Source organism: Sitophilus oryzae, unplaced genomic scaffold (genome assembly GCF_002938485.1).
Source record: "Sitophilus oryzae breed Bouriz unplaced genomic scaffold, Soryzae_2.0 scaffold_577_pilon_pilon, whole genome shotgun sequence".
Lineage (NCBI taxonomy): Eukaryota > Metazoa > Arthropoda > Insecta > Coleoptera > Curculionidae > Sitophilus > Sitophilus oryzae.
In genome coordinates, this window is record NW_022147170.1 from 673,781 (window position 1) to 726,502 (window position 52,722).

A 52,722-nucleotide genomic window follows, 5' to 3' on the forward strand; every position below is an offset into this window, starting at 1 on the left:
GTATACCAATTGCTGCACGTATCCAAAAGATATTCTTTCGCAGATCAATAAAGCTGATACCGATAATTACAAAATACTCAAAAATGTAACTCTTAAAACCGTCTGCAAATATTTGACGGGCGATTTCGTCCAAAATCAACAAAAGCGCTGGACAAAGACCAAAACGCTTTACTTTTTGATTAGTCCGGCTGCTCTTATCTCTATCTCAATGGCTCAATTTAAACTTTAAGGGGGACTATATAAACAAGCGTCTCACCAATTATCACTAGTTGTTGCGGAACAGACCTCTGACCAGTATGGAGGACAGTGGCCAGCGGAGACACCCTTTGGGTCTAGTGTTCCTTGTGGTTTTAGTGTTCGGACATGTTACAGCCAGCGAAGGTAGGTACTGATTAGTATAGGTCGTTGTATGGACGTTACATTAGGATCAAGTGCTCGGTTGTTATAATGTATACGGTATTTCTTCAATTTTTTTCTGGAATATGTTATACAGGGTGAGTCTTAAATAAGTGCAAATATTGTCAGTGGAGGTAGATCTTAATAAAAAAATATATTCGCTCTTTACCGTTTTTCAAATGAGTTCAAAATAACCGAGTTATTTCTTAATTCTGATTTTATTAAATTCTTTGAAGATTCTGCGATTTTTTGCTTAAATTTTGAGAACCACTGGATTTTTTCTGAGTGTTTCTTTCTTGTAAATTTAATCTATGTTCCCATAATATCAAAATATTTTTTTAACTAACAAAATTTAAAAAACTCCAATTTGTTTTTCGAAAAATACCAAACTAAAATTAAATCGCGAAAAAGAAATTATAGACGTGTTTCTGTGGTCTATATACCGGGTGCGTGTCAGAAGTAGCTCACCCCTATAACTTTTATATTTTTTTCAGATAAAAAAAATTAAACTTGGTATGTCAGAATATGACATAAATTAGGATAGATTGACGTATTCAATTCTTTTCGGCCACTTCCTGTTTCACCGGAAATGACTATAACTTTTGATTTTTAAATGGCACCCTCGATATTTTTTTAGCTTATTCGATAGAAAAAATAGTAATAGTATAGATTGACATATCATATGTCAACTTTTGACATTTTCGCTTAAAACAAAATTGTATTTTAAATTTCAATCTAGACTGTCATGGCTGTATTAAAAACACTAATTTTTAATCAAGGAGCCTTGGAAAAATAGATTTGATCGTTTAATGTTTTTAGTGTCTTGGCCGGTTAAAAGATGCCCAAATCGTATTTTTAATCATATCTACATTTTTTTTCAAATGAAACGAGGGTGGCTTATTAGCATATTTGGAAAATGCATTCTTTTACGAATAATTTGGTATTTCGAGTCAAATTGTCGTTATGAATCCCATTTTGCAATTTCAAATAAACCATATTCGAAAATGTCAAAAACATATGATATGTCATTCTATCCAGAGTCTCATTTCTATCTAATAAAGTAACAAAATACCGAGGATGCCATTTGAAAATCAAAAGTTGTAGTCATTTCCGGTGAAACAGGAAGTGACCGAAAACAACTGAATACGACCATCAATCCTAATTTATGTCATATACTAACATACTAAATATCGATTTTTATCTGTAAAAAATTAAAAAGTTATAGGGGTGAGCCACTTTTGAGACGCATCCTGTATACCACCGCTAAAAATATTTGAATTTATTTAAAACTCGCCCTGTATAAGTATACGGTCTTTCTAAACATATTTTCCTGTATTACGTTATACTGTATGTCCACGGATCATCTTTATAAGAAGAAAGACTATTTTATTATTAATATTTTGAGAAAAAATATTAATAATAAAAGCTAGAGGGGGGGGGGGGTATTCTTTATAAAAAAATACTTGTTCTAAAATAGTTAATCCCGTTTATACGTTTCTATAATATTTACTGAATAATATAGGTATGTTGTTACATCATTAAAATAAAGTGCCAGACTATTATAATATGTATACGGCCTTTTAAACATTTATTTTTCTCTAGAATACGTTATACAGTATGTCCCAGAATTTCGCAGATGGAGACCTGGCCTCTATGGACCAGTTTCAGATACTGGCTTTTATCAAAGCCTTGAGGCTCTATGATTAGTTATAACTCCTTATAACTCAAGAAAGAGGAACACACAATAGATCTGTAAAGGTCGCGGTGATTAATCCTCCTCCTAAACAATCTACATTCTACATGACTCAGAATCATCCTTACAAGGAGACAACTTTTTTATTTATTAACTTTTTGAGGATAATGCATCTTTCATAAAAGTATTTGCTTGTTCCAAAATGATTAATACCCTTTATACTTTTCTAAATGTCCATATTGTTTTCAAGAATAATTAAAAATTAATATGAAAATATAACATTTCTGTGGTAACATTTCATTTTCATTGTTTGATAGATGCTTTAGTATTATTAATTTTAATTAACGTCATATTTTTTGCTGTTAACATAACATCAAAAATTTGATGTTACTCAAAATTAATAATAACCATCTATCCAAGAATGAAAATAAAGTGAGATTACCATAGAAACGCGATTTGAATTTTAGGACAATATTTTCTTTGTTTTTTAAGATTTCTCCTAAGCGGTATGCAGATTTGGAAAGGTATAAAGGAGATTAACCATTTTAAAACAAGCAATGGGTTTTTTATTACAAATGCACTTTTCTCAAAATATTATGATGAAAAAAGTGTTTCCTTTTTGTAAAGAATATTCAGGAACATAGTGTATATTTAGGATATTACAATTTGGACTCTTGTTGTTTGAATTTGTATGCGTAATACCTAATGTTGTATTCAAATATTTACTAAATAATTAATTTTCCTTGGTATAATAATTAACAAATAATTAAACAAAAATAAAAATATAAATGTTTATCCACCAGTAGGTATTGAAATTTTAATCTTTCTAAGCTCTCTAACAGAGCGTAGAATAAAAATTATATATAAAGCTAAGTAAAATAAAAATAATGTAAAACACACTATGAATAACTTGATTTTTTAGAGTATCAAAAAGTATTTTTTAATTTAAAAACTGATGAAAAAAAAGTGTACTATATAATAATTGTGGGTGGTACATATTTCTAATGGTCTTCTAAGTTAGATCTATTTCTCATTTCTTAATATAATGTGGCCCTATACCGCCAACCTGCCAAACCAAAACTGCGCCCTGTAAGGCCTATTGTGTTTGTCCTGTTTCTATATCTGCACCCAGTCTTCTATTCCTGTGACCTGCAATAGCTTCTTCAGGTCCTTGATAAGATGGAAGCATAGTTCCTTCTAGACCTGCTTTCCCAAATAGAAAGTATCGCTTGCGAGTTTTTTGTTATGTGAAAAATATGGAAAAATATTTTAATGATACATTAATTAAATGAAATAAACTTGAATAGGATTTAAACTTAATAAATAACTATATTTATATATGGATATATTTTAATCATCCACTCGATGATAAACCTTCAAGGATATGTTTTTTTTTCATTAACACAGACAAACATGGGGTCTTAACCTTTTTTCTCACAAAGTAAAGAAAAATCATAAAAGCAGAATGCAAGTAGTAGTTTATATTATTCATTGGATAATGACCACAAAGATAACATATTCGCAATAAATAATAATTAAGAAGAATTACATTATTGTATATTTATAACTTGATTTGGTGAACTTATTGAACCGTCGAGGAGTAAACTAGATAATGGTTCAGGATTTTATAATATTTTTTTTATATATTTTTTGATTGCAACAAATAATACTCTTTTATTTTGACAATTCTTTAAGGAGTAATTATTTAATAATAATTTATGGTCTCTAAATTTTTTAATCTAATCAATTACGTATTAACATTTATAGTGGCCGTATCTATATTAAGGACCTTTATTTCTATAATAATTATAATGACTTGGTAATTACACGGCAACATACACTAGTTTATTCCTAAAAAATGTCTATACCTATGTGGCGGATTCATCTCTCCAAAAAAATCCTATATGGATATTTCACCACTGCAAGAAAGTCTACAAAATAAAATAGTTATTTTTTGTAAACACTTCTGGGCGTTAATCCAAACGGAAACTACTTGTCAGAAGTTAGGTTTACAGATATAAAAATTTGCCTAACGAACAAAAAAAGGTTAACGTTTAATTTTTTTTTGAGATTTTTACAAATCTTAGATTTGTCAGCCTTCATGGGACACAGGGCACAGAATAAATTTTAATAACGCCAAAATTATAATGAAAGAAGCGATAGCCTTTAAAAGAAATATAAAAGAGGCTTTTTTAATACAATCTAATAAGAATAAAATGTATTGCTCATGCATCTGTAGATGTTAGTACTGTATGGCAATCGCTTCTTTGATTTTAAAGAACATAACATAAATAAACATAACATACGTAAAAATTAAAAATAATCATACAGAAAGTTTGGGGTTTTTTGGTTTTACCATATTAAGTAATTGCTGTAAGGTAGTAATTGTCAATTTTGAAGTTTAACTTGATATAATGTCATTTTAACAGAACGTCAACGGTTTTTGTAGACATATATGTTTTAAAAAACTAAAGTGTTCTCGAATAGTTGAATTTAAATATTTTAAATAGTTTTTTTTCTTTATTCTTTGTATTTTTTTGCTTCCGACGCCGTAAAGATATAAACTTTCCGAAACGTTAAGCATTTTTTGTTCGTTAGGCAAATTTTTATATCTGTAAACCTAACTCTGACAAGTAGTTTCCGTTTAGATTAACGCCCAGAAGTGTTTACAAAAAATAACTATTTTATTTTGTAGATTTTCTTGTAGTGGCGAAATACCCAAATAGGATATTTTTACTTTATTCCTAAGTGCACTGTTTAAACTTATTTAGCAATCAAAATAGTAGATTATTCTTCTCTAATTATGGTACAGTGCGTTTGCCAATATTGATACGATCACTAGATATAAATGTTAATAATTCAAGTTGTTAAATATTATGTACTTCCTTAGACACCAACTAATCTCGTCAACTGACTTGGTTTTACATAGGAGGTTTGGTTAGGTTGGGGTTAGGGATTTGGGATCCTGTTTGATCCCTCATTCGGAGGTCTTGGGCCCATTGCGATGCCTCTGTATTATTATACTAAACCTTCCTCTCATTCTTTCTTTGCGTTAAAGCTCTACCAGCTCTTTGCAAAGTTCCCGATGACGCTGATGTTGGCTTCTGCTGCTTCCTCTAGTCCCTCCAAAAAACCTTGCTCTAAAGTCTTAAAGCATCGTTTTTCCAGTGCCGGACAGTGGCACATCAGACGCTCTATGGTTTCTTCTTCCTCTCCGCATTCTCTGCAATAGTCGTTGTTCGAAATCTTCCATTCAACGAGGTTTACCCCCGTGGAGCAGTTTCCAGTGATGACACACACCAATATGCGTACTAGATTCTTTTTGTGCTCTAGTAGTTGCTTTGTCTTTTTGCTATCTACCATTTTCGAGCTGTAGTGCATTCTTCGATAAACATAGTACAGGTCAATAATAAATTATTCAATATTATTAAGCATGCATTGGATTTAGTAATTGGATTTAAAGTCAAAAGAGATGGAAGTGAGTATAAATTTCAATATCATTGAATTAAAAGAAGGAATTACAGCACTAAACAAACTAGGCAAAGTCTACATTTTTATTTTCCTTATTAAATCAAATCACTCTAAACGTTTCACAAGCTGATAACACGAGTATATTAATATCCTGTGTCATCAAAATATTCCTAGTCTTGAACTTGTCCTCTAATCAGGGGGTCAAAAAACTGCTCGCGACAATAAAGGAGGCTCTATTTAATACAATCCTCCTTCACATTCTTGTCATGGACACAATCAGTCCTCGTCAATTTTTCTTCTTATTTTGTATCATGAGAAAGGTCACTGATAAGGATTGGCCAGTAGTGTTATTTTAGTCGCACGTACTCGAACCGCGGCAAATATATTTATTGCAATAGTTCAAAATTCTGAAAAATTGTTAGATAAACAACACAATTTATTGATAATTAGAGTGGATAAAACTTGGAGAGGTTAAATGTTATTAGACACATAGACACGTTTGATTTGAAACTATATGTATAAAAATCTGCTTTTGCTATAATAATTACTTTTAATACAAACACGATAAAATAACCAATAAATAATAATTTTACATCAGTTAAAAACAAAGTAAAAACAACAATAACTGATTGATGTATGTATGTCAATAATAAATTATTTCTCTTGCTTCAGTATACAGGTTGTACCAAGCTGTGCTTGTATTAAAAGTTTCTAGAGAAGTAAAATCTCTACATCACAATTTTTTGATATATTATTGCTTCACATTGAGATTTTTTAGTAAAAATAGTTTCAGTATGGCGGCACTTCCGAAAGAACCTCTGTAACACTTCATAAATTTTGATATGAAAGACTATATCTAAAGCTAACTTTATGATGTATACATATACGTATGTTTTTCAGGACGACAAAACATGAGTTTTTGAGGAATAAACGCCGTATTTAACATTTTCAGAAAAAATGCATTATTTATAGAAGCTTTTGCTTGTTCTAAAATAGTTAATCCCGTTATACTTTGCCAAATTTCAATACCTTTTTAGAGAAAATTAAAAAAAGTCCTAAAAATCACAAGGCGTTTCTATCGTAATATAATTTCGATTTCATTCTTTGATAGATGGTTATTATTAATTTTGATTAACGTCATATTTTTCTGGTCAAAGTATCACATTTTCCGGTAATTATCATCACCCTTTCCGTAACATTGAACGAAATAAATTTTATGCTTCTTTAACATTTTAAAACAGCAATAAATATGACATTAATTAAAATCCTATCAATAAGAATCTATCAAAGAATTAAAACCAAATTATATTACCATAGAAACGCATGGTATAACGGTATGGAAATTTGGAAAAGTATAAACGGAATTAACTATTTTAGAACAAGGAAAAATTTCTATGAAAAAATGCATTTTTCTTAAAATCTCAATAATAAGAAAGTTTTTCCTCTTTTAAAGACAATCCGGGGGCATACTCTATATGGGGAAAAATAATTAGTTAATTAAAAACAAGCAGGTGAGCGTACAGATATATAGGTATTTGATAATCATAACAAAAATGTATGTGTAAGACTGTTGACAATCACGTCCAATATACCTTTTAGGAGTATTCGCACCAATCCGTTTACTTTGTTAAGATCAGTTGGGAAATGCTCATTACGTACAATTATTTTAAGTGGATAATGGACTTCGACTTTATACATACGCTTATTGTGGCAGCGCAATTCACAGACGACTAACAATGATACCCTCCTAGCTGTCACTCGTACCCGTACGATTTTTATTGGTACTGCCTCTATAAACTGTTCGAAGAAAATGAAATAAACGTATTTCCGATGAATTAAAAACGTCCATTTTTAGCTTGTTTAGAGATTTTTCTACGTTTGATATACCTACACTCCCCGACAAAAATTTCGGCCACCCTAAAGACTTTGTAAAATCTTATGGTTTATAACTTTATTATTTTTTATCCGTTTTTCGTTATTTTTTTACCATTTAATACATCAATTTATTGTAATAGTATTCTACTAGTATAGTAATTAACATTTTTAGTTTAGATTGTATTCATCATGATCATCATTTCCAATTATGGTATAGCCTCCCTCGCATATTTAGATACTCTCTTTGTAATTGGGCCCATTGTTGTCTATAGTTAGCTATGCGGGTTCAAGTTATCTCTGCTTATTTTCTAATATTATCCTGCTAATTATTATCCCTCTCAGGTTTGGTCTCTTAATTCTTCCTGGGTACCATGTTGTAATTTTTGTGGTACATTTCTTGTTTGTCTTTCTTGCCAGATGTCACTTGAGGGATTTGATTGTGTTGATGACATCTATTACCTGGATCTTTTGTAGTATCAACTCTAATCTTTTACGGTCATTCAAATTGCCAGCATATTTCATTCCATTGAGCGTTATGCGATCTACAGTTTACTTACAAAGTCCGTTTTATGTGTTGGAATTAGATGGTGTCATATTTCGCATGAATTGGTAGTTTTTTTTTGTCCTGAGGGATTTGATTCTGTTGATGATATCTATTACCTGGGTCTTTTGTCGCATCCACTCTATTCTTTTACGGTCTTTCTTGGTTATTCCCAGTATATTTCGTTCCAATAAGCGTTGTGCGACCTGCAGTTTCCTTATAATGTCCGTTTTAAACTGGTCAGGTTTCGCATACATAGGTCATGACTGGTAGTACACATTTGTCAAATGTTTTATTCTTTAGATAAAGTGGCATTCTAGATTTTACTATGCTTGAGTTTCTTCCATATTTACTCCATGCTTAACGATGCTTAATTCTTCTGTTGATTTCTGGTAGTAGAGATCCAGAGCTGTATATTAGTTGTCCCAAAATATATATATTCTTCCACTATTTTCAGTGTTTTGTTATTTATTAGAATATTTTTTGTCACTAGTTCGTTGTACATTACTTTAATTTTTGCTAAAATTCATTTGTTAGTAATTTTATATGTAAAATTATATGGTGAATGTCATCGATGTTCATTTCCAAGCCAACTCAATCCCGTTTTTTTCGATCATACGGTATTTAATATTAACCATTACTACAGTGCTGGCAACTGTTACTTTTGGGTCGGAACTTACACGTGTGGAGGTAAATCGCATAAGGATCTTATTAAGTCGGAGTGAGAGAAATACGACGGTATGCTGTTGCGGCGTTGCCGATACGCCTTTCCCTATCAGGTAAAGTAAAATCACGATCGCAAACCGCTTATTTTTAAACGACTTTTTTTTCGAAAATATAACTAGATAAAATCATTAGATATGTTTCTGAGCATCTGAAATAGAATTACAAGGATATTGGTAAGGTAATCAGTTATTTTTAATAGATTTTGAGATATCGATTTATTTTGAATTCATTTGAGTTCTAATAGCGCGACCACTGTCGAATACCAACTCAATTCCACTTATTTTTTACCAAAAATGCAAGTGTTTCTAACTTGTAATTAAAAATTTTCAAGCTCTGGGGAAAATTAGAACGACTCGTTATTAAATAAACAAATAAAGTATCGCGAGACGTAATTAAATCGTGAAGCTGCAGCTGAACGCATGATGTTCACCTTTCCCTAGAACTTTAGGTACTGATTACTGAATGGGTCGACCGGTGGACTGCGACAAATCTGCTATATCCCCTTCCACGTCTCTTAGCAATTTGCGCAGTTTCTCGATTTGTTTCATGCATTTGGCAACGTATTTACTGTTCTCTCTTTGCTCAGTACATTATAGACGCATTGTACTCTTCTTACATACGGAAATCTCGACGCAAGACTAACCTTTGCCAGCCCTTAGTATACATCTGGTTGCTATAAGCAAAATAATATATTTTTTTTTATTTTCAGATGTTTGTCGGACGGAATGCAAAGGTGGTAAGTATAAAAAAATCAAAATTAAAAATAAGAATATTACATAGAAGTTTTTTCTCTATTTTTAAGCTGGAAAAACGTTTAAGTACGCCGCTGGTACGACGTACAAGTACAACTACGATGGAAAAATAGAAATTTCGCTGTCTTCTGCGGAAGGACAATCGACGGGCACGGAAGTCAAGGCCGAAGTACTGCTAACACAACAGGATGAGTGCAATCAAATTCTGAGGCTGCACAACGTCCAGATCTTGGGATCCGATGGCAAGGTAACTCGATTTAAAGAGATATTACACCGAGTATTACACTGATGCATTTGAAATGCTTGAAACTTAGATTAATAAAGAATAAATAATCAATTACAAGGGCGTACCAAGGAAGGCTTTGAGAAATCATATAACTAATTTTTAATTCTTTTAAGAGTTTTTTTTAGTTCTTTCTAAGACACCATAAACCGACACAATATTTTCGTATATTTTAAATTTCAATATACCTCCCATATGATAAAAAAAGCGCCAAAGACGGCTGCGGAATGACAATCGATGATAATTTGGCGAGGTCAATCTCTAGATGTTATTAACTAAAAATTGATTTTCTGGAATTTTAAACTAAACCATTTAAAATATCATTTTTCCCAATATAAAAATAAATTACAACCTTCTTAAGGCCAACTGGCAGTAAGCGCCATTAAAGAACAAAGAAGAGTAAATAACGTCTAGGGCTTGACCTCGTCAAAATTAACATCTATTCTCATTTGCCAGCAGTCTTTAATGACTTTTTTTTTCAATCGTATGGTACCTATTTGTCTGTCACTATAATTTCTAATACTACTATACTCTTATTTGACAGAAAGTCGGTTCAATCGCCGACATAGAAAAGCCAATCAGACTCAATTTCAACGACGGCGAACTGTCAGACAGCATCTGCGTAGTGGACGGTGACAACCAGAACTCTATCAACATCAAGAGAGCCATAGCTTCCATTTTCCAAGCCTCCCTAAAATCCGGCTACGAAACTGACGTCTTTGGCAGATGTCCAACTGAACTGTCATCGCACAAAGAGGGAAACTTGTTGGTTATCCAAAAAGCTAGAAGCCTGAACAAGTGTGCATACAGGTAAAGCCATTTTCGTCTCTTTATAATAAAAAGGATACTATCTGTATCCTTTTTAGCTACTCTTATAAAAAAGGGTTATCAAATAGTCATTCTAAGGCTGCAAATTAAAGAATCTGATTTAATTAAAACAAAAAATTCCTTCTATAGACCATACCAAATAAACTTTTAGTCACGTGTCAAGTCAAACTCCAAGTCACAGCGTTTTTTACATATTTTCCTTTAATCAAAATGTTTCTTTTTCTTGTGGTGTCGAGCCTGTCTTCAGGCATTGGCGATCTCCATGACTGTTTCGTTGAAGAGTTCTTTATTGCCGCATGAAACAGCGTCTCCACCTCCAGACTGGTCCAGTTCCTTATGTTTCTCAGCCATGACAGTTTTTCTCGACCTATCCATCTTCTACCTTCGACTTTTCCTTGAGTGATCAAACGAGGAGCATAATATTTGATGCCGCGCAGTATGTGTGTATTATGAAGTAGGTAATCTTTCTGGCCTTGATGGCGGTTAAGAGTTTCCGATCTTTATTTAGCTGTTCCAGAACTTCTTCGTTTGCTTGTATGTTCGGTACGAGAACACCACATTTCAAAGGCTTCTATTTTATTTATATTTTCGACATTTCGCGTCCATGTCTTGCAGCTGTAAAGAAGAGTGGACTATATGTATATAATAATAAAAACGTAGTGTCCGCAATCGGGTTTGCACTGAAAGGTTTCTATTAGTGAGCGTGGTATTCCATTTGTTAAATGTTCTACGTGCCATTTCAATTCTTGCCTTTACCTCTTCGTCACAGGTATTTTCACTATTCAGTCAGCTTCCTAAATATCTAAAATGTGGTACTTAATTCTTCGTTCAATATTGTGGTCGCTGATTTTGATCGGGATTGGATTTATTTGTATTGTACACATCTATTTCATCTTCTTGAAATTTATATTAATACACCAATTGCAACTAGCTTCATGTACTCTGTCAAGCAGCATTTACAAGTCTGCCATTCTTTTTGCGACAATGGCGGTGTCGTCTGTGTACCTTACGTTATTTGTGATCTCGCCTCCAATTTTAATGCCTTCTGTCCTGCTGGATAAAGCCTCATGAAAAATGTTCTCTCAATACGAGTTGAATAATAACGGTGACAGAACACACCTCTGTCTTATTCCTCGTTTTATTGGAATGGCATTTCTAGTTTCTTCATCTAGTGTAACAGCAGCAGTTTCATTGTAGTATAGTTTACCAAAAGGCGCATGTCATAGCTGTCCACGTTATACAATTACAGATGCCAAAAAAGCTCTGTATGTTTGACTCGATTGTCACATTTTCAATGTCTATGAAGCACACATAGATGTTCTTGCAAAATTTGCAGTACTTCTGTAACAATAGTCTCATGCAAAACAGGGCTTCTCTTGTGCCTAGTCCGCTACGAAACCCAAACTGCTTTTATCCGATGTTTTGTTCACATTTAGCATATTCTGTTGATTTAAAAGTATTTTTAACATATGGCTCATCAGACTAATAAGCCTGAAGTCATCACAAAATATTTTAGGAAACAAAAATTAATTACGTAAACATGTATTATTTACATCAACGAAACTCACCTCACTAACTGAACTCAAGGTACCTACATAAAGAGCCATTATTATCGTGTTCTCGTTCGAAATATTCTAATCAGGATGCAAAAAAGTTTTTTGCAACGGCTAATAAGCTGTTGCAGCATCTTGTACACTTCGCTGGAAAGAAGAAAAAATAAGCTGTTCTAAAAAGGCGACTACAAGAAAATTTTCGACTACAAGGTCTGCTAGTAAAAAATCTTAAATTGTCAAAACTAAATTCTGATCAAAAAAAATCTAAATATCAGTAGATAAATATGGCAACTTGACATTTTTTGCAGTAGAGCTACTACCTGAATTGCCAGTGGACAATTTAAATTCCAGTTAGTCAGCCCGTCGCCGAATATGCCCATGGTTGGCAACAATGAATTTAATAACCGCGCTCTCGATGACGTAATTAAAAGTTTATTTGATATCGATAGTACTATAATTTAGTGTTCTTTACTTTTTGCAATAATGATTTTTGAATTAATTCAACCTTTTTCTGTAGAGAAAACATCCAACAAGCATTTTTGGCCACCGCTTTCAACTTGGACAGCGAAATCAAATCTAGTCCTCTGTTAAACGGAGATTATCGTGCTGTGATCAAATTGAAAAATGGTGTATTGGACCAGGCCACTGTAACCGAAAATTACATTTTCATTCCTTTCTCTGTTGGTCAGAATGGAGCTAAAGCCCAAGTAACCAGTAAACTGCAGTACACTGGCACTGGAAAAGATGCTGTAGAGGCTCCAGTCAGCAAACCAAAGTAAGATATCTAGAACGTATTTCTAAAAGAGAACGTATTACATTAGCTATACATATCACAATGTTTGTAAATTGTTTTTCTAGATCAATCATCTTTGAAAACCCCCATCCCATTGTTGCCTCATCCAGTAGCGTACAAACCATCGTCAACGCAGTTAAAGAAGTAGCCAAGACCATCGAACTGGTTGTTAGCGAGTCAACGGCAAAGGAATTCGTCAACTTACTTAAAATTGTCAGAGTTAGCAAGAAAGCCGATTTGTTAGCCGCCTATAATCAAATCAAAAGTGGAGTTGGTAAGTACTTAGCGTTCCTTCTATGTTGTATTCAAAGGAGAGCAGTCTAAACCGTACCGCTTTATACAAAAGTTAAAAAAAGTACCAAATTTTTTGGATTGGGCGGTTGTAAGTCGTCTATATTAACGATGCTCTTTTAATGTTAATAAAATGTTTTTCTTATTTCCTGTACGTTTTTTTTGTATGTTATTTCTTAAAAAAGCGTTATATTGTTTTAGGTGTAGGTGATAAGGATGCTGCCAAGAGAGTATACATCGATTCGTTGTTAAGATCAGGCAATGGAGAAAGTGTCGAAGCTCTTCTTGAGCTCATAATCAAGAACGAACTCAGCGAGTCCGACTCAAAACTAGCCTTACTCGGTCTCAATGTCGTACGCCATGCAACTGAAGGAGCATTATCATCTGCAGCTGTAAGTACTTGCATTTATTTAGAAGTACCATATTATGATCAAAAAGTTTTATAATCAAGCAGAGTCTTCATTTTTACTATACATAAAGGTCTTCCACTAGAACTGTTTCTAAGAAGCAAGGAATATTTGTTACACGTTGGATATTATCTTTCATTAATTTTGTCCTACTTTTACGTTGAGCATAGTGCGCTCTCCAGCGGGTTCGGTTGTTTGCAATTAATTTGACATCTTGCCTTGATCGGTTTACTGCTTCGATATCCTTAATAATTGTTCTTTGCCATGTGTTTTTTGGACGACCAGTTCTTCTACTATCTTGTGGGTTCCACTCAATAGCTCTGTCAGCGATGTTGTTTCCGCTTCGCCTTAATATGTGATCAATTTACCTCCATTTCCTTAGTTTGATATATTTGACAGCAAGAATAATTTAAATTGCAATTATTCTATATTAATATAAAGTCAAAGGAACAGCGATTTTTTGTCGAAGGTCTGATGATGGCTGTCAGGTAGTTTATCTTATCTGAACCGGTCAAAAATAAATATTTTTGATGGTGGTTTAGCATTGATATTTGTTTATCACATTAAGTTTTATAATGAGCCACCACTTTGTGGAAATGAACAGACTCTATAACATAGAATAATTAAATTCTATTCGAAGATACCTTTGGGCTGAATAAACTCTTCGGGTTGTTTTCCCTCGCGCATTGTGACTTGATAACTCCGACTTATGAGGTGCTTATTGTAGGGCGCTATTCCACTAGTCTATTCCACTGCGACCACCACAGTCCTTTTCTTGTCAAAAAACCAAATCATTGGGAAACTGAACCTCCGCAGACTTATGCCAGTAACTTATCATTGTCTCGTACATAAAGACATATTTTCCATAATCGCACTGACTGACAATTTTGCCGTTTCTTCGTCTTATTGACATAATCCTCACACGGCTTTCTCTGTCAATTTTTGTTATCTTTAGATGTCTATTTAGTTTTTAATTTCCTGTTAGTAGGCTCACTACAGTTGTAGAATGTAGAATGAGTTAAAGGGGGGGGGGGGGTTAATCACTGCCACGTTAAAGACCTATTGTGCCTCCCTTCCTTGAGTCATCACACAGTCTATAACCCATCATACCTCTGTTGTAGAGGGGACAGGGTATTTCCCATGACATCATCCTCCTCTGACAACAGATGTTCTTTTTCCGAGGGTACACACCCTTCCATGGTTGGAGTTGGGCCCTCCGTGCCCTTCACAGTTGAAGAGCTTACCTCCGGCTCCGTAGGTACCTGCTGTAGGCTGGAGGATCTGTCTCCATTTTCTCCACCTCTTTAACTTGGTCTCTCCTTAGACCTGATACCGGGTGTTGTCCCGTATCTATAATAGAGGATATGTCCCTCTTTCTCTATTGCCTCCTTGGATTTGAGGTCAATTCCTATTGTGAGGACCTGACCATGACCCTCCTCCCTCGAGTTGATGACTCGCCAACTCGATGTCCTTACATTGAAGTTCTGACCCTGGATAAGGCTCAGCAGGTAGGTCGTGTCTTTCCCCTTGCTCCTCGGCAAAAAGACCGTGATGGTCAATACAGTTTCTTTTTGTTTTAGCTTATCAGGTCTGCCATAAATGTAGGCGAATGTTCTCCTAAGAGTTGTTTCACTTGTTGAATATTTCCAACAAACTAGAGCTTTGTTGTCCACCCACACTTTAGTGGCCATTTTTATAATTAGTTTTGCAGCACCGCAGAAAGTTTCTGGACTTACAAATATCATTGATGAGCCTTGTTTGATCATTTAATCTGTCTTTCCATTGCCTTTTTGTCCCTCATACATAAGCTAACATATTTCAGTGTATTACTAGGGACTTAAAAAAATATTTTGTGGCAGAGGAATATTGTTCATATAGTCCTAATGTTTAAGGCGTTAGAAGTTTCATATAAAGTAAAAAATAACAATATTGAAATGAAAAGCAAGAAAAAATATTTTGACTTGTAATGTTTATTGAAGTGGCACTAGCTATTTCCTAAAAAATAACTTACTGATTCTATATTATATGTAAACATTTTAGCATTTACTGGACAACGCCAACCTTCCCCGCGAAGCTTACCTTGGAGTAGGCAACCTCGCTGGTCATTTCTGCCGTCAACATTCCTGCGAAAACAACGCAGCTGTTAAAGCTCTACTGAGCAAACTGTTAACCAAAATTTCAAACAAAGCCACCAACAGAGAACAAGAAAACGACATTATCTATGCTCTGAAAGCTCTTGGAAACGTTGGATTTTTGAACGACAACACCCTTCAAAAACTCACAGGAATTGCCCAAAATAAAAACTTACCAAACAGGTACATAAGCGTTATTTTAAATGAGCGAGATTATTTTTTAATAAACTTTTTTTTAGGGTGAGAGTAGTTGCTCTAGAAGCTTATTTAGCTGATCCATGCAAGAATAAACTTCGTGATAGCGCTCTACAAATATTGCAAGATATTCAACAAGATACCGAAATTAGGATTAAGGCTTACTTGGTGGTAGCTCAGTGCCCTAATGCCAAAGCAGGTAAATATTTTTAATATTTTATAAGTGGTCCGAGTTGTATCCCGGAAACTTCGCCGGCATATTCTGCAGATAAATAAAAAGTTTGTATAAATGTATGTCCTAAAATGCTTAGTTTCGGAGATACGGGGTGTAGAATTTCCAAATAATTTATGGAGTAACGTCAAATATTTGGGTGAAAATTAGGATGTATTCCGTTGCTTACCTTGGTTATGGTTTTATGTTCCGTTTCTATCAGTTGCCTGAAAGTTTTCTTATTATGGAACATGGTTCCTGAAAAATTCGGTTATTCTGCTGTCACCCAACTGTCACCAAACTAACCAGCGCGACAAGGCTGGTTTTTCTGGTATTGTTTGTCAATCAGTCATTTATATGACAGAAATCAAGCAAATATTGGAAGTTCGAGTGAAATTCTCATTTAATTTCTAAAATTTGTAATAATATTTTGTATTTACATCCAAAAGTAATGGAAGTAGACAGTAAAGGTAAATAAATTTCATTAACTAAACAGAATTACTTTTTAGGACCATTTAAACTTATCATGCAGCCATTGTTTTATGAAAAACAAGACAACAAGTAATCATCAATGTTTTGTAAGCTATAAAAATATAAATATTGATTAGATTTGTTTATTTATTATTGATCTGTTTTAATATTGGATCTGCAAATCTTCACTTGAGCTGCCTAACGAGTGTAACAGTTTATTAATACTTTTCAATTAAGTACTTTTCAATATTAAACTCCACTGAAAAGAAGAAGCAAACGTAAAAAAGGCAATAGGTACATTAAAAATGCATAAAAGATAAATTTTATAATAGAGGTATTGAAATTTAGAAAACGTCAACATTTGACGTTTCCAGTATTTTACCAAACCATTCCGTATCAAAACCCATGTTTTTCAGAAGTGTCTAGCCCTAGCAGTCAACTATTAAGCTTGACCAATCAGGTTGGTTAGCGTGGTTATTTGAGGGTGTTAATTCATTTGTGTTTGTCAATAACTCTAACGTGATTGGTCGGGCTTAATAGTTGCCTGCTAGGGCTAGACACAAGTTGTTTTTCAGGAACCGCTCTTTACCGTAGTTTACCGGTCTGGTTCGCCTGGTTTTGCAGCGGAATACTAGTAGGTCTGTTCGTTTTCCTGTTATTATCGATTTTGAATCGTCCTAGAATTCTCCAGCGCATGCGCAAATGAAATATTGTCTTCATATTTCCTTTTGCGCATACGCATCACAATTCTAGGACGGTTCAGAATCGGTAACAGGAAAACAAAAAAAGCTAGTGTTGAGTTTTTTGACATGAGGAATTTGATATTGATGTCAGTATGATCCTACTTGTAGACCTACATATTTTTTAACTGGTTTGAAGTGTTATAACTTTTCGTCCGTACCTGTATAAAACTACTGAGTAAAAAATATACATTTACGAAGTTTTTTAAGTAACAAAGGTCTCGTGGTAAAAGTCGCTACGAGTAATGGTTCTCGAGATATTTGGAATCAAAATTATCAATACCTGTCTTCATTGACACATTTTTCGAAAAAAAAAACTTATGATTAATTTAAAAAAATAAAAAGTTCCTAAGCATTTTAGAACATACATTTATACAAACTTTTTTACTTTTTTCATCTGCAGAATATACTGACGAAGTTCCCGGAATACAGTTCGTACCACCCTGTATATTAATAATTACTCCTTTTCTAATGACAAACCTAACTTTAAGCATGCGCTTGTGACATTTTCAATGTCGATATTGTCGACAATTACTTCATAGTCTCGGTTGTCAATATATCAATCTCATATTGTCAATGTGTCGAGATTGACTGTGGTGCCAAATGTGCTAATGTCGATATATTAGGTTATTTAGTTTTTATTTTATTTTTTTTTAAATTTAGGAAACGCTATTAAGGCTCTGATCGAAAAAGAACCAAGCATCCAAGTTGGCGGTTTCATAACATCTCATTTACGTACCATCCGCACCTCCACCAATTCAGACAAGGCCCTAGCCAAGCAGTTCCTCAACTTCGTCCCCAAGAAGCAATTCACCTTCGACCCGCGCAGGTACTCCTTCAACAGCGAATTCTCCTACGCCATCGACACCCTCGGCGTTGCCACATCCACCGAAGCCAACCTCATCTACTCCCAGAACTCCTGGTTGCCCAGGTCCACCAGCCTCAACTTGACCGCTGAAGTTTTCGGGCATAACTTCAACTTCCTCGAGCTCGAAACCAGACAGGAAAACTTGGATCGCTTGGTAGAACACTACTTGGGACCTAATGGTCTGGTTAGGAGTACTCCTGGAAAGGAATTCGTAACTAAAGCTGTAACAGGATACGGAAAATTAACTGAATACGTTCAGAACAAGTTGAAGTCTGAACTGCACAGGGCTAAGCGTGATGTAACCAAAGCAGAAATCGATGCTATCGCTAAACAGGTTCAGGTTAAGACTAACGAGCTTAACAAGGACTTGGATTTGGATTTAACTATTAGGGCTTTCGGATCTGAACTGTTCTTTGTGAATGTTAACCAGGAAACTGCATCTTTAACTCCCGAAGCGATCGTTGATAGGATAGTGTCCCAGTTGAGTCAAGGATTGGATAAATTAGTCAACTTCCATGTAAGTTAAAATTTAAAATACAATTACCAAAATCTGATTACATATTTTCTATAAAAATAATTTCACACTTAATTAAGATCAATTGAGGTTATTTTGATAGATTCAAATTAATATTCATTAATAAGCTAAGTTTTACGATTTAGCATCAGTAGATCTTTATCTAATATGCAATATGTCCCCGGGATTCTCTTTACAATAAGACGAAAAACTTTTTTATTATTGACATTTTGAGAAAAATGCATCCTTCATAAAAATTTTGGCTTGTTCTAAAATGGTTAATCCAGTTTATACTTTTCCAAATTTTAATACCCTTTCAGAGAAAATTACGTTTCTATGGTAATATAACTTTGTTTTTATTCTTTGATAGATTGTTATTGATATAATTTTAATTAACGTCATATTTTTTGTAGTTTTAGAATCTTAAAGAAGGCACAAAATTTATTTAGTTTACTGCTACGGAAAGGGTGATGACAGTTATCGGAAAATGTGATACTTTAACAACAGCAAAGAATATTATGACGTTAATCAAAATTAATAATAACCATCTATCAAAGAATAAAATCGAATTGACATTACCATAGAAACGCCTTTGGATTTTTAGAACTTATGGAGATTTCGAAAAGTATATAAACGAGATTAACCATATTAGAATAAGCAAAAATTTTTATGAAGAATGTATTTTTCTCAAAATGTCAATAATAAAAAAAGTTTTTCCTCTTGTAAAGACAATCCGGGAACATACTGTATAACATTTTCGTATCACTGTTTTTGTTACCATACTCCTCCGAAACGGCCGGTTTTGATGAAATTTTAGATGTACCGTATGATCGAAAAAAAGCGATGGCTATGAAATGAAAATCGCTGTCATTTTATATGTAAATTTATATTGGAAATGTCATCGATCGTCATTTCCCAGCCAACTGGACGCCGTTTTTTCGATCATACGGTATATTCAGTAGTTCTGAGAATAGGTTGTTATCTATTTTTTATACTGCTAAGTAATAAGGATGGTTCACCTCAGTTTTTTTACCAAGTTTTTTTTTTACTTTTTGGACAAAAATTTTTATTTTTATTTTTTGTGATGCGGCATTAAAAATACATACAACACTAAATTTTTACCCCTATATTCTGATCAATTATCACTATCACAGTGCTCTATGTTTCTTCCATTCATATACAAGGTGTCCCAGGCTGAGCGTGCATTAGAAGATTCTAGAGAACTACAATATCTACATAGATCGGAAATTATTTGCAGTGTTTCACAACGAGATGATCTATCGATTAAAAATATTTTCAATATGGCGGCACTTCCGGAAATACCGGAAGTTGACAGCAACTTTCTTATTTTAAAGGGGTATCCCCATTTTATAATATATACTTAAATTCTCTCTCTAAAATTATATGAATTTTGATATCAAACACTATATCTAAAATCAAACAAAATATCTAATATTTAAAATTTTTGGAGGAAAAAATCTGTATAGCCTAAACGAGAAATTTAGTGATTACCACAGCCATTCTAGCATAACGAGAAGACATGTGGCTATCTATTTCAAAAATTAAATTGTACGAATGTCATATAATATTGGCTGTAACCGTCATGGAATTGGGCGATTAAAAAAATATCATAAATATGTTTTTTCAAATTGAAACCCACTTTTTTATTTCACTAGTGAAAATGTTTTTTAATTCGTTACTTTTTGATTATACATGTTCCTACACCTAAAATTAATCGTTTTTAAGTTATTTAAGTTTTAGTTTTAAAGGGTATATTTTTTTGTTTTTCAACCAGTAGCTTATGACTTTAAATGTCACGCGATGTGAAACTATATCTGGCCATGTCATATTGCTATTAGCTATCACTAAAATACGAGATTAGATACAGTATTTATAATATACGAAATTCAAATAATTAGTTTTTTGACAGAAGGAAATAAATTGTGTGATGGTTTGACACTTAATGTCAAAGAAAGCTAGATAAAATCAAGAAAAAAAATACGCTTTAAAACTAAATGATAAACTCAAACGATTTATTTGAAGTATAGGAACATCAAAATTTAATGAATTGAAAAACCTTTTCATTAGCGAAATAAAAAAGTGGATTTCCATATGAAAAAAAATGATTTATGATAATGTTTTGTAATCACGCAATTCCGTGATAGCTACGGCCAATATTATATGACATTCCAATAATTTAATTTTTGAAATAGATAGCCACATGTCTTCTCTTTATGCCACAGTGGCTGTGGTAATCGCTAAATTTGACATTTAGGCTATACAATTTTTTTTGACAGGCAGTCTTTTTCCTCCAAATTTTTAAATATTTTTTTTCTCAAAAATGGTTAATGCTAGGTATAGAGTGCTTGATATCAAAATTCATAAAATTTTATAGAAAATTTAAATACACAATGAAAAATGGGGGTACATATTTAAAATAAGAAAGTTGTTGTAAAATAAGAAACTTCCGGTATCTCTGGAAGTGCTGCCATATTGAAAATATTTTTAATCGATAGATCTCATTTTGAAACAATGATGTGCAAAAAATCGCCGATATACATAGATATTGTAATTCTTTAGAAACCTCCAATGCATGCTCAGTCTGGGACACCCTGTATACCACATCCTCACACACTGGACGATAAGTCATTTTTGAAGTGAACAAAATTCAAGGCCGCGACACACGATCTAGCGTCATGTAATGATCGAAAAAGGGGAATGGATCGTCATTTCAATACAAACTATAGATCACCCTGTGTGTGAATTACAGTACCTGAGGGCAATTATATCATCACATCGATGAACTAAATATAATGCAGCTATTTTCTAGAAAGACACATTCTAATATCACAATTTTATTTCAGGAAACTCTTCGTCGCAATTTACTCTTCCTAGACGCCCAAATCGACTATCCAACTTCACTCGGTTTCCCGCTACGTCTAGCCGTTGAAGGTTCAGCCTCACTCCAAGCCCAAGTCCAAGGAGCAATCGACGTGCGCAAAATCCTTAATAACCCAGACAACGGACAACTATCCCTAAAACTCATCCCCAGCGCCAACATCGAGATTTCTGGACGCTTAACCCTTGACGCCTTGGTGGTAGAAAACGGTCTCAAAGTTGTTTCAAACTTATACACAGCCACTGGAGGTGATGCCAGCTTATCCTGGGACAAAAGCTCCGGATTTGAATTTAAATTTGGCCTACCGGTACAAGAACAGAAGATTGTATCTGCTAATCACGAAATTGTGTTCCATACAAGAGAACAAGCTGGCAAAGAAAAGAATCTCCCTCTTAAATTCACCCAAGTGAAAGATTTCTCGGTTTGTCTGGACCAATTTAGTCCATTCATCGGCCTAACTTTCTGTGCTGAAGTTAATGGGCCTAATGTAGGTGGAAAACAAGTTCCTATTCTACCCTACCCACTTGCTGGAGACGCTAAACTCGCACTAACTATCGAAAACGACGATGTTTCTGAATTCCTCATCAAGCACTCGGTTCAAGGCAATCCTCCAACTCACGCTGAGTTAGTACTACAGACAATCGGCAAGAACAAAGCAGTTAAGGCCACTTTGGACCTTCAAGGAGAATACTCTCCCGAAAAATTCATCAAACTTAGTTTGTCATCAGCTGGAAAGAACGCAGGTGCTGAGCTAAGATACATTCACACCAACGTAGAAAGATCTCTCTTAGCCAAAGTAAACAACGATCAAGACGTATACTCGGCTAAATTGGGGATAGCTATCTCAGGCTCGCCTCAGCGTACAGTTTATAAGCCACTAATCGAATTGAAGACACCAGGAGGTCAGCAAGTGTTGCCTGTGCAAGTACAGGGTCAGATTATTGTAGAATCTAATGGAAACAATGTAAAATATGTGTTTGACAACGTGAAGTTCCTCTATGAAAACAAGCAGTTCAGTATCACTGGTCATGTTGGAAATGAGGGTGGTGTTATTGACAGCGATATTAAACTGTCAGATGGAAAGGAATCTGTTAATCTAGTTGGTAAGTTACTAAATAATGTTATGTTTAAGAACTTTACTATTTACCAATTATTGAAGGCTTAAAAAAGGATAGAACGTTTCTAAACACACAAATCTATTTCCAAAAAATTATATTTTCTCAAATTTTAAACTACACCGTTTAAAAATAATGCTTGTCCAATATAAAAATAAATTATAACCTTCTTAAGGTCAACTGGTAGTAATAGCCATTCAAAATAAAGAAGAGTACGGGTCAAGCCTAGGGCACGACCTCGCCAAAATTATCACCGATTATCATATCCCAGCTGTCTTTGACGCCATTTTTTTCGGTCGTATGGTATATAATTACTCTCTAAGTACTGACAATATGTTAAACCTTTTGATTTAATATAGTACCTTAAATGATCGTAATACAAAAAATTAATTTATATCTAATTTTTTAGGTCGATTCCAAGCCACCTCAGAATTGATCAACTTCAACGCGAAAGTCCTCAACACCATCAACAGCAAAGCCAACTTCAACCTCAAAGGAGAATTCAAAAAACAACCCAAACTCTACGAGAGCTCTCTCAGTTTAGTACACGGTCCCGATCTAAACTCAAAAACCTCAGTTCTAACTCTCAAAAACAGCTTCGTCAACCACTACGTAAACGCCCAAGACTACAAACTGGTATTCAAGAACAGCGTCAACTACCCGCTTTTGGGAGTTGGTGCTAAATTGGAGTTGGAAAAAACACCAAAAACTCTGGAATACGAAGTTAGCGCCGAATATGGAGAAGTGAAATTCGGTTCAGAACTCGAATTAAAGACCAACCAGAAATCAGAAGGAGATTACGATTTAGAATTCGATCTGTGGGGACTGGAGAACAAGGTTGAATTAAAATCAAGCAGGCAGGTCTTGCCGAACGACGAGAGTAAAATCAAAAACACCATAGAAGTGAACGGTAAAAAACTGGAAATTGACGGTAAAGTACGTCATTCTATCCGTCCACATAGCATCGATGTTGGTGCTGATCTCTCAGTAAACCTCCCAACACAAGCAGCTCCTTTCAAAGTCAGCAGCGGATTAAAGATCAACAAAGAGGAATTCGACGGTTTCCAAAAAATCAGCTCAGGAAACGAAGTAATTGTTGATGCTTTCCTCAAAGCCAACCCAGGTTTAGACGCTAACGGAAGCCTCAAAGTTAACATCAAAAATATAATAAACATCGACGGTAAAATCCACTCAAATAAAGGTTCAGGTAATGGGGAAGTTTTAGTCGATATCCCAGGTGGTCAAAGACAGATCAAAGGAGAAACCTCTTTCCATATAGTACCTTTAAAAGTTCTTGACTTCACTTTCACACTCTATCCCTCTTTCAATAAGGACAAAAACCTTAAAGTGTTCCTCAGCACTAACAACAAATACTCCGACACTAGTCTAGAATCTAGTAATAAAGTAGATATCTTAGGAAATCCTGTAGAACTTAACCTCAAAGTATCCAAAACTGGAGACAGTAAAAATGGCAAGCTCGACAGTGACGTCGAAATAACTCTACTCAACGACCAATACATCGCCATTAAAGCAGCCTGTGATCACAAACACATCAACAACTTAGAAAGTGGACAGAGCCAGGGTAGCATCGAGTACAGGAAAAATAAAAACGCAGCTGGCAAGAAACTGACATTCAAGGGAGTATGGAAGGACACGAGTTTCGAGGATAAAATCTTTGACATCGACTACACGTTCTCTGCTGACGATAGTAACGGTCAAAATATCAACTACGATATCGCATTGAAACGATCAGTTCAAGGAAACAACAACCAGATTTCTGGAAGGGCTAAGCTTTATGGCAGTGCCTTGAAAAACCCTCACGAAGCCTCAATAACTCTTCAAGGTAACGCTGAAATTGGGCAGTACGAATTAGTTAGCACTCATGGTCCAGGTGACAGTGTCAACATTAAAGGAAACTACGACATCAAAAATGAAGATAAGGCATCTGGAGCATTTAATTTACAAGCTTCATCGACTTACAAAGCACTAAAAACCCTAAACCTCGATCTTAAAGGATCAGTTGTTCGTCCTAGAGGTATCGACCAACCTATCCAACTCGAAGGTTCTGTCAATATCTTCGCTGACGATGACGGAACTCAGCCTGAACCTATCATCGATTTCAAATCTCAGGGAAGTCTCAGAGCAGGAATTAAAGATGGAGAAGTAAAAGGAAATGTGGTTTTACATAATGTCGACCCTATTAACTTCGATGCCAGTTATAATATCGAAAAAAGCAAAGAAAGCGGACATTTACTTGTTAACTACGCTAATGGAAAGAGTATAAAATTGGACGGATCATTTGAAAGAGTTTCTGAGCTTCATATTAAGTTGGCTGCAGATTTACATACACCAGTTGAAGGATACAAAAGCGTTAATCTGTTGATTGACTCAAAACGTACCAAAGATAACAGGGAATTCCAAGGTCTGACTAAAGTTACTGTTGAAGGAAAGGTTTACAAGTTGGAGTCCGATCTGGCTCTGAGCGATCTGTCACCTGTCATTGATATTAAGTACACCAATCCGGAAGGAAAAATCAGCCAAGCTTATCTGAAAGGAAACAAAGTTAATGACAGACAATATGGAGGTATGTATTCAAATTAATATAAAACTTCTTAATATTGATTATCATGATTGTCATATACAGAGCGATTAACAGTGATTGAACTAGTTGGCTATTCTGATTTTGCTAGTTTGGTTGGTAATAAATTTACTGTGGACTGGAATGTTTATCTACTGTTTTTGTTTATCGACCAAGAGCGTCAAAACTAACCAAAAATTAAATAAAACGATTAATTTTTTGACGATTTTTAAATTTGCTTTACAAAATAATGTGAGACCAATCAAAACTAGATGAGAAAAAATGGATCTGAGGTTTTCTAATTTAATTATTGAATAAGGGTATTAAAAATATTGGTTAGGTTACGTTCTCGTAATAAATTTCGATAATAAAATGCATATTAATAGATATACAATAAAAACATTTGAACTTAGTAGTATGAAGTTCTACATATTTAAATTTAAAAGGCAAAATGTACCTTTTTATGGGTTATCATATTGTTTCATCTTCGTTTGTTACTTCCTGGTTAACATTATTTTGAAATCGTCCAACTATACGTTTCTGATATTTAATAAATACTATAATTAAATAATGCTCCAAATTGAGATTCTGTTTTTATTAAAAGTAGTTACTTCATTGATTACGTTCAATTTCTAACGTTGTTTCGAACGCAGGGATTAAAATAAGCCATGATATTGTAAGTATTCCTTTTTCAAGTCGAATACTATAGTTCAATTGAAAAATAGTATTTTTTTACATTAAAAAATACGTAGATTACACAAATAACAAAGTGGAAATTTTCCAGAATATAAAGAAAACTCCAAAAAATTGAAGTCAGTGAATTGATATTTGTTAAAATTTTTTGATCGATAAAAGTTTTAGAATCAGTTCTTCTTCTTCTTTCGGTCCCATATACAATCTTAGAATGACAATAAAGGTTTATTTAAGCCAATCTTCCGGTAATTTACTAGCATCAGTACCAATCACAAATTCTCTAACGTAGTATTGCCAACTATTTTAACTATAGTTGGTCGCTCTTAAAAAGTGACATTTTAATCCTGTTTGTATCATCCGCAGATGATAAAAACAACTGAGTTGAAACTTGGTTTAGTTACTCAAAACATCCATAATTGTATTTTATTTTGTTACAGGTGAAGTGAAAATTATAAGTGAACCAAGACAATTCCACCTGGACGGTTCCTTGAACGTCAATATCGAAACAATAGACAATTTCGTTATCAAAGGAAAAATAAACTCCCCCAGTCTAAAATGGAACAAAATCGTTTTTGAAGCACAGAACAAACCTGGAAACAACGACCGCAAAATCCAAATCCTGGTAAAATCAGACGGAAAGAACATCATTTCCGGCTCAACAAGCTACTCGTCCAAAGAAGAAAACGGTAAAGTAATCGTAGAAGGCTCTGGGTCGTTCAAGGTCCACGAAGAAACCAAATCTGGCAACTTCAAATACATTTCCCAGAAACTGGAAACCGCAAAGAACGGAGAACAAGGAACACAGGAGTCGTTGGATGCAGTTTTGGGCAGCAAGGCTATTGATGCTGAATTCAAATTGACCGATAAACATTTCAGGTTCCAAACTTCTGTGTGCGAACAGAAGAAAGAGTGTACTTATGTGGAGATCGACAACAAAATCACTTCTAACGGTAAATTACAATAACTATTAATTTGAAATTAAAGACATTTTGGACTTCTACTGTCTTCATCTAGTGTGAACTAATAAAAATTCTAAAACTACCGAGCCTATACAAGGTGTTTCTATACAAGGTTTTTACCACGCCACTTTCAAAGAAATTATAAATTTGACTATAATAATAATTTCCTAATTTGAATTTTTTAGATATTAACAACTTCAACCAAGTCCTTGAAGTAAACCTGGATCTGCGCAAGTTAGGTCTCTCTCACGAATTTGGATTAAAGGCTGTAACTTCGAAGAAACAATGGCTGATAGATCACACCGTCGATGCCCATTTCCAGAACCAAGAAAACAGCAAATACCAGTACAGTTTCTATATTCATCCCCAGGAAGCTGGATTATCATTGACCACACCCAAAAGAATAATTGCTCTCGAAGGTAAATCTCATCTGGACCAGAAGAGCGGAGAATATGCCAAAGGAAACGGAGATATCGGGTTCTATCTGGATAAAAAGAATCACGCTAACAAGAGGACTGCTTTGACATGGAGCTTCGATGCTAACGCCAGAGGAATCGTTACTGGGGATGTTAAATTCACTCACCCAGGTTTACGTAAGGTAAGTCATATGTCAAACATAAATCATAATCATTATTATTAGCTTATTCGATCATTTCCAATTATGGTGTAGCCGTAGATACTCTCTTTGTAATTGTTGTCTATTGTTGGCTATGCGGGCCCAAATTATTCCTGCTAATTCCCCCAGTCCCATCTCAGGTATGGTCTCTCTTCCTGTGATCTCTCTTCATCTAGGTCTCTTAATTCCTCGTGGGTACCATGCTGTATTGGTCATACCATGCTTTTCCATGTGATCCATTTGTTGTCCATCCTTCTTGCCAAGTATCCTGGGGGATTTAATTCTGTTGATGACATCTATTACATTGGTCTTTTGTCGCATCCACTCTATTCTTTTACGATCTTTCTTGGTTATTTCTAGCATATTTCCTTCCATTGAGCGTTGTGCGACCTGCAGTTTCCTTATAATGTCCGTTTTAGGGTGGCTGCAACGACGCGCGACGTCCCGTAGAATTTTTAGAATTTTAGAATGAGTGGGAGGGGGGTTAATCACTTCGACCTTACAGATCCATTGTGTCCCCCTTTCTTGAATCATAACTCATCATACAGTCCCAGGGCTTTGACAAAAGCCAGTATCTGGGACGGTTTTATAGAGGGTAGTTCTCCATCTCCAATATCAGTCGTACCAAAATTACATTGGTCGAATATTTTCTTCTTTAGATAAATTGGCATTCTACATTTGAATATGATTGAGATTCTTCCATAAGTACTCCATGCTAACTTAATTTTTCTATTGATTTCTGGTAGTAGAGATCCCAAGCTGTGTATTAGTTGTCCCAATACATATTCTTCTACTATTTCCAATGTTGTGTTATTTATTAGAATGTCTTTTCTGTTTACTAGTTCGTTGTACATTATACTTTACTTTTGGGACCCACTTTATTGCTGGTTGTATTTAGTTCGTTAATTTGTGCTTTTAGTTCTTCAAGACTATTGGCAATTAGGACTATGTCATCAACAAATCTTAGGTGGTTAAGATATTTCCCATCTATTTTTACTCCTTTGTTGGCCCAGTCCAGTTGACGAAAAATTTCTTCTAGTGTTGCTGTAAGCAACTTTGGGAATATCGCGTCTCCCTGTCGTAATCCTTTGACAGCTGGGAACTCTGGGTTTCTTTTATAAATCATTACTCTTGCTTTGGCTTCTTTGTATACAATTATATAAATAGGTACGATATAGGAAGCCTAGTCTGGTACGACAAAAAATATTTTGGCAGACGACATTGTCTGTCGAAATGTTCTCTGACTCGTCCAATTAACCTTTAATTGAAATTTTGTCTTGCTATACCTGTGCTACTGTTATAAATAATATCCTTCATTTCTTCTAGCCACTGTCAGCATCTGTTAAGACAACCAGAAGCGGCACTCCCTACAAAGGAAAATTAGACTTCATTACAGAATTGGACGTGTTCGCTCAAGACAACCAAAAGATTGTTACCACATACACTCAGGAAGTCAACATTGATGAATCATACGTGAAGGGTTTGAGCAAACGATCAATCACCATTCAAAGCAAAGGTTTAGGCATCGACTTCGCCACCAGCGAAGATATATCTGCAGACAGAAATGCTCGCGTAAGTCTATTTTTTCTATGTCTTATTTATAGAGAATAACCTGCCTTTAAGAGTCCATTTCACTAGTACGAAAAAGTAGCAAAATAAGCGTTCGGCATTTAACGTTTTATGTAAAACTGTCTAGATATTTTTACACAAATGAAGAAGGAAGTTAAAGATAAAGGATTATACTATATCCGTATTGTAGCACATTTTTAGACAACTTCTTTATTTTTAAGATTTTGATGGTCAAACATCAACAAAATATTCCATATCTTTAGACTAAATTTTCTCGAAAATGAAGACATAATTTAAAATTTCGTTACAATACGGAAATAGATTGAAGAAGTTTTGTGATTACAGTGATATATAATTTATATGGTTTTGTAACAAATTACTCGCTATTTTATGGCAAATGCTGAAGCTCTGTAAACCTTAATCAAGCCTTAATCAAAGCACGTGTGTTTGGAATTCTGGTGTGGTTTAACATGACAGGATCGGGCTAAGCCTTAAGCCGGAGTCTCGTGCATCCGAAATCCGATGAGACGATGATCCGACGGTGCTCCTATTGGTCGAAATATTTTGTCACCAATTTTTATCCGATATTTTTAACTAATCGTCCGACGTCGTATAAAGCTAAATGTTAAAAAATCAAGCTTTAGGCATATTTCTGAAATATGATATATATTTCCTTCGGCCACACACCCGCTTTAAGCTTGATTTTCATGCATCCGTTGTCCGACGATACGTTGATACGATATTAATTTTATTGCTATTAGAATTTAAAGACTTTGATTGGTTAGAAAATAACGCAGTTTTTAAATTTATTGCATTTTCATGCGTTCGTTTATCGGATATACGTTGGTGTTATTTTATATTTTCGGTTCCATAACGATTTTGCTATTTTACTTATATTTTTATTAAGGTTAAATTAAATTTGTCAAAAAAGTGTCAAAACGTCCGTTATCGTATGAACGGGTCCGTTGACGGGCTGAAGTAAAATATTTACGGATGAAAAGTGGCGCGAAAACGCTATGACCAATCAGAGCACCGTCGAACCATCGCACTGTGGTTCAGATGCCGTCTGTAGCGCGAATAAAGTCTTTAAACAATCAATTGGCTTACGTCATTACTTATAGGACTTGCTTTAGATAAGTATATTGAAGATTCGTCAATATTTGTCAAATTGAAAGGGCGGGAGTGGAAATAACCCTTAAAAATTCAACAAAACTTTAAGAATAAAAATTTACGAGAAATATTACTGATTTTAATTATTAATAATGCCAATTGAAAGGACTTTCTTTTAAAGTTTTGTTATACTACTGATATCGCGTATAAGATCCGTATTAAGTATAAAAATAATATTGCTCGCAATGAAACACACAATTGAGTAATGTCCTACCAAAATCTTATTTGTCAGTAGTTGAAAATCTATAATTTGGTTTTTATTAAAAAAATCTCAATCAAGATAATAGTAATATGTAACTATTCGTATTTAATGAACCCATAGTAAAGTTTTAGCAATCAACATTATAAATATTATAACAGAACCGTATTTTTTAAAATTAACAAATAATGGATTTTTATTCTATCAAAATTAACCAAATAGATAACTTTTAATAATTTTCTACTTAAAAACGATAAACAGAAAAATAATAACAAGAAATTAAATAATATCATTCTAAACTAATCTAAACCTAAGGGACATAACATAAAAATAATACTGTTTTATACAGTATAAGTACCTCACGAAGAATGGTCATGACATAAAAAATAAATATAAAGTATTTAGAGCCGAGTTTTATAACCTATAATTATTGGAAAATGACTTTTCTATCAATAATTGTTAAGACCAATAATTACTCGTGAAATGAAGTTTACAGTCTAATTAATTTCAATACAAATAAAAAAATAATTTAAATTCATAGATTAACTAGAATAAATTATTGAAAATGGGTAAAAAACAAATTTTATAAATATCAATAATTTACCTATAAAAAAACGCAATTCTATTTCAAAAAGGAAAGTAAATAATACAAAACACATTAAATTTTTGCAATCGTACTTCAGGTTTCCAAAAAAATGATGATGTTTTAACATAATGCTTTTGGTGCACTGGCTAGCCTTCCACCGCTTTTCCAAGTTTTTCAAAATTTTTATTACCTTTTCATAAGTTTTTCGGTTGCTATTTATTTTAAGACGTTTTTCAATATTATTGCAGCATGATTTTCTTCCAAGATGCTTGAATTTCAACCAGTGCTCGTAGATTTCCATATTAGATATGGACTTATGATCTAAAACAACAAAAAAAACTATTGCGGATACGCAAGGATATAATGAAACATATTTTATTTTAAAGCTAACATACTGGGGTATCTAACGAAAAAGGTAACATGAGGTGCCAAAGCGTGCCTTTTTTTCCGGCCCTTATATATAAAAATATTATAGAAAAATTGGGGCTCCATAAAAACTAATTACCACCTGAGGATTGAACTCACCTCCATCATCAGCCATAATCACAAATATTTTACTTATAAATGATTTATCACAATATAACTTATTGCCCCGCTATCGAACGTTGAAACGGGTTTGAACAAATACAAAACTTTTGACCGATAAAAATCTCAAAATGCAAAGGACGAGTAGGTTCCATTTCGTGGGTGCAAAAACTAGTCTTATCAGTGTTTTCTTTTTTGTTTTCGATGAGGGTATATCCGATAAGTATTTATCTTTCTAATAATAAATTTTGGACAAAAAAAAACAAATTTCAACATAACGACTTAATTCGCACTACGAGGCTAATTTGAACCACAGTGCATCGTATCAACGTATAACGGATGCATGAAAATCAAGCTTTATCCAACTCCTGAGAGCGATCCGAACAGTACAGCGTAATAGATTCTTAATATCAGGTGTCTTTAGATTATTTAGCATTATTCTTATTAATCATAATTACCTTTTTATTACAGTTGTTCACGTACGACTGCAAGGCCAGATATCACGGCAAAAAAGCAAACTACGAAAATGTCTACTCTGTCAAACTTTCGCCAAATGAACAGAGCGGTTTACTGAAGCTGTTTAATAAAAATATCTTTAAATATCTGAACAAGTTCATTGAAAAAACCGACAAGGAACTTATTGTAGAATCAGAAGTATCTTCTTTCGACAACGACTCTATACTTGCGCGATTGGAATTGAAGAACTACAACAGCCTAGCTTACAGTGTTGGATTCAAAAGTAAGTATAGCAACTAAAAATTAATTTAGGATTTTATTAATACATAGAATTGCTACGTATTTTTGCAATCAAAATAAGTTAATTGGATAAAGACATATTTACATATAGTTCATATCAAATAAACTTTTAGTCACGTGATTAAGCTTGACCGGCACAGCGTTGCCCACTTTTAAATGTTTTCTTTTAATCAAAATATTTTATGAAACAAAAATAAATTTAATAAAAATATATAGTTATTGCTTACATCAGCAAAGCTCACCTTCTTAACAGCACCTAAGGGACATAAAAGGCCATTACTACCGTTTTCCCGTTCAAAAATATTCTAATAAACTTGCGATGAGTTTTTTACGGATATTAAGCTCTTGTACACTTTGCACTAAAAGAGGTTCTGAAAAGAACAATATGTTCGACTGCAAAGTCTGTTAGTAAACATTTTTAAGCTTAAAGTATCCCAACAAAATTCATTTAAATAAAAAACTCGTAATATGTACAGGATAGGATAGGAAATAAATAAATAAATGTGGCAACTTGGCATTTTTTACATCTGAATTACCGCCTGAATCCCCAGCGGGAAATTTAAATTCCAGTTAGTCAGCCCGGCGCCGAATATGTTCATGGTTGGCAACAATAAATTTAAAAATCGTACCCTCGATTACGTAACTAAAAGTTTAATTGGTATCAAATATATATCTGGTTATTTTTGCATATTCTTCCTAATTCACAAGTTGTTAATTTACTTATTGACTTATTAAAATCAGAGTAATAATTCAGGTGTTCAGAAGTGATCTGAATCAAGTCCTAAAATGTAATTATGGAGAAAATGAGAGTTAAAGTTTTTTAATGTTACCAAAGAACTTAATTAAAATAAAACAAGTTGGATAAACAGAACAGGCTATAGCAGCTTAATGCGAGAAGTATGACTTGATTCATTTCTCTACTGGAAAAAACAATATTCTATAAACGGATAAAGACGATTATCTTAAAATAGTAGGAAATTGGACTTGACCATTTTAATTTTAACCACTCCAATAACCTTTCCAGAAACGCCAAACAACAAACTGACATTCAACGCCGCCCTGATCCCCGGCCAGATCGCCGACGTCCGAGCCGATGACGTCATCGACGGCAAGAAAACGCCCCTCTACTACATCACCGTGAAACTGGACGACGCCGACTTCTTAAAATCCGACCACAAACTCGACTCCAAAGCCATAGAAACCGTTTTGCAACGCGAAAAACAATTCACCGAAAACTATTTCAAGAGTATCGAAGCCCTGGTTAAAGAATGGAGCGAACAAGCTCAAAGCGAGGTCCAACTTATCGGAGAAATCCTTAAGAAAGCCCAGCCTAACTTGAACCCATTGAGGCAGTACTACACCACCGAGCTTCAAGAGTTCAAGCAAGAAATCTTGAACGACAAGAGCCTGAAAGAGTTAAGCGAAGCAGTTACTCAAGTCTTGGGAGCTTTTATTTCTGCCCTCACAGATCTGGTCGATAAACTTAGCCAGATTGCTGAAAACGCTGTTCAAGCCCTCCAAAGCACCTTTGCTGGAGTTATTGATAGCATCGAAAAACAACTGATTCCACAAATTAAGGAAGCATACTCTAAACTACTTGGTGTAGCCAAAAACGTTTTGGGAACTGTATCTGACATCGTATTTGCTGTTTTGGGTAAAATCAGTCATATAATCGAACAGTACCAGCCCGAACTTAAGTCTCTGGCTACCAGTTTCAGTAGTGTCGGTCAAGATTTGGGAAAAGTACTTCAGTCGACTTACCAGAGCTTGAGAGAATTTATCAGCAATATCAGAATTGATACAGGATTCGTTGCTGAACTGAAATCTCAGTACCAACAGGTAATTTAAGTCATATAAAGTCTGGAAAATATTTAAAAATATTTATTTCTCTTTTAGCTCATCAAAGAAGGCCTGCCAAATGCCGAGGTTATTATTAACACCATTGGAGAAGTGTTCAATACTGTGAAGGATGTAATACCGCCAGAATTCATAGTTAAGGATGAAATTGCACAGTTTTTGGACACTCTAGTTGGTTATATTGAAAAGGTAAATACATACAGTGTGTTTCATAAGAAAAGTAAAATATTGTATGAATTTTCTATAAAGTTTTTTAACCCAAACTTCGGACTAACAATACATTGTCCTGCAACAGTGCGTAGGGGCATCTGTAGGTGCAATAAAAAAGAACTTAGGGATTTTGTTTAAGTGCCAGCCTTTTTCAGGAAAACATTTTAACTTCTACATGGTGGCTCAAAAATGTGTGAGTGAATCGGGATGATTTTTTTAATGGTACACCTTGGGTTTCTCCTTAATAATTACTTTACTCAGTCCTAAGATATTATTAAATTTATTTTTTTTTATGATTTCAGAGATATAAAATAATTTATTATCGAAAAAGCCACATGTAATATAATACCACGAATATCTTCGAAATCGTTAAAAATTTAAAAGGAAAAAAATAATATACAGGGTATTCCATTAAAAAAAAGAAGAAAATTTATTTTATATTTTAGAAAGTTTGGCGTGGAATTTTGAACACCCTGTATACTTTAAAATTACGAAATTTCGGAAAGTATTAGTCAGTGAAGGTGGAAAATATTATAGTTAAGAGGTTACGAGAATTGTTGAATATTTTCAAGTTTGGGGCGACTGCAACAAAAAATAAGAAAATGGAGTTTTTATACAATTTTGCCAAGATAAGGTCTACTATAAGTAATAGCTTCATAATCTTCAGTAAATTTTGAATATTTTTTGTTACAGCCATTTACCTCTATCTACCAAAATAAAGTGGTGGGGGAAGGTTAGATCTGTTTTTATTTAAATATTAATAACTCTGGACTGGATGATCGGAATCCAACAAGCGAGAGCTCGTTTAAAAGAGCATTTCTTACTCTATTATATACCATATAAACAATAATAATAAGCTTTTGAACATAGACGCTAGGGGGCGTTGTCTTACAATTTAACAAACATTGCGCGTTTTTTCGAAAAAATTAAATGCAATAGTATATGTAATTTTAGCTGATAGTAAAGAGTAGTAAAAGTTTAAAAAGTCAGCGAAAACCGCATCTTGATATCTTCTTTCAAACCGAAGATATTAGCAAAATTATAATAAATACCAAAAAAATAAGCCTTTAATTATCTTATTTTTACAACACGGTATCAGTAGCCCTCTTGATTATGCCCATTCTAACCTAAAAGTAAGATAGAAACAGTTAGTTTATTTTAAAATCGACGATATACCAGAATATCATAATTATCAAATGTATTAACATCTAATAATTAAGATATTAATAATAGTGAACAAGAAACGATGATTCAGTGAAGTCATGGTAAGCTTTGGAAAAAAGTTGCTTTTGAAGTAATAGTATAAACGTCAAATTGTTATTAGATCAACATTTTGATAGTCTTTGATGCAGCGTTTTTATCTTTTGATTGCTTTTTCCAAATGCCAACAACTTCAACTACTTCAAATAATAAAGGCATTTTGAAAAAGCATTTAAAAGATAAAAAAAACGTTGCTAAGACTATCAAAATGTTGACCTAATAACAAGTTACTATTACGCGAAAAGGAACTATTTCCCAAAGCCTACCATGTCTTCACTGAATCATCGTTTTTTGTTCACTATTTATATATCTTAATTATTAGATATTAATACATCTGGTATTATGGTATTCTGGTATTTCGTCGATTTTAAAATAAACTAACTGTTTCTATCTTATTTTTTTGTTTGAATGGACCTAATCAAGAGGGCTACTGATACTGTATTGTAAAAATAAGATAATTAAGGACTTATTTTTTGGTATTTATTATAATTTTGCGAATATCTTTGGTTTGAAAGAAGATATCAAGATGCAGTTTTCGCTGATTTTTTAAGCTTTTTCTACTCTTTACTATCAGCTAAAATAACACATACTATCATATTTATTTTTTTTGAAAAAACGCGCTATATTTGTTAAATTGTAAGAAAGCGCCCCCTAGCGTCTACGTACAAAACCTTATTATTATTATTTTTATGGTATAATATAGAGTAAGAAACGCTCTTTTAAACGAGCCCTCGTTTGTTGGATTCTGATCATCCAGTCCGAAGTTATTACCATTTAAATAAAGATAGATCTAACCTTCCCCCACCACTTTATTTTAGCAGATAGGGGAAAATGGTTCTAAAAAAAAATCCAAAATTTACTGAAGATTATGAAGCTATTATTTATAGTATCCATTATCTAGGCAAAATTCTGTAAAAAAATCTGTTTTCTTATTTTTCATAGCAGTTGCGCCACCTAGCGGACGTTTTACAAACTTGAAAATAATTTCCAGCAATTTCTCATAGCCCTTTTAGTTATAAATATTTTTTTCCGTAAGCTCTACGGCTAATACTTCCCGAGATACAGCCGAGAGCTATTCTTAGTGGGACACCCGGTACAGATAAACTATACTAAATACTTGTATTGTTTTGATTTCAGGGCATTTCTTGTATTTTTAATATATTTTGTTTTAAAAGGCTGAAAAATATATATTTTTATTTATATATTTATTTGCTGCTTATTTTTATTTATTTATTATGCGTTATTTATGTGTTATTTTATATTATTTATCTAAACTATCTAAACAAAATTAATAATATCTTAGGATTATGTAAAGTGATTTCACACACACCTCATCACTGAGAATAGAAAAGAAGCCAAAAATGCTATACTATACAGGGTGTTCTATTTAAAAAAAGCATCCCTATCCACTCACAAATTTTTGAACCATGCAACCTGTACAAGTTAAAATATTTTTCTGAAATACATCCCAGTACATACTTCAGGTTTGTACTTAAACAAAATTCCCAATTTTTTTATTATATGAGCTACAGATGCCCGACGCGCTGTTGCAATACTTTTTATAGTTGCAATGCTATCTTTTAACCTTTCTATGACCAAAACATAATTTATTACATTTCTAGAAACTGAAAAACCAAGAAGTTAATGATGGTGAAGTATTCGACAAACTGGGCAAGATTGTGGTATCCATAATCAACAAGATAGTCAACCTGGTTTCATCAGAATGTTGCGAAGTTAGCGCTGCAAAACTAGATCATAAAAATATCATCCCACCCAGCCTAATCAGTAGTCTTCCTCGACTTGTTGCAGCTAGATTCTCCGTATTGAACTACTTGCAAAACGAGAACACGTTTGCTGAAGTCAGTAACTTAATCAGCAGCGTTTTGAGAAGCCCTACCTTATTACCGCCATTCCCATGTAAGTAATCTCGTCAACAAACAAGGTTATAATCTTATATCCTGGTTAACAGCATGCTGTAGCATTAAGTAAACAAATTTGTTGATAAAAAAAACTTTATGTTGGTAGTCATGACAAATATTGCCGATCATCACGAGTTTTTTTCTTGCAAATCTGATATGTGTAATTTTCCATTTTATTCTTCTATTAAGTCAAAGTAAAAACTAACCGCTGCAACACTACAACATATATTTGTCGGATATTTTGATGGCTATTATTGATTTTCCAATTAATAGTAATGATGTATAATTCGAACTTTTTTTTTGTTTTTGCAGTATTCGGTTTAGTGATCCAAGGACAACACATCTTCACTTTCGATGGTGAACAATACTCTATTCCCGGAACATGCAACTACTTGTTTGCCAGAGACGCTGTCAACGGTAACTTCAGCATCGCCGGTAGCTACAAGGACGGTCATCTGGCTTCCGTTACTCTTGCCGACAAAAATGACGTCATCACTCTGGTCAAGGGTGGACAAGTGAAAGTTGGAAACGGTAAGAGAATCGTAAAAAATGTCTATACCTATGTGGCGAAGACATCAACTTTTGATGTTTCTTACGTCAAAATTAACTGTACAGTGACGAGTAGCGTACACGTCAAGTCGGCCTTGGTCCAATCTATTGACATACCAAATTTAATTTAAAGCGGACGATTTTTTCTAAGCCCTATTTTTTCCTAACGGTTTTCCGTTTCTTTCTACTTTAACTCTCGCGTGTTGTGTTGCGTGTCGTGTCACGGCCTTGAATTTTTATTCCCACTGCGCGTAAAGAAGTTTAACTTCAAAAATCGAAAATAATTTTCGTGGCGTATTAAAAAAGCATCATAAAAAAGACTAAAAAAAAGATAGAGATCTGTTGTTTCTGTCAACAATCCCGTACATTTCGATCCATATGTCTTGAAATGGATGATAACTGCTACTTACATTTCACTGGTACTGGTATCTGTACTGTTATTGGTATGATAAGATTCAAACATACAGTAGATATTTCTCCGACACAAGAACGCCTCGTACGTCTGGTATCAGAATTAAATTATCAATTACCTATTTTATTAACATAAGTAATAATATCATTATTAATAACCAGCTCTGGTCTTTATGAGAGACAAATATTTGAATTATAAAATTTTGTATCTTTGAAGATGTTGTCACAAAAAATGAGCTCGCTTGTCAGCACTGACCGATGTGTCATAGGTTCACCATTACTGCTCTCTAATATCACTTTAATTCTACATAGCTCATAAACTAATATTGCAAATAACAATTTCAGCTGCGCAAGAACTACCAGTCCGTAGACCCAACCTGGCTGCCTGGAGAGACTACGAAGTTGTCACCCTCTTCTCGACCTCTGGAGCTTCCGTAGTGTGCGTTCCAGACCTCACAGGCTGTGCAGTCTCCATTTCCGGATACTACCACGGTCAAGTCAAGGGACTTCTGGGTAACGGTAACAGCGAACCCTTCGACGACTATACATTACCCAGCGGCAAGGTTGTCACGTCCGAGAGTGAATTCGTCAACAGCTACAAGTTGAATAGTGGATGTGCTGACGTCACTGTTAAGAGCGATGCCGTAAGTTAAAATTTGTTTCATATAATTTAAGAGAATAAGTCTTTATTCAGTCAAGAGATTTCTTGTTTGTTGGTGATTCTTTGGATTAGTAATTATTATTGTAGCGTTTTTTTTTTTATTAAACATTACCACTCGAACGGCAGCTTTTCGTTGGTAGAGCAGTCGTGGATAAGGCATTTCACTGGAAAGAAACTAACTAACAATAATAAATCGAAAATACAAATATTGGGCGCCAGGCATGAACAGAGAAAGAAAACACAGTTGTTTATTACTTAAAACTAGTGACTATATTCATTCACGATGTATCCTGATGGTAAATAGTATTGTACAATTTTAATAATTATTATAGTGGTTATATGTCGAGTAAAAGCTATGTATGTACATAATATTAAATATGTTCTATGAAAAGACTATGGAAAAGTACAATGCGTGTAAAGTTATAGAAAATATATGAAAGGTAGCATTACTTTATTTAATTTGTTAAATTTTATGCGGTGTTAAATCTGATATGTTGCAACCTGTAGATTCTAGAATCTATGTCTGGTTATTCATCTGTAATATAGCGCAATAATAATATCTATAGAAAGTAATACTATTACAAGACGTAATGTAATGAAACCTAAGATCTAAATCATATTGTAACTACTAAATGGACATAAATGTTCTTAATAATCTAACCACTAAACATAGTCAGTACGATATTATTTATAATGTACGTTATTATGTTAAGACTGAAAATCGACTGAAAACCAGAACCTAAATCTACACTTGGCTGTTCTTGAGGCAATCCTGTTTCAAAGAGTAGCAGCGTGAGGTGGGCTCATATCTCTATACTGTCTCTCGGCTATCCTATTAGCCAATACAACAAAAGGGACCAGAATGAGGACACCATGAATCAATACAGCCGTAACTACTGACTAGGCTTAGAAATGGGAACGAAGCAATATGGGGCTTACGCTACATCCATACTGTGGCAATATGGGGACACTACCAGTACCTTGGATATTGTCTGTAACTTGGACATCCGTCCATAAGATAATGCCCGTCCATAAGATAATGCCCGTCCATAAAACCCTCGAAATACTTCTGAGGGCTCTATAATAAACAAAGGCAATTGTCCTTTCTTCCAATACACATTCTGGAGGACACAAGCAAAGGAACGCCAACGTGCCAGCAAAATACAAATACAAGTTAAGTTGGGACATCCGTAACTCTACCCTGTAGCTTCGAAATAGCAGCTGATTCAAATTATACAGCAAGATTTAAATAATTGCAATTTCTTTAAGCAGGGCTCTGAAGGTGAGCGTAGAGCGGCAAAAACAAAAGTCCACAGCGTAGAGAGACCTTGGAGCGATGTTGACAGCGCCTCCACAAAGCAGTGAAACGATAGGAGGGTTGCTGACTAGAGAACGTAAAAATTACGCCAAGCGCGTCAAATAAATTATCCGGCCTGAACGAGAGGGAAGGACGTTATCACTCCCCTGTGATGATACGCCAGACATCATATATCATATACAAAGACATGTAACGAACTAAAAACGTTACATTATAATCAAAAAATAAATAATATTCGCAAAAACTTTACTAATTTCTAACAATCTCCAATGTGTTAAAAACGTGTACAAAAAACGGACACAGGAATTGGAAGAGTTTGCTTAGCAATTAACAGACCATGCCATAACGTGATATAATGATGCTTCCAAAACCAAAGCAGGAACAGGGATAAACTGCAAGCTGCATATCGCTTCCAAAACCAAAGCAATAACTGCTATCAGACCTCAGCATTCTTCAGGCAGATATCTACGCTATCGAAAGATGCGTACAGCTTATCACAGATAACATTCACTTATCTTAGATAGGAATTATCGGAAACAAGAAATATCCATCTTATCCGATAGTCAACCAACCTTAAGAGCGATTACCTCAAAGTCAAAGAATGTCTAGAGAAGCTAAACAAATTAGACAAAGAAAATAAAGTTCTCCTACTTTAGGTTCTAGCCCACCCAAGGATAGAAGGAAATGAAAAAGCAAAGATCTATCTAGAAAAGCAACAATCGTTCTGCTTCTCAATTGGAAACCAACTTAAAGCAGAACCTAGAGTCTGAAAGAAGTCCTCAAAAAAGCTAATACATTCGAAGAACTTACGACAGAGAAAAATCAACAAAATTTTCCTAGATTTAAGTAAAAACAATCTTCGGATTTTCACGGGGTTTTTAATAGGACACTGTCTCCTCAATGAACACGTCAGTAGATTGAAGCTAAGGAACAAATGGGGAAACACCAGAACACCTCATCACTGAGTGCGCCGAGACGACAATCATTCGTGCCATATTATAAACTTTGGTAGAACTGATATCGTAGGTGGAGTAGTAACCTCTGTAAAACAGTCTCAGATACTGGCTTTTGTCAAAGCCCTTAGACTGAATAGATCTATAAGGTCGCGGTGATTTATTCCCCACTCCCATTTAATCTACATCTAGAAATAAAATAAAATAATTATATACCTTTCCATTTCAGGTTCCTGAGAATCCAATCTGTAACAAACTCTTCAGCTGGGAATCTTCTTTGAGTCCTTGCTTCGCTTTTGTACCAGTCGAAAAGTTCAAGTTGGCTTGCGCTCGTGGTCTTGCCTCTGGAACCAAAGGAATAGAAGAATCCATTGCCAAAGCTTACGTTGCCGCTTGCCATGAAAGAAAGATACCAGTCCATGTCCCTAAAACATTATGTAAGTAAAAAAAAATTACATTACGAATATAGAAGATCGAACTTCTTCTTTTCAACTATCGAGGGCAACATATCCATATTACAGTCAGTTCCATGTTACTAATAAAGTTTTTACTTATTATATTTCATTATTTACTGCAAAATTTTCCTATTAACAATTGAAAGTTATAAACAAAGTTACTAATATAGATATGCTGGTTCCTCTATGTATATTTTTCGCATTTAAAATGAAAAAACGAAAAACTTGGGTTCATCACTTTTGAAGCATTAACAGAATTTTGCATTTTTTCTTAATCTGTGTTAAAATGATGGAATCAAAATATAATATCTAAATTTCTTTTATTTCAGTAAAATGTACGAACAGCGATAAACCCTACAGCATTGGCGAATCGTTCAGTGTCAAACTTCCCTCTAAATCTGCTGACGTCGTCATCATCTTGGACACAGATAAACAAAACGAAGTTTTGTACAAACAACTTCTGCAGCCACTCATTCAAGATGTTACTAAAGAATTCCATACCAAAGGAATAACGTAAGTATTAAGTATATTCTTTTTATATTAGTTTACTTTGAAATCTTTGCTGAAATATAATAGTTGCCGTAATAGTGTTCTCGCAAATACGCTATGATCGAAAAAATGGTGTCAGCGATGGCTATAAAATGAAGATTGCTGTCATTTTATATTTAAATGAAATGAACAAAATTTTTACAGCTTTAGTGTATATTAATAAATAATATTTTCTTGCCTTTAGCTGTGTATTTTTTCTAATTTCGAAAAATCGAGAGTAGAGAAAAATAAAAAGTAAAAAGAAAATTGTTATTATTTTTATTACAGCGATGTTGAATATCACCTGATCACTTACGGCGGTCTCAACCAATGGCCCAGTCATGTCACAGCGGGTGGAAAACTCACCTTCAAAGGAAAAGTTCCCCAGGTCAAATTCGGCGATTCTCCTAAAGACGAGCTCAGCACAGAAGAAATTAAAAACACCAAAGTCCAGTACTACGCTTCCTTGGCCAAAGAACTCCTCCACGACCTAAAATTGGCAACCGGTTTGAATCTGAAGACTCAAACCTACGATGAAGCTTATAAATATCCGTTCAGAGTTAACGCATTGAAATCGATCATCGTGGTTAACGGTCAATCTTGTGAAGTTGGCAAATTATACCCTGTAAGTATATTCACGAGGAAAGTTCCTACATTTAAAGACTAGCATTACATTTATTGAGTATATATACAGGGTGAGTTTTAAATAAGTGCAAATATTTTCAAGGCTGGTAGATATCGATAAAAGAAACATATTTTCTCTTTCCGTTTTTCTAATAAGTCCAAAATAGCCAAGATATTTTACTTTAAAAATTCCAAAAAATGGATTTTCGCGTACATTTTGAAAATCGCTGAACCTTTTCTGGGTTTTCCTTCTTGTAAATTTAATCTACTACCTATGTTGCCATATTATGAAGATATTATGTTTTTTAACTAAAAATTAAACAAAAATTAAAAAAATTCCAAATGTTCAAAAAAAATTCGCGAAAAAACCTCATAGACGTGTTTCTAGGGTCGAGATATAGCATCCCTAAAAACTCACCCTGTAGAGAATGAGTCTCTTAAATAAGTACAAATATTTACGTACCGTTTTTCTAAACATTTTTCTAAGAACGGTTTTTCAGATAAGTCCAAAATGGTCGAAATATTTTACTTTGAAAATTTAAAAAAATATATTTTTCGCTTAAATTTTGAGAACAACTAGATCTTTTCTGGGTTTTCTTTCTTGTAAATTTAGGAGGGCACCGGCCCAGCTGTTGTCCAATAAAGGCAAAAGTGTAAAATCTATTGACACACACTGCTCATTCACGCCGGTTCGAGGCCGGATGAGATCGGATATCTCGTGAGTAAGAGTTGATTTAGACACTTGCCAAGTCGGTAGGTCATTGACCATGATATGGCCGAGGATCGCGGTTCGGATTCCGCGTAAACAAAGTAGGCACCGTCCAGATTAGCCCTGGCAGCAAAAAGGAGACGTTAACTGAGATCTTTACTTTACTTTTTTCTTGTAAATTTAATGCACTGTCTATGTGTAAACTAAAACTTTTTTTCAAAAAATTCCAAATTTTTTCAAAAAATTCCTAATTTTTCCAAAAAAAAAAATTCTCGGAAAAAATCTCCAAGACGTGTCTCTGAGTCGAAATATACTACCCCTAAAAATATTTGCACTTATTTAAGACTCACCCTGCATAGTTACTCGCCAGTGAAAAGTTATTCCCTTATTTCCAGTTTTTCTGGAATGCAAAATAATGTCACTGTTAATTTATGTTCTGAAACAATATCCTTTTAGATTTATAACCTCTGAATAAAACCAATTATATGCTATTTTTCAAATAGCATACCTAAGCTCAGAAAATACCAAAATCCGTATAATTTCAAATCAAATGCAATTGTGTCGATTGAAACCTCAATCAAAACTGTCAAAAATATGCTCTGATACATAAATAATATTAGACTTTTTCCTTATATCGTATTTTTAATCAAAGATATATCGTGATAACATAATATTTTGTCTTTTATGCTTTAAATCACTTTTTTAACTGATTTATATTTTTTTCAGATTCAAAAATTAATCGCTTCCCTCTACAGTAACTCTCAAATCTCCATCAACCTGTTCAGCCCTGTCAAGACTCTCTCCGTCAAAGACCCCAAGAAGATCAAGGATATCGTTGGATTCAACGATGAATCCGTCATTACTTTGTCCCAGAGTAAAAAGGCTCCCAAAGGCAGTTCTGAACTGCACAAAGAGCTCGACTATGAGGACTACTGTCTGGAATTTGTCATTAACGTAAGTTGTTGATCATTATTTAAAGAGTACAACCAAGGACATCTCTAAGTAAAGAGGCCACACAATACTCCATTAATTGGGTTGAGGGTTGTCTTTTATATTGGGGTAGAAAAAAGACAGTAGATAACTTTTAAACACCAATATTTTTCGAAGTATTCTCCACGAAGATAACATTGGATTTTTGTATCAGTTGAAACCAGTTCTGAAAGAATTTATTCCACTAGCTTGTTGGTACCTCCAAAATTGCGTTTATTAAAGGCGCTGATTGAATCTTCTGGGGACTGGAACCTTTGTCCTTCCAGTTCATTCTTAATTTTTTCGAAAAATAAAAAATCGTTAGGATTTAGGTCGGGTCTATATGGAGGATGGTCCAACAATTCTATGTTTCCTTGCTTTAAAAACTCAATTGTTTTCGAGCTGTGTGGGAACTTACTTTGTCTTGGTCGAGGATTGTTTGTCATTAGGGGTTGGTTTTTCGAAACTCAGCAATTACTTCTGACAAACAAATTGATATGTACCAATCAGCAGTAACAGTTTTTTGATTTAGCAGAGAAATTATTGCTACATGACCGGTTTTTGAAACACTTCCAGAACTTTCGTAGATTTTCGTTCATCTCGGAGTACCCAAACAGCCGATTGATGTTTATTTTTGGGTTCATAAGAGTAAATCCAGGATTCACCGGCACTGACAGCACTATATATATTGCTTGAGTTTCCAGCGTTAAACCGATGTAGAGTTTTTGGCACCAATTGACTCTAATTGCTTTCTCTTCTTCTATCAACAGATGTGGTATCCGACGAGAAACTAATTTGTTATTTCCCAAGTAGCATTTTTGGGTACATTTTAGGTAACGTTTCTAATAATTGTGTCTGTTTCTTGACACAAAATGGAAACGGTATGCCACAAATAGGAAAGATTTTCGAAACCTATATATTTAAAAACTGCAGAACAAAATCCAAACAATAAAGTAAGATTATGTTCTGTTTCTTAAAACTTTAGATAAATTTGTGACACTAAGACACTATCTTCGTTATAGCTTATCTAGCGAAACCATATTTTAGTAAAATGTTTCGAAACAAAAAGCTATTTGTGTTACGAAACATATGTATCAAAAATGTCACGAAATTGTTTCGCAATGTCTCTCAGCAGAGATTTTGTTTTGATTTTCTATTCTAAAAATGCTACTTGGGATATTTGTCTAGTACAGCACCTCAAATAGTGCTATTTGTATTCGGCTATAAACTGCAGATCCCGAGTAATTGTGAATACTGATGGCCATACATCAAAAGTGTCTACATATGCGAGAGCAAATGCTCTGTATAGGGCAGGGCACTGAAAGATTGATAAAAATATATACTATATATTTTTAGACAATTCGCCATGTATTTTTTTTTGATTGAGGTCTTTGAAATTACCAACAATACTTCAATTTCACGATATGTGATCTGTCAATCTTCTTGGATCAACTTACGTACAGCATCGACGTTTTCTTGTGTGACTGTCATTGTTGGTGGACCTGTTCATGGATCGTCGCTAAGACAAATCCATCCACGTTTAAATTCTCCACACCAACGAGAAACTGTCGACTGTGGTGCTTGATTGCCGAAAAAAGAAACCAACTCGGCAAGGCATTCTTGTTGGGACAACTGTCTTCGAAAATTATGAATTATTGGGCAAACATTTTTTCGGCTTAAATCCATTTTCCAATTCTACTTCAAAAATTCCACGTTAACTAAAGATGACAGTTAATTATGACATTTAATATATATCGACAGGCGCCTATTATGTTTTTATATGAAAAATAGAAAAGAAAACACACACTTGTACAATATTCTAACGTATTTTTTTTAATGATTTTAGAACCGTGGTAACGTTTTCATCAACGAAAATTTCCTGAACAACAAAGGAGAACAGAAGCAGTTCCTTCACACTGCTGCCGTCAACATTGTTGATCAACTGATCAACAAAGAACAAGGCTTGGATTGCGAGTGTAAATTGGTGAACCCCTGGAACGCCGCTAACGTCTGCAAAGAATCGTTCATCAAAGACAGAGCATCGGTAAGATGAGATAACATTTTTATACTCTTATGATATATCAGGAAGTGTTTATAAAAATAACGTTTTTAAGTGAGTGTCACAAAAAAACAAGTTTTACGAATCTATTAACGTCCCTAAAGTGTATCTTTTTTGGCCGCTTTTTTACTTTACAGCCGCTTTTGCAAACAAAGTCATTATGAGGGCAGTCTACTAGACACATTTAAGTAATTTACTTATTTGAGTTATTTCCATGTCCGATATTAAGATTGTCAAATTATAAAGGCGGCCTACTAAACACACTTAATTTATTAACTTCTTTATAACCCAACCTCTGTTTATAATACTGTAAGTAATTCTGTACACATCTTTGTTACTTAATAATACGCTTTTCATTTGGTTAATAAAAATTTGAATCTAATCTTCCAGTTTCGTCTTTATTTAGAAACAAAATTGTAAAAAAATGATACCTACTTCAAAAGACACTCACTTAAAAAAAATTGTGTGCACCTCGGCCGTATGATCTTTGTTGTCCTCACCTGAAATTTGCGACCGAGGCGTAGCAAAATAAAACACTAAATCACCACAATACACCAAAACACTTTTACTTTTACACTGGACGCGCGTTTCGCTTAGCATCATCAGCAGATGATTATAAACTAAAATACAATCTACAATTGGAGCGTTTATATACTCGCTCAGTGGGCACAGAGTGGGCGTGGCAAGATCTAGCCAACCGAGTCAGAACCCACCGAGCGTTGTCTCTGTTCATACTATCTTTACATTTATTAATTCTGATGCTTTCATATGCATCTAATTGCCTGTAATTTGAGACTTGTTTAAGTAATTTTAAGTTATTAAGATCTATATAATATTCTTTATCAACAATATGTTCGGCAACGCAAGATTTATCAGCTCTACCATATCTGATCTGAGCTAAATGTTCTTTAAATCTAGTTAATATTGATCTTCTAGTTTGCCCAACATATTACTGATTACAATTTTTACAAGAAATTTCATAATTACCCGACCTTTCCAGTAGAGGTGTTTTATTCTTTGGATTATCTAATAATTGTTGTAATTTATTATTAGAACTATACACAAGTTTATAATTGACATTCTTAAAAATTCCTTTTAGACCACGGGATAACTGTCTATCAAACGGTATTGAAAAATATTTTGACGTATCTTTCTCCACTTGAAAAGTCGAATTTTCAGAAATCATTAACCTATACCTACGTTTTCTAATTATTTTATCAACTAGTGAAGGAGAATATCCATTACACTCAGTTACATTCCTAATGTAATCTCTTTCTATTTCATATCTTTCGTTGGAAAGTGGAAAACTAAGTAATCTATGAACTAAGAAATTTAAACTAGCCATTTTATGTTCAATACTATGATATGATTCATTAGGAATATATCTGCGTGTAGTGGTATTTTTCCTATAGATATCAAATTCCAGGCAATTATTAGTATTTCTAATAACTAATACATCTAGAAATGGTAATCTGTCGTTGTTCTCAATTTCATGTGTAAATTTAATGGAAGGAAAACGATTATTTAACTTAGAAATAAAATTATCTATGGTGTCTGAATGTGTGTCAAAAACAGCAAAAATATCATCCACATACCTAAACCATACTCTTGGAAAATACTTAAACTGATTCTTAGCCTCCACTTCAAAACTTGCTTCTGACTCGGTTGGCCAGATCTTGCCACGCCCACTGAGCGAGTATATAAACGCTCCAGTTGTAGATTGTATTTTAGTTTATAATCTGCTGATGATGCTAACATGGTTAGCGAAACGCGCCTCAAGTGTAAAAGAAAAAGTGTTTTGGTGTATTGTGGTGATTTAGTGTTTTACTTTGCTCTGTAACACCAAAGGTTCCAACCCTCAACTGTAATGACCGAGGCGTAGCCGAGGCCAATATTCGGCCAAAAAAGATCAACTTTACGGCCTTAGTAAACAAATAACTATTTTCAAAATTAACTGTCAAACCAAAATTAGCTACGAAATCAAAATAAACACAATAAAAGTTGATTTACTCATAATATCTTACACATTTTTTTGTTATTTTTCAGAAAAAAGTATAACCACACTAGACAAGCCGCGGAGATTGACTACCACCGCAAAACCCTATAATTCTTAGGTTAGTTTTTAAGTTTAATATTTTTTATACACAGACAAGGTATTCCTAAATTATTAACTAATATTTAAGACCAAAGCAAGTTCAATATTATAGGAATAAGAATGCAAATATAAGAATGTTTTAATATTAATTGAAGTTTTATTTAATTTTACCACATATTATAACCACATATCATTAAATTGGAGTAGTACTTTCAAATGCACATAATATAATACCATAGATTGACAAGTTCTACACTATTACCTTGTTCAGTTTTAATTTAAAAATAAATGCATTTTTTTAAATTAGTTAAAATGGGCTTGTCCAAAATTGTTCACGGCTTTTGTATTTGCCAAACGCAGACCATTAAAAATTTATTAGATTGGATTAGATTCGATTAGATTTATTTTTGAGGTGGTTATCGGCCTGTTCCACTACGACTTTTTTTCATATCTATTGTGGTCCTCTTCCGATCTCTTGGTTACATTCGCCAGTCCTATTTTTTTTCAAAAAGTCTAGCTACTTTTAGACTGAACCCCCACTATATCTCTTTGTAGGGTTTCCATAAAGGCTTTTGAAAATTCCGGACAAGTGAACTCACAAATCCCGACAAAATCCGGACGTAGAAAAAAAGAAACTATAAATTTATTTATGAACTTTTATATAGGACGCAAATAATAGCCCGGGATCAACAAAATATAAACCAGAAAAACATTCACTTTCAGGAGTGCACCAAAAGGGAAAAATTTGAGCGCCAAAGTATAGAAATGGTTACTTTCGAACATGCGTCGCGTCGGTTAAGTAGAGTTATAGCATCGTTGAGACTACAGTACGTCCACAGAGTACGTCTGTCCGTTCTGTAGCTACGGGGTATCCGTGAGAGGGGAAACGATATTCTCTCGATGTTTTTCGTAAAAAAATAGACGACGCATCCCATCAATAAAAATTCAACAAATTTGCAAGTAGCCAATAAAATGAGTGGGCAGAGCGATTTGCGGTGACGCACTCGTCAAATTGACGTATAAAATATATTGCTTTTTATTTAAATGTTTTTTGTCCGCATTCCTTTCATAGACACAGCAGATGTACTGTAAAATATTCAACAAAGTAACTGAGAAATTAATTCATGCAAGTGGTAAAATATTTTACTAAGTTAAATTGTTTTTGCGGCCAGGTTTCCCGAGCGCTTTTCCAAATCCGGGCCGGATTGCCTCGGACACTTTAAAAATCCGGACATATCCGGGCAAATCCGGACGTTTTCAATTGCCTAGTACAAAGGACCGCATATTTACTAGGCTGTTGTACTGACCTAAAATGTGTTAAGCTGTTTCTTCTTCAGATCGATAAAATCTGCACATGTTTTGGTCTGCCAATCCCCTAAGCTTTAGATGCCTAGATTAAGCTTACATTGTACCTACTTACCTACTACAGCTACATTCTTCAAATTTAGCAAGTGTATTTACCATACGGAGAGTTTTGAAAAATCTATTTACCATTTCTTGTAAAACCGTATTTTGTATAACTGCCATAGTAGCCATAGTAAAGAATTATCAAAGTGTCAATATAAACCACTATCTAAATCCAAATGACAAATAATGTTTCATGTAAACATTTATTTATCAACTGATAATAGGAATATCGCCAAGACCACCGGCAGCTACACTATTAACAAATCATGAAGGAAAATTACCAGTTGTTAAATTTATCTCAATTATTTAAGATCCTAGACATAACCTCAGACGAATTATTATATAATTATTAATAATTAAATTATTATTTAGACGACCCATGACTAAGTTTTTTTATGAATAGCCCCATTAAAATATTGCTATTGAAATTCTGAATATCAGATTTATGTAAAATAACAATGAATTGAGAATCTGCAGGGGCAATTTTCACAATAATAGTCGCCCATCATACACGCAATTAAACAAACGCGAATATCTAATCTCTCATCAGGTTATTAGAACTCACAATAATCAGGACTGCCACATATCCGATATTTCATAGTCCACTAATGCACAGATATGAATGAGAGGTAAAGACTGTAAGCTTCAATCTACTGAGGTGTTTATTGAGGGAACAGTATCCTGTTAAAACCCCGTGACCAACCGAAGACTGTTCTTACTCAAATCAAGGAAAACCTTCAATTTTTCTCGATTGTAAGTTCTGAGAAACTTCTTCGAGTGTCTTAGACCGTTGGAGGATTCCCATTCCATGTTACAAGAATCGCAAAGAGGTTTTCGCACCAACGCAACGGTGGCACCGTCGATTCCATATTTTCCATCCGCCAACTACAGGAAAAAGTAAAAGAACAGCACTCTAAACTTTATTTTGCATTCATCGATCTAACAAAAGCCTTCGACTCTGTGAACAGAGATGCACTTTGGGCAATTATGAAAAAGTTCGGAGTACCCAACAAATTTCTTACAGTGTTTAAAAGCCTCCATAACAACAACCAGTCAAGAGTGTCACATCATGGATCACTGAGCGATCCCTTCCTGATTAATACAGGAGTTAGACAGGGATGTGTCTTAGCACCTCTTCTATTCAACATATTCATGGTAGCGCTCTCCATTATAGTGGACAGCAAACTGCAGGAGAGAGGATTGGGCATTAGATACAGATATGACGGCGGTCTGTTCAACATAAAAAGACTGAGGGCAAAAACACGTACAAAATTCATCACAGAACTTCAATACGCTGATGACTGCGCTCTAGTTGCAAACACGTTACAACAATTACAAGAAATGTTAAACACATATACCTGGGCATACGAGGCTTTGGGCCTTAAGCTAAACAAAGACAAAACCAAAATCATGTGCACTCCCCCGGAAGATCATAACAATGCTGTAAAAATCGGAGGGGAACTATTGGAATATGTAGCGGAATTTAATTACATCGGCAGTTTGATTTCGGAAAAGGCCAATATCGACTCTGAAATTCAGCACAGGATTAGCAGCGCCTCAAGAGCATTCTGGAAATTAAAAGACAGGGTTTTCTTCAATCATGACTTGAGTACAAAAACGAAACTGGCAGTGTACCGAGCAATTATAATCCCCACCTTGTTATATGGGAGCAAAACCTTGATGCTATACCGCCGACACATGAAGGCATTAAACAAGTTCCAACAGAGACACCTTAGACAACTCTTTAGAATCCGATGGTTTCATCATGTCTCAAACGTATCGGTCCTTGAAAAAGCTAACTGCGGGAGTATTGAAGTCATGGTTACAAAATCCCGCTTAAGATGGGCTGGTCACGTATGCAGAATGCAAGAAAACCGCATACCAAAATCTCTGCTTTACGGTGAGCTTGTAGACGGTAAGAGGAGGCCGGGTGGACAATTCAAAAGGTACAAGGACATTTTCCACGAAAACTTAAAGGGGATTAACATGCAGAATCATTGGGAAGAAGCAGTTCACAATAGAACTCAATGGAGAAGAATTGTAAACTCAGTTAACAGCGACAACCAAAAAGTAAAGAGGCAACAAAGCAATGAGATTTTTGAATGTCCGGAGTGCGGTAGGAAAATAACATCACGTATCGGGCTTTTCAGTCACAGAAAAGCTCATGAAAGAAAACGCCTTGCGTGACCATCTTTTGATGCGTGTCGAATACTCGTCAGCGAGTAATGGCAGTATGTATATGTATGTATGTATATGTATATTCCATGTTACGGATAGAAAGGTTCTGATCCGGTTAAGTGTTCGCTCCTTTTCTAGCTAGATCGTTTGCGTTT

At 34.3% G+C, this 52,722-nt stretch overlaps 1 protein-coding gene and 1 long non-coding RNA gene across 2 annotated transcripts; one reads left to right on the top strand and one right to left on the bottom strand.

Moving 5' to 3' along the window:
* The first annotated feature begins 228 nt into the window (after window positions 1–228).
* Window positions 229–49,131, top strand: LOC115887546 (apolipophorins). The gene is made up of 27 exons (XM_030907008.1): window positions 229–381; window positions 9,412–9,438; window positions 9,505–9,701; window positions 10,282–10,547; window positions 12,636–12,893; window positions 12,977–13,185; window positions 13,404–13,594; window positions 15,650–15,924; window positions 15,981–16,135; window positions 18,022–18,743; window positions 21,605–22,742; window positions 23,164–25,338; window positions 26,463–26,975; window positions 27,170–27,582; window positions 28,927–29,172; window positions 32,121–32,388; window positions 33,430–34,244; window positions 34,302–34,451; window positions 37,355–37,649; window positions 37,964–38,182; window positions 38,957–39,255; window positions 41,773–41,980; window positions 42,328–42,511; window positions 42,815–43,151; window positions 44,586–44,813; window positions 46,675–46,872; window positions 48,934–49,131. Exons 1-27 carry the CDS (start codon window positions 297–299, stop codon window positions 48,943–48,945), a joined length of 10,083 nt encoding a protein of 3,360 aa, XP_030762868.1. The 5' UTR covers window positions 229–296; the 3' UTR covers window positions 48,946–49,131.
* Window positions 30,541–31,833, bottom strand: LOC115887547. Its single transcript, XR_004051107.1, has 2 exons — window positions 31,650–31,833; window positions 30,541–31,445 (listed from the first exon to the last, which is right to left on the bottom strand). It is a non-coding gene; the product is annotated as an uncharacterized LOC115887547 (long non-coding RNA).
* Window positions 49,132–52,722: the final 3,591 nt, after the last annotated feature.

Coding starts and splice junctions, on each gene's coding strand:
- LOC115887546 (XM_030907008.1), top strand. CDS start 297: ATGGAGGACAGTGGCCAGCGGAGACACCCTTTGGGTCTAGTGTTCCTT. Junction 9,439..9,504: donor TCGGACGGAATGCAAAGGTG/GTAAGTATAAAA, acceptor TCTATTTTTAAG/CTGGAAAAACGTTTAAGTAC. Junction 15,925..15,980: donor AATAAAAACTTACCAAACAG/GTACATAAGCGT, acceptor ACTTTTTTTTAG/GGTGAGAGTAGTTGCTCTAG.